The 72,089-nt window shown below is 43.6% G+C and overlaps 2 protein-coding genes across 2 annotated transcripts; both read right to left on the reverse strand.

Moving 5' to 3' along the window:
* Positions 1-1,273: 1,273 nt before the first annotated feature.
* On the reverse strand, positions 1,274-18,653 carry LOC127233514 (pancreatic triacylglycerol lipase-like). The gene is made up of 10 exons (XM_051200020.1): positions 18,608-18,653; positions 17,430-17,584; positions 14,323-14,445; positions 13,154-13,288; positions 8,177-8,288; positions 6,648-6,767; positions 6,420-6,539; positions 5,611-5,729; positions 4,684-4,813; positions 1,274-1,380 (listed from the first exon to the last, which is right to left on the reverse strand). Exons 1-10 carry the CDS (start codon positions 18,651-18,653, stop codon positions 1,274-1,276), a joined length of 1,167 nt encoding a protein of 388 aa, XP_051055977.1.
* A 13,083-nt stretch (positions 18,654-31,736) lies between these two features.
* On the reverse strand, positions 31,737-43,815 carry LOC127233434 (pancreatic triacylglycerol lipase). Its single transcript, XM_051199914.1, has 12 exons — positions 43,770-43,815; positions 42,664-42,818; positions 41,519-41,641; positions 40,812-40,946; positions 39,624-39,735; positions 38,152-38,271; positions 37,926-38,045; positions 37,362-37,480; positions 35,231-35,360; positions 34,747-34,855; positions 34,011-34,175; positions 31,737-31,855 (listed from the first exon to the last, which is right to left on the reverse strand). The coding sequence occupies exons 1-12, from the start codon at positions 43,813-43,815 to the stop codon at positions 31,792-31,794; spliced, it is 1,398 nt and encodes a 465-aa protein (XP_051055871.1). The 3' UTR covers positions 31,737-31,791.
* Positions 43,816-72,089: the final 28,274 nt, after the last annotated feature.

Here is a 72,089-nt window from a genome sequence, read left to right on the forward strand (position 1 = left end):
TAAAATTAAAAATTTAAGAAACAATAAAAAATAAATTTAGAGGCTAGAATATGACTTGCTTCTAAGCCCGATTACCTGAGTTTGAGCTCTGGGACTCATATGGTAGAGGAAAGAACTGAAATCTGAATGTTATTCTCCAAACTCCACACGCACCATGATGCACACATTTCACACCATACATACATACATACATACATACATACATACATACATATATATTGATATATAGTGCTGAAGTGAATGTATAACAGCCAGGCCTGTTATGGAGCTTTAAATATTAATCAAAATAATAAAGACTTGAGCCCAAGCCTGTAATACAGCTGACTTAGTGATGAACGTGAGTGGGTAGTGTATGCCCGTGGGTACACCCGAACAGCCGGCAATTCCTGTCCTGGGATGAAGTGGGGCATCGTGAACTTCTGCTATATGTTTCAGGAGTGCATACAATTTAAAATGATAGAGTTTTCAGTCCCTGGAATTTCCGTTGAATATTCTCAAGTGAGCAAAATCTAATGAGCCTGAGAGTCGATTGGCTGCATTGCAGATTGGCGTATGCTTGGCTCTGAAGGAGTGGCCAACCTCTCTTCCAAAGTGGCTGAGGCATCTCCCTTCAGCGTTAGCTATTGCTCCACAATCTTTGCTTTTTCTTTCTCCATTTTCATGTCCTATTTTGAATATTTCATGTCTCCTTTCTCCCCAACTTACTTTACTGATTGCTTTACAATTAATGGCACACCTATTTTTTTTAACTTACCATATTAAATCTCCAAATGATATCATAGCAGTTCACCCACATGATGATGACCCTCCAAGACTATGTTTCCATCTGTCTTTTCCTGCCCTTTGTTACATTGTTACAATACACTTTGCTTATGTCTATCATATAAACCCCTAAATGTTACTATTTCTCAATAGTCAACTGCTTTAAAGAGACTTAAATTATTTTGAAAATGCATGATATTTAGGCGTTTTTCAAAATAATTACTTTCTTATTTGGCAATCATGGTTCCTTTCTGCAGATTCACTCCCTGTTACAATAATGCGCATGAAGGCTCCCTAGCATTCCGTGTAGGACTGATTGGCTGGTGAAGAGCTGTCTAAATGTTGGCAGTTTGGAAAGTGTCTCACTCTCATCTTTGAAAAGTGTTTGTGTGGCTGAAAAGCCTAAGTTAAGGGGTATGTGTTCCACTTAACATTAACTGTCGATTTAGCATAGCCTAGAATTACCTGAAGAAAAAAACAGGGAGTATCAGCTGAGAAACTCCTTATCAGGTTAGTCCATGGACACATCTACAGACGGTATCGTCTCGATTGTCTTAATAGAAATATGAAGGCCTAGCTCATTGTGGGCCACACCATTCCCTGGTAGGTAGTCCTGGGCTGTGCAAGAAAGGTAGCTTCATGCGGCCTGCTGGAGTTCCTTCCCTGACTTCCCTCCGTGGTGGGCAGTGAGTGGCAGTGTGAGGCAAATAAGCGTGTTCTTCGAGGAAGTTGCTTTTGGTGGGTGGGAGGGACCACAGGATAGTGAGCAGGCTACTTCTGTGAGAGCTGGCTGTGGCGTTAATTTCTGCTCTTCCCGCTGGCTACTTTCATGAGTTTTCCCATTAGGACTGGATTTGAATGATTTGGTTTGGAAGCATGTTAGCTGTGTCCTCTAGACCCCTCGGTTTATAGTTTTTCAATACTTTGTATAATTTTGGAGACATTACTTTTGCAATGTCCCTTTTGCCTATATGGTCTTCAAAAACAGCTCTATTGTCTGTCTTGAATTTTCTAGTAGGTCACGATACGGTTTGCAGTTCATAAATAGTTTTCTCTACATCAATTTGTATAGTCCCTATCTGTTATTTATGAATTTCTTACTCAGTTTCTAAGCTATCTGTTGTGTTTTAATGTGAGACATTGTAGTTTTAATCTGTAGAAGTTCAACTTTGGTCTTTTTGTACATCGGTTGTATTTCTTCTAACCTTGTTGAATAAGTGAAACGGGCATGTGATAACCTCTGAGTGCTATTATGTGTTGCCTAACACCAGTGTCAGCTCTGACTATATTATCTGGTGTCTTTGTAGAGTTGTTAATCGTTGAGTTACATTTCCATGTGTGGCTGATAAGATGTTCACTGATGGATAATTTTGTTTCTACAAGTTTGTTCTGTGGTCCGGTTCAGTTGCTTGGAAAGAATTTGATCATGTCAAAGCCTGCTCAGTCTAGGTAATTCATTCCACACCGTGAAATGGGACCTTGTCAGCATGATGACAGGCAAGTACCGTCTGCCTGGTGGGAACAGACCATGGGCCCACTTCTGGAGAGAACAGAGCATTGCCTCTTCTAACCTTCCAAGTGGCTTGTTCCCTGGCCATGGCTGGTTTGCTTGCACATGTGTGTTTATTATAACTATGCTAAATAGTTGAGGGAGCTTTTTAGACCTTTTCCTAAACTTTCTAGACCACACTTTCTCTACACCTCTTTAGCAGACTGTGCTTTGAAATCTAGGTGCCTTGTACCTTTTTACCCTTAGCTCTCTGACCTAAACTTTGAGAGCCTGAGGCATACTTCTGTTCCTTGATAAATTAACATGTTCCCAACAACCTAAATGGCAGTGTCACACACTTAGCTTAAGCCTATTTGGTAAAGAAAACATTCTCCTCTTTCATCTAATAATCTATCAAAGTAGCATTCCTAATATTTAACACAGCCTCCTAAAGACACACGAGGCCTTAGGAAGGAGACTCCGTAGGAGATGTAGCTTCAAAGAAAATGTTAGAGGGGAATGACGAATACTCCTTGACCCTTCTCCACCCCTGTTTCTGATTACTCACACTCTGCCATCATTTCTTTCCACCGAGACCCTCGATGCCCCCACTTTGGGTAGAGTTGGGTTGATCACGTTGTTGTACCAAATAAATTTAACCTTCTGCAGATCACCAACATCCACAGTAGAGTCGAACTCACTGGTAAGAGTCTTTCCAGGTTGGAGAAAGCCCCTGGGTAGGGAAGAAGGCAACAACAATACTATGCAACACACAGAAACACATGCATAAATAAACACACGTGTGATGCATGTGTGCATAGATAACACATATGCGTTTCTGAAAGCTTAGAAAGCTTCTTGGGTTGATAGGCATTTTCCATTCCATTGTATTAAATGCATTAACACATGCATGCTAAGTGATAGCTTTTGCTTTTGACAATGATTACTTCAAGGGCAACTCTTAACTTTAATAAAACTGGGAATAGGATTGTACATGACATCTCTCAGGATATCATTGTATTGTCTTCCCCCAGCTTTTTGCAAGGGAATGAATTATTTACTGTTTACAACCCAGATGCCAGGAATCAGAGTATGCACAAGGGGTTGTTGAGATAGAGCAGAGAGAAACAAAAGTAGAACTCTGAAATTTGTTAAGGTGTAAGTGTGAAAAATATTCCCTCCGTGTTCCATGTGATGACACTACCATGCGGTTATGAAGAGCCAAACTCTTATGTGGTATATCATAACAGTGAAGAAGATCAGAATAATATTCTGCTCACTTGAAAATCTCATGTTGTGGAGAGTTCCCTCCGCTTCCAAACAGGGAGATAAGTATGTGTCCTGTGACTCTCTGTCCAGACAGGGTGGCAGTCACCTGGTACCTCCAGCCTTCAAGAGCAAAATTGTCACAGTATTACAATTGGAGAGGAGACACAGTTTCATCAGAATTATTTAGATCCTACTGCATTAGGATTTTGGGAAATGTACACATGGTGTTAGCAAGTCTACTGACAGCAGAGTCTCAAGTCTTCCCTATTGAGGGGTCAGCCCCGATGAGTGAGAGTTATGTAGAAACTTATAAAATCCATAGATACTTTGATTTTCAAGTCAAAGGACTAGGAAATACATTTGGCTTTCTATTTAGTAACGTGGCAACTCATTTTTCAGTGTTCTAAGAACTCTACCGTAAGAAGGCATCAGAAAATAGTACAGTGGGTAATTTTGCTTTGTTTTTATAGATCACCAAGTTTTAATTAGAGTCCTGACATGTTTTTATGTAAGCAACGTATATTTATTTTTTAAACTCTATAATTCCATTTTATATTAAGCTTGGAAATGAACCAAGTTAGACAATCAAAAGAAAGTTTCCTTGGTGCTAGTCAGTCGTGAACTATGTGCCATTAGCATTAGCATAGGCTAAACAGGAAGGAGAGTAAATCTGGTTTTCAGTTTTTATAGGGCCGTTCACTCCATTCACACCCATCCAAGCAATTTTCTCTCTCCATTATCCAGAGAAGAAACCAGCTTGTCCCTGTACCTCAACATTCCAGCACCCCCATGGCCACCTCCCATGGGTCCAAACCATGTCTCTCCTCTGTCAATTCCAACTATCCCAGCCACCTAAGAGATTACTTTCTTCTGGTACAAAATCTCAAAACAAAATTAACTCTGTTCAACAAAACTTATGACTGAATCCAAGAGGACGGAGCAGGGGAAGCCGTCTGAATTCAGCTCCATGGTTAAATGTGAACAAGTTCATTTCATGAGTCGCTCTGCCCAGCTACTCAGACCACGTCATTACTCTGTGAAAGTTTTCCACAGTGTAGAGCCATGTTTAAAGTGTCCACAAGGAAATCGATTTTACATGTTATCAGTGAACATGAGACAATATTTTGTACTTGGAATATAAGTTAATTAAAGTAGAAACTTACGAGCAAAATTACTAGCATCACCGGTATTTAGAAAAAATTTCTGGCCGACTCCACTTGTTTTTCTAGAATATTTGTCAGCGTAATGGCCCATCTGTGGGCATCCTCCGCTAGGGCAGGGGAAGCACTTGTCCTAGGGAAAAGCAAATGATGAATGAGGAGGCTCCTTCCTTCAGTGAACCATCTTGCCCTGCTCGTTACAATGGAAGCATTCTGACTTGCATGTATTTCTCTTCTTCTCCAGCTCAGCCTCTTTGCCCTAAGATATCCATCTGTCTAAAGGATTGTTAAAACTCATTCATTCATTCATTCATTCATATTTGTACAAAAGATGCAACCCACAGCAGTCTCTTCTTCAACCACTAGGACATACCTCTTAGTAGTTTTGACTGCCTTGATGCACTCACTCAAAATTTTCTTTATTCAATTACGCAGGTTAGAGTTAATTATTTGAATTATCTTGTGGGAAGAAAAGTCGATCTTACAAGCAAGATCCAGGCAAAGCAGGCATGCCACATCCTAGAACATGTTAGAATCTAGCCTCGGTGTCAAGACAATAAGCAAAACAAAGACTCAAATATGTATCAGTTACTGTGAGAATTCCCAGACTCATCCCTTGGCCATAACGTCACAATTTTTAAGGAGTCAAAGATAATATTCCATGTTCATCACATCCTATCAACACAGCTCAGACGTCTGCAGCCCCTTTCTCTCATTTAGGATTACTTCCAAAACAAATATGTTTGCATCTGCCAAGCACACAGTACATTGTGTCTTTGAGGAGCTGAGCACTCTGACGTCCTTGAGTACTTCTTATTTAGGTGTTTCCCTACCATTACAGGTGGATACAATATGAAAGCACAAACATCCACTGAAAGACCTCGTGTCCCGTGAACCACACTGGTCTTTCCTTGAAGTGCAAATACTTACCGAAGTGAAGTCACTATAAGAGGCACACGAGAAGCCAGCGAAGCCAGTTGGGTTGACAATGCTGTCTGTATAATACTTGTAACTTCTTAGATGATTACAGGCCACAAAGTCACGAGTCCCTGTGAAGTCAGACACGATATCAATGGCAGATTTTATTTTTCTAAAATTACCACTGTGATGAGGTGATGAGGATATAGACTTCTCTAATGGGTGTGAACTCCTGACGGGTCACAGCATATAACCATTTATGAAGTGTACTCATGATACGAGATCTGATCTGAAGCTCAGGACGGCTTAAGATGAAAATAATTGAGTGATGTTAAGTGAAATGGAAAAATAGCTGGAGGGAAGGGAGGTTGGTCTGGGTAGACATAAATGCAGTTTAGTAATGGGTTCCTTGAATTAGGTTCTTTAAAAAATGTCTACATTTTTTATTTATTACTTCTTAAACTATGTGTGTGTGTGTGACAGAGAGAGAGAGAGAGAGAGAGAGAGAGAGAGAGGTGTGAGGTCAGAGGTTGTGAATACCCCTCCCCTGGACCCAGAGTTACAGGTAGTTGTGAGTGTCAGTGCTGGGAACTGAACTTGGGTCCTCTGCAAGAGCAACACGTGACCTTAACTGTTAACCTACTCCAGCCCCCTGAGCTAGTTTAGGCTTTTGAAATGTCCACTGCTAAATTATGTTTCTCAAAGTCCCTGATGCCCACTTGTTCCTGTGGAAGCCTATGTGCTTAGAAACCTCTGTTAGGCATCAGCAAATTTAACAACATGTTCCCTGGTGAAGACCTTGGTCTCCATGATGATTTTACCTTCCCAGATCCCATCCATGTCGACAATCTGAGAGAGAGCGTTCTTCTGGCATCCAGGCATTTCTTTCCCTCCATTTGGGAAGAAATCTAAGTGGCCCACGGTTTGGCTCATTCCTAATCCTGAAGAAGTTTAAAAGCAAGGGAAAGTTTGTCACTGGCTCCTTAAGACATTCTTACGAATGTAAAGTGCATGCGCAACAATCTGGGCCAGCGTGTTTTAGAACTCACCCATGTTGGGAATCATGGGGGCAGAATCTGTGTGAATCGCATCCACAAACTGGGCGTCACTGGGGTCCAATCGGACAACCTCAGGTGTATTCTGAAAGTAAGGTTCAGCTGGATCCAACCCTAAAGCAAATGAGCTGTGTTGTACATTAAGTTGGTATTCAGGTGCAAATGCTTTCTTCACTAGTTCCAGACCTGAGTGTAAGCACTGGCTGTAATCCCAAATTACTCACGGGAGAAAGAGACCACAACTTCCTTGCCCATCACTTTCTGAAGAGGAAGCTGTTTTTAGGTTGTTTCCTATTGCTTGGAAGTGAATTTGCCTCTGCTTAAGGATGTTTAAGTCCCTGAGAGAATCCTGGCCACTGGCAGCAGAGGCAGTGGATTATAAAGCATCTCAGGTTCAGTGAACCCAACAGACCCAGAAGAATAAGACCCCAGAACTGCATAACTCCCCACAGAGCAATAGGAAAGAACATTCTGGAAGAACTTCGTTTGTTCATCAAGTTAATCGATAGAAATTTGAGATAACCCCCATCAATCTAATGTAACTTTTCCCAATGTGTAAAGATGAGAGGGGCTGAGGCGATGGTTCATTGGATAAAATCCTTGCCATATGAACATGAATGAGTTAGGCTCCCCAATACCCACATGAAGCTGGGGCAGCACCTCAACCTCTGTAACCCTAGCAAAAGGGGTATAAAGGCCGAAGGATACCCAGAGATCACCCAATTGGCGATCTCTTGCCTCCAAAAAAATGTGGTAGTATATGCCTTTAATCCCAGCACTCTGGCAATAGGCAGATCTCTGTTCACTACCAATCTGGTCTATTTAGCAATTTCCAAGCCAGCCAAGAATTCATAATGAAACTTTGAACCTTTGTCTTATGGGGTGGAGGAGAGTCTTTGAACATATATGGATCACACACACACACACACACACACACACACATTTTAAAAAGAGAAAGAATTGTCAGTTCAACACAGAAGTTTGAAGGAAGAGGAAGAAATTGGTTGTTCCCTGCAACGTCCATGCCTCAGATACTGAATAGTCAGAATATGCAAAAAGGCCCTTTAAATACATCGGCAGCACCCAGAAGACATGGGTGGTTCCCTTTTCACAGCCCTGACTTTGAAGCTGACAAGGCGCAGGGTCATCATGTGTCCATATTGGAACAGAATTCAGGTAACTACACGACTTTTAGCGATGGGTTAAAATCCATCGCTTGTAACATTTATTCTGTTTGTGAACCTCATCTTTTGTGAAGATCTGAACATGGAGGGCATAAAGGAACAATGCCTCCCTCTCATCCTTGAGCCCCAATTAAGGTGCAGTACATTTTAAAGGGGATACAGTAACCCAAGAGTCAATGTCAATTACAAAGTAACAAGGCAGGTGGGCCTGACTTCTGGTAATGTCACCCAAGTGTGACAAGCTAGAAATCTACTCCAGATCCCCCTCCTGGCCCTCCTTTTGGATTTCACAGAGGCCATATGTGATCCAATTTTGTAGATTTTGTTGTTGTGACTAACCTGTGATTCGTCCAATGGCTCCATTCAACCTCTTTCCAGCCTCACCAGCAACATGGGAGCCCAGACTGTGACCGATGAGGTGAACGTTTGAGGGAGAATATCCAAAGTCAGACTATAGGGTAGGGAAGAAATCAAGGGTCATACAAGAGATCTGCCACTCTGTGTCTCTCCAGTCTCTCTCTTCCTCTCTCTCTTGTCTCTCCTTTGTGTGTCTCTATTCTCTATGTATCTCTCTCCCCTCTGAGTGTGTCTCCTGCTTCTCTCTGTGTGTAAGTGTGTGTGTGTATCTCCTGCATCTGCATGCACAGATACCTGGAAAGACATGTCTCTTTGGCAGTCATACTGTCAAGCGGAGCACACTTCTCTACAGACATTTGCCCTGTGATGCCAACCAATTCTTCTCTGAAGTCTTTGGAAATTCACAGAAAAAAAAATTAAAAACCTGACAGATGCTTTTTAAAAATAAGTTTATGGAGAAACTTTGATATCTTGTATCTTGTAAGAGTTTTCTAAGCTCCAACGAGGACCCAGATGAGCTGGACCACTCTAGGAACTTGTTCTTCCACACTAAGCAGGGAAGCGAAAGACCTGCATGGCCAGAGGCTGTTGAAATGTGACTTTTCAATGACTCTCTTTTGGAAACATTGATGCGTTTTATACTTTGACTTTTTTTAATTGAAAATTTCTAATGTCATCTATATCCTTTAGCAATTTTGGTAAAACATACTATGTGAACAACAATTAAAACTATTTTCTGCAAACTCTTGTTTCTATGGTAACATAGTTATTTGTGTATGTTCAATAAGAATCTGTCATCCTTGTAACAGGGTACACTTTGTATCAGCAGTTATGTGACAGAGGCTTTAACCAGAACGCATATTTCCTGACTCGGTAAGACAACTTGAAGGGATTGAGGTTGGCTTTATGGATTCTACAAGAATGCCCAATCCTCCCTGAAGAAGTTGCCCAGGAATCCTGAATACATATTTCCATCATAGTGTTTCCAACCTCATAGAGAATTAAAGATGTCCTGGACATCCCAGGATCTTAAAGTTATGGTGCCAACCTTGAAGAGAGAAGACTCCATCAGGCACATGTTAGCACTAGCACTGAGTGCCACTCGGTTTCCTAGTCTTAAAAGGCTTTTAATGTCTAATATAAGCAGATTTCTTATATAAAGAAATCCTATAAGGGCTTGAAGAGGTGGCTCAGTGGTTAATAACACTGGCTGCCTTCCAGATACCCAGGACAAACATGGCAACCCATAAACATCTGTACTTCCTGTCCCATGTGATTCAACACCCACTTCTGGACTCTGATGAGATCACACATACAAGTGGTACACAGGCATAATGCAGGCAAATAAACATGCCCACACATGAACTTTTCCAATGAACAGAGTTTAAAAAGAGTAAGTCATTGTTCTCCATGTATTTGTCAAATAATCAAGTCAAGCATAATGAGACTAATTTTGTTTTGACAACGAATGAGTCTCACTCTGATTCTTTGATAAATAGGGGATGGTTATGGAGAAAAAAAATTATATCCTAGAAGAAAGTTCTGAAACACATAGGTACTACATTCTATCTCAGTGTTGGGTAACGTTTTTAGATTTTATTATTTAGCCACTAACTATATTAAACCCCGAGTTTTCTAACTTTCTTCTAATATCTGATTGAAAGCTGCAAGCTAACATTTCCAATTTCCTCCTGCTTTTTTGAGTTGACATCACGGAAATCAACCAAGGGTGTTTGTACTGAAGCCCTGGGAATGGAAGCTGGGTGGTATTTAAGCTAGAAATTGAATCTATTGGATTTCTACTACCTACCCTTACTTCAACTGGAGATATTTTGAACCCAGTACTGAAAAAGAAAAAAAATTATCATCTGGCTACCCTTCAAACTCAGAAACTAGTTTAAGTGTTCCTTTTATCATTAGCTTTTATTTTTATTTCATTTTCATGGAAATGGCATTTATTTGCAATCTTTGTGTTGGCACTACATCAAGACCCAATGATAATGGTACTCTGTCTGTGGCCCTACCTCCCAAGGGAAGCTTGTCTGTTTTGTTGACTTGATCTGACTGGCAATTAGGGCCAAGAGATCAGTTACATGGGGGGGGGGTGTGTACCAGAATTCCTTCCTTCTTCCTTGCTCCAATTTATGCCCGCTACACATTTTTTGTTTTGTTTCTTGGCCAGTCTCATTTCATAACCTTGAACTCAACTCTCCAAAGAGCTGCCAAGTTGGCCTTTAGTAGCAAAACATCCTGAAAGTAAAGCTTCAGAGTGAAGACTCAGAACTGAGCCATGATCTTTGACATAAATATCCGAGGCCCTTTTTCATAGGGATGGTCTATGCTCCCTATTTCTCCTACAGCAAGCTGTGAATTCCCTGTAAGAAAGATGCCTTCCTCGTACTAATACACGATGAGCTTTTGCTTATCTCATCACCAGAATTCATGCTACAGTGGAGACATGTAAATTGGCTAAGATCACCCATTCCTATAAATTTTTCACCACACTCCATGTAGCTCTTACTGGTCCTCCTGGAATTTACCACCCCTGTCTAAGAGCCTTCCATCTTGATACGTCTTCACAAAAATTGTCATGCTTTGTGTAAAAATCATGTAAGTTTTCTACTATCTTACCACCTATTTCAACCTTTTCTCTGGTGACTCCCAAGTACATTCAAAAACTAATAGAAGTTACAGGTGTTTCTCCATTAATCTTTCTTATTTTAATTTGGTTCCAAACAACAGCCTAAGAAACCAAATGAGAACTGGGGTGTGTAGATTCAGTCTAGAAAAGCTGCCCTAGAGTCTCTCAGCATATTTTCAACTATTGCAGAATTCAAGACAGGTCCGTACAAAGAGCTTTTCTAAAATGGAATTTTAGACATCGTGCCCTTTTGAAGAATTTTATTTCAGTTTGCAGACAATTGCAATAAAAATGGAAATGGATTTAGGCTATTAAACTGGTAAAAACTGGTCTGTCTTTTGTTCAATCATGATAAAAAGAGAAGCAATGAATGATAGTTGCTATCCAGAGATGATGAGGCAAGAATTCAACTAGAAATGTACCATGAAAGCAACTATCAAATCAAACCCAAGTTTAACACTTTCCGTTTTAGGATACCCAATCAGATTAGCTTCAAATCTTCGTTTTTCTCTAAAAAAAAAAAAAGTATAGCTAGCTTAATCTTGAGATCAAAATTATCTTATCTAGTAACCATATCTAGGTCACTAGAAATGACCTAAACACTGTTTCTGCAAACTCTCTTAAGGAAAAACAAAAATCCCCACAGCTTTCTGGGAAGTAGGTTTATAGGTGAACACAAATCTAGATTGCTTTGTGTCATTGTTTCAGGTAGGTGGAAGGCCATCTAAGTACAGAAATGTCTTTGTCAGTTGTCATACTTGTTCTGGGGAAGTGGTCTGAGTTTAAGGTTATGAAATGAGATTGGCAAGGCCCCCAAAATCTCAGAAAATGAAAATGACGAATGACTTATATCCCTTTTAAAAGTCTCTCCTTAGCACATTGCGAAGAGGCCTCTTAGTGAAAGACAATATTTGCAAACTGTAAAATCAACAAGAAGACAATATCCAATGCACAAAAGGTGCCCAAATAACTCAATAGCAAAAAGGAATGATCTGGTTTCATAAATGGGCAATGTACTGAAATCGAAATTTCTCAAAAGATATACAGACAGCCGGCAGGCATATGAAGAAATGTCCAGCATTGTTAGTCATCAGCAAAGGCAAATCAACCCCAGGGTAAGCTATCACCTAATTCCAGTAATAACCAGTGGGAGAGAGACCAACGATACTACACACTGTGAAGTGTGTGGAGAAAGAGACCGACCGCATGGCCATTGTGGAAAGTACCATGGAGAGTTCTCAAAAGGTTAAACAGAAATATCGCAAGACCCAACAAACCGTGCTGTGATGGGAGATGTCATTATGTATATATGTTTCTCATACTGGTTAATGAATAAAGCACTGTTGGCCAATAGGAAAGGAAGAGAGGAGGGACTAGGAGACAAGGAGGAAAGAGGAAATAGGAAGGAGGGGTCAAGATGGAGAGACTAGAGAAGGTAGAACTGCCAGCCGCCTCTCGCTGGTAAGACCACATGGAAATACACAGAAATGGGTTAACAATTAAGACAGAGCTAACCGATAAGAAACTAGTACCCGGCCAACAGCATTATATCAAATACAGAGTCTCAGTGTGTTAATTGGTGCAGGCGCGGCGGCAGAACAACACCAGCGGCCGGAGGGAAAAACCTCAGTGCTGTTGAGGGTGGGAGAAGACATCTGCATTCCTAATGTTCATGCAGCATTGTTCGTAACAGCCAAGAATCTGAAACATCCCATGTGTCCATCGGTCGATGGATGAACAAAGAAAACAGGGCATGTGTATGCAATGGAATATGACTTGGCTGTGACAAGGATGACATTCTGTCATTTGTGAGAACATGGATAGAACCATGTCAAGTCAGGCATAGGAAGATGAGTACCACGTGATCTCACCAATGTGTGGACCAAAAAGGAAGTTGATCTTGTAGAAACCCAGGGGTGGAATTGGGATTAGTAAGGGCTAGGAAGCATAAAAATAGAGAGAATGGAAAACTGTTGACACATGGGTATTAAGTAATAAGCAGGTAAGAACCTCTGGGGTACTATTACAAGGTGAGGTCAGTGTAGGATACAAAATGTAAATAAATTTCAAAACCTAGGAATAGTAACAGGTGACTTCATCTTAGACACATGTGTTTGTCCTGATTTGAACACCACAAAGAAAAATGATAGGAAAACACAATGTGATACTCATTAAATTTGTTCAATTTTTATGTGCCAGCTAAAATAAATATGCTGAAATGTAAAATGATTGTATCCATAGCTTTTTTTTTCTTTTCATTTGATAAGAGAGTTGAGAAAGCATTGGGTATGGTTTTTATGCGATCAGGAAGCACTCACCTGAAGGGCTTTCACCAAATACGCGATTTCTGCACCCACGACTTGCACGTTCTGCGTAGCCTGAGTGTATCCAGTTCGAGAGCCGCCTTTCCAGTCCACACAGATGCAGTTTGCATTTTCTACCTTGAACATGTTCTGATAGGAACGGGCACAAGAATGTAAACAACCCAGGACCTTGATTGGTTACTAACACGTTTAAAGAATGGGTAAAATATCTCCTGAAAAATACCTGAAAAGTATTGTGCACATACTTTTTTTTTTTTAATCCAAAAGTTATGACCTGAAACTTAGTAATGGATATAGAATTCTTCCTCAAGACTATCACTGACTCCGGACTGAGGCATGACTCCCCTCCCCTGGGAACTGCATTCTTGGTATTTCAACTGTAGCAGACACATAGGCATTTTTTTTTACCTTACAAATATAGATGTGGCATAGTGAGTTATCTCATCTGAGCATCCTCATGTCTTAGAGTTCCACTGTGCCTTTCTAGAATGCTCTTAAGGACACTGCCTGATTCATTGCTGCATCCCCAGTGTCTAAAGCATTTTGTGGTACCCAACAAGAACCAAAAGATATGAAGACACATCAAAGGTATTGGAGCTGGAAGTCTAATCTGGCTTGGGTCAGTATATTGCATTGCTCATCATTGGAGTTATTTCAATGATGTTACTGGCTGTCTCTTTTCACTGTCCATTACTACTGGGAACAGAAGCCAAAATGAAGGAAAATAGAATCATTTCCACAAACACATCAAAGCCAGACATGAAAACCCTCACAAGTAATTCCTAGACACGGCTACCAGAGGATCTCAGGGCACCCAGGGAAGATCAAAAGAAAAAGTTTGTGTGAATACGATCCCCATCTTGCTCTTCATACAGAAATTCAAGGCCAGAGAACAAAGGGCTCCTGTGAACATCTGGGAAACAGATGTGTGGCAGCTTCTCCTGTTAAAGCCAGAAATTTCCCTGCATGCGTTATCAAATGGTCCCTGCCTGGGCCACCCACTAACCTCGCCACCCTGCCTGTCCCATGACCCTTGCATCCATCACCACCGCCTCCCTCTCCCCTGACAGTCCAGGGTCATCAGGGTTCAGGGACATCCCTGTGTTGTGGTGGCCAACAGCCCCCTTAGATACAGGTCCAGTTCCTCCTGTGACTGCCCTCACCTTGCAGATATTGGACAGCCAGCTGTCTTCCCCCTTGTCTGTGAATCCATGAATGACAAAGTGGGTTTTTCTGTTTGTTTTGAAATTGGAGCTCCTGATGCTTGATGCGGATGCAGTGATCACCTGTTTGCCAAAGTATTTCAGGTCAAGTTCTTCTAGTAGGACTATTGGGATTTGAGATCCTTGGAAATAAGAATTCTCATGTTATAGCTAAAGTACACAACGACCTAAAATTCAATCCTTTGAGATTATATAACCACTATATTGTTGGGGAGGCTCTTTTCTGAACATAATGAAAGTGTGTGTGTGTGTGTGTGTGTGTTGTATATACTCACACATACACACACACATATATATATAATGTAAATGTATATGTTCAGGAGGTATGATATAAATATGTACTATGTATAATGGAAATATGAAACAACATGGAAAGGCGATAGAGGTAATAAAACATTTATGTTTATAACTTAAAGGGAACTGGATAGACTTTCCTTGGAAGTCTAGGAAGATGCAGAGTTCACCATCTGCTGATCATCCGCAGGAGGCTTGAAATGTATTTTCCACTGTGATGTAAATAATCCCTTCTAAACATAGGATGCTCTCTTGGCATTGTGATGGCCGGAGGAGACGGTGCCTTTAGGCAGTACCTGCATAGCTCTGATGAACGAATCACTGTGATCATTGCAGGGTTGCTTAGTTACTGTGGAAATGAGTCCCTGATAAAAGGGTACTTCAGCCCCACCCTCTGTGTCTTCCTAACCCCCCCTTCTCCCTTCTATTCTGTGATGTAACAGGAAGGTTTTCACCAGCTCACACCATGAATTTTGGACTTCCTCAACTCCAGGCTTTGAGCCAAATGAATGATTTTTGTTTTGTTTTTTATAATTTAACAAATTATTGATACTATTAAACCACTCTCCTCCCCACTCCAAAAATGACTAAGATAGAAAACTGGTCTCCGGAGTGGGATTGCCATAATAAACACCTAAAAATATGGGTGCTCCTTTAGTACAGAGAAGCAAACTCAAAAATAACCCCATTTTAGCACTAGTGGAACATGGAATAGCATTAGTGAACGCTCTCCATGAGTGGGACGTCATCGGGGTAGTATTAGTGAAACATTCTGACAGAAGGTAATGACTGTGGTGGAGAAACGACATTTTTAGAGACTGCTAAAGTGGTTACGGTCAGTGTGCTGATAGAAATGTGGACGGAGGGGTCATTTTCATGAGGTATCAAATAGAAACGGAAGGCACTGTAAATGGGAGAAAAGGCCACCTTCATTTTATAGTTACAAAGAACTTAGCTGGATTGTGTGAGTGCTTTAGGACTTTATAAAACACAGAACTTAAAAGCAATAGACTATTTGGCAGATGGAATGTCAAGGAAGGAAAGTATTCAGGCTTCTGCATTGACACTTCCCACTGCATACGTGTATGGAAGAGAAAAAGTAACTCCAAGGTGTGAGTTATAACAAAAAGAGAAGCAAAACATAGAGGCTGGGGAAATACGCAGCCTGGGGATTTAGCAGGGTGAATGGTAGCTTTAGGAGAGCATAACAGGGGTGTGCCCAGAGGCAGCTTTTCAAAAGGATGATTACAACACGGAGAATCCAGGTAACATTCATTAGAATGAGAGGAGAAAGAGTCCCAAGACCTTGGAGCCTGTGTCTCCCTTCAAAGGGCAACGGCTCTACAAGAGGTAGACAGGGACCATTATCCATGGTCTCTCTAATATAAGCTGTGGTAAGTCTCAGAGGTCACACTGGGAGTTCACTTGTAGCTCGTGTGACTCAGGCCACCCCTCTAGAGGAAACACTCAGCAAATCTTGGTTATATATGCATGCAATCTTCTCCTCAGGCTCAAGTAATGCAAGGGCTGGGAGGCATTGACTTTGATCTAGATGTGAGAGACATTTGTGGATAGCCTGGGGACAAAGACAGAATGTGATAGGACTCCACAGAGAACCCCACTAGGGCAATACCTCAGAACCAGCAGCCTGTTAACACCAGCTCGGGTGGTCTGTAGGTGTGAGGTGCAAGCCTTTGAGAGAGAGCACTGAACCCTCAAAGCAGTGAGTATGGTCTGGGGGGACGTGCCCTTACCCTAAGATGTTCTGGAGTGTGTCTGTAAAGTGATGCTCTTCAGGAGTATTTCTGGGTCTTAGCTACACCTGGTTTTGATGAGCTACCGATGCCAGCTGTAAGCACACAGTTAGATAATGCAGCTGCTTGCGGCTGGTAGGACACACATGCCAGATAGTGAGCCTGGCTGCTCCTCCATTCAAGGACGGTGGTTAACAGATTACGCGGCTCTCCGTTCTGCTTTGCCTCTGGTCTGTATAAAAGCAGAGTCATGGACTGAGCAGTCCTCCTGAATCTGTTCAGTGTTTCTGTTTCTTTTATCTGCCCATTCTCAATCCTCACGCCCCTACTCTGGTAACCCAGCTCACTGGTTGGAGCAGGCTCTGACAGGGTGGTGGCCACAGGAGTAGGTTCCTTGGGAGATTCCTCATCTCTTACACACTTCTCCCAGCATGCTTCGTTGCTCACTATCCTGCGATGCAGTGTGAGAGCACTCATCCAGGGGCTTTAATCCTAGAGTCCCCTTCTGATGGGAGATGACATTCTGTAAATATGTTTCTCATACTGGTTAATGAATAAAGCACTGTTGGCCAATAGGAAAGGAAGATAGGCGGGACTAGGAGACAGGGAGGATTCGAGGAAGTAGTAGGGAGGAGTCAAGATGGAGAGATTGGAGAGAGCACAACGTCAGCCCATTCCCCAGTAAGATGAAAGCACATGGAAATATGTAGATATGTAGATTAACAGAAATGGGTTAATACTTAAGACAGAGCTAGCCGATAAGAAACTAGTACCTGGCCAACAGCATTGTATCAAATACAGAGTCTCTGTGCGTTATTTGGGGCTGGTGCGGTGGCGGGCCAAGACTGGCAGCGGGAGGAAAAACCTTACACCTTACACCCTTCTTCTGTACGAGTCACGGTAGTCTACTCTTATGGAAACATAAAACATGCCCAAATAAAATCTGTTCCTGTTACATGAAACTGGAGTTAAGTGCTAAAGATCCAGGAGTTCTCTTACTTGGTAGCGGCTGGGATTCTCGTTAGTGTATAAGAGGAAGCGGGTGTTGACAAGTTTTGGAGACCAGGGCAACACTTTGAGAGGTCTTTCCAAAGTTCCTCCATATGGAGAATTGTCAGTGAAGCAGCCGAGTCTATCGTAGCAGACTTCTCGTCCTAAAATCACCCAGTGAGTCAAGGAGTTAGTTTAGCCAGAATGTTCTTTTATTAGTTTCTCAGGCACGATAGATATGCATTTAACTTCATCTCATGGCATATCTTCTCCCTCTGCTTCTCCAAACCCCCACCTGCTCACACTCACGAAGCAGCCTCCTCTGCTGCAGACAGCCTGCTGGTCTACCCCAGGGGCCGTGTGTTCCCCTCACGCCTCTGCCCAGTCCCAGTTCCTGATGGGCACTGTGTGTATGCTAGTTTTCTCAACTACCAGTGGCCACCATTTGGCCTCGTACTTAAGGGGAGACATTTAGTTCCATGCAAGAGCCAAACTTTGTATCTCCATCTTGGCTGAATATGTCTGAGGACTAACCTGGATCCTATGAGGAAGAATACACCCACAAAACTAAACGTCTAGGATTTAACACAGCTGTAGGCTGGCTTGCTAGCCTAAGAAGGGGGTCTGGGGCTGTTAGGACTGAAGATAGAGATTGATGATAGAGTAACAGCAGCTGTGTGGGGGTGAGGGGGGAGACTCGTACTCTTCAGCTGATGCTGGATGAGGTGATTCTTTTATCTTAAGCATCCTGAGAGAGTTTTCATTGACTACATTTGACAGGTCAGTATACGGAGGCTCAGAGGGGTATGGATTATGGATTATTCTTAGGGTCATAGAGTTAGTTAATGAAAAGACTATTTGAGCTCCTTCTTGAATCCAAGTTATGTGTGCTACTCTTTGAACATAAGTGTTAATGTTAAAATTCAGATGTTTATCCGGATATTTTTGGAAAAAAATTAATATTGAGTATATTGCACATTTCTGCTCATCTGATTTATCTGTGTTTCTGTAGCCCACTTGAGCAGGCTATGAGGGCTTTATCTGGAAACATAACCTAGTGCTTGTGTCCTTACTCCAACGAGCTCACTTGATTCCTCATCCTCATGAAGGCTGGAACCCGGCTGTCACCGGCTTCCAGGAAAAATCACACAGAGAGCTCTCCCGACTCCGCACCCATCCCGTCTTACCAGCTACTGCTCCCAGCAGCACTGCAAATGTCCACAGCGGCAGCATCTGCACAGAAGTAAAAACACGGCTGAGTCTGAAGAACCCGGGTTTCCAAAGATTAACATAATCACATTCACTCAGACTTGGGAGGAAATGGGAGCAATCTACAAAATCAGCCCCAAAACCATGTTCCTGACTCACCGTGGCGGATCCGTCAAATTCTACGGACAACAAGGGAACCCTGAGATGTGTTTTTATAGGAGAGCCTTATCTTCCCAAGCCGTGTCAGGGAAAAGTGGCAGGGAAGGGGTTGGCTCCAAGGACATACTTCTAATTTTAATCGCAGATAAGCCCAGGTTGGTAGAGTAGGTTGTGTTCCAAGGTGTTCATGGGAAGATGAGAAAGTGCTGGATATGGAATGTTCTGGACGGGCACGCTCCTGTAACGCCCAGAGCCACCGTCTTTTAAGGAAGAATTAATTGTATTTAAAAACAAGATTACTACATTATTTAATAAGTGCTCTGTTTTGGTAGATCCAGTTCTCCCACACCCCGCCTCCCATTCACTCCCATTTCCAACTTCTGCTTCAGTATTTCCTGTGCTATTCTGTCGTTCCTGTCTCTCGCCCTCAGAACATCTTTTTTAACCTTTACAAAGGCCCCGTTCTAGATTCATTGCTTCCATGTGCATTACTGTCCCCTGGGCACACATATCTAACCTTTGGAATTTTGGTTCCGCCTGTGATGGAGAACATGCAGTATTTGTCATTTTAGTGTATCGAAGGCTCTCATCCCCTTTCTTACTGTACAGTTTAATGTACAGGCCTGAGTATGGGCCAGTTTCCTCGCATGCGAATAGCCTAATGAACCAGCACACGTGGCTTTGCTGTTACTCTTCCTCCTCTCAAACACAGAAGAGGAAAGTTCATCTTAAGAGGGCACATTCTCTCTAGAAAAGCAAGTGATGGTTTCTTTTGATAGTTGGAAGTACTAAACTATTTCCCAGTAGTAACACGCACAAAGAACAAATAAGAAATGGAAGGAATTGTATGGATTGCTGAGAGCATAGAGGCACACTCAGTGAGCCAGCCGTTGAAGGAAATTATTAATAAGAGTGGTGGTTGACTCCCATAGGCTCAGATATTTGAATGCTTAGCCATCAGGGAGTAGCTCTATTTGCAAAGGACTTTAAGGTTTAGCCTAGGTAGAGGAAGTATATCACTGGAGGTAGACTTTGAGTTTTCAAAAGCTCTTGCCAGGCCAGTCTCTCTCTCTCTCTTTATCTCTCATCTCTGTCTCTGTCTCTCTTCCTCTCTCTCTGTCTCTCTCTCACCTACTTCTCTACCTCCATGTCTTCCTGCATGCCACCATGCTATGATGACAATGGCTTATACCTCTGAAACTGGAAGCCACCCCAGCTTTCATAAAAGTTGCCATGGTCATGGTGCCTCTTCATAGCAACAGAAGAGTGACTGAGACAAAGAGAAAAAAACAGAAAGCTTTGGGAAAATTGTTCTGGGAACTTATGCTAAGAAGAAATCTGATAGAAAACATCTGGGGTGTTTTCAGTTTGTGACAGGTTGGTTAAAACCAGGTTAAATTTCTTTTAAGCTTTGCTTATTTTTATTTTATGCATGTGGGTGTTTTTGCCCACATGTATGGGTGTGCACCACATGCGTGCAGTGTCTGTGGAGGCAGAAAAGGTGGTCAGATGCTCTGGAGCTTAGAGATTGCTGATAGCCACCTTACAGGAATTAGAACTGAACCTGGGTCCTCTGGAGGAGCAGCCGGTACTCTTAAGATCTGAGATAGGGACAGAATTCTGTGATGGGAGGGCTGGCATATCCCTGGCCAGCCCTCTTTCTGGCCTGTGCCCTTCTTCGCCAGGACAAATTTTCCAGCCTTCCTCAGGTTACCACCCAAAGCCTCTAACGGGCCTCCTGTTAGCATGTTACCCACTTAAGGTAAGTCACACCAGGTCCCAGGCCACGAAGGCAGAAGGATGGAATTTTCTGGAACACTTTGACACAGCTGAACATGTAGGACAGCTGCATGTCAGGCCTTCAAGTCACTGTTGAATAAATTAGCAAACCAAGAGAGAGTGAACTCAGAAAGCAATGTGTTTTGTACACAGTAACAACTGCCTACACCATCCAACAGCAAACAACTCATGGCCATTTGCTCAGTTAATCCAAAGCCCAAACTGAAAACACAACCCTTCCCCAAAGCAAGCTTAGGGCGGAGGGTTAGCATCTCCACAGCGGTTACTCGTGGTGACTTTTTGATGAGAATATAGATATACCCTATAGGAACTAAAGTCTATTGTGGTCTAACATCAGTTTTCTAAGCAAAAAGCTCTGTGCAGAGGAGGTAAGGCTGTAACACCCTGGTCCTGGCAGCTTTGTGACACCAAACTTCAGGTGAGGGAAAGAGTCACCTGTGTAGCCAGATAACAGCCTAGGAGCCAACCTGGGTCTCATTGACCCAATCTCCAGAGAGCCTGTCCTGAGTCCCCCTTATCTAGCTCTTCCACGGTCAAGGCTGTCTGTGGGAAGAAAGACATGTTGACCTCAGATTCCAAAGTTCCCTGAAAAAGGAAATTCTATGGCTGCAGAGGGTTGTGGGTGCTTTGTAACTTCAGAAGGCCATCTCAGTAAACATGGGGCTTCAGCCCCAGGAAATGAAATGACCGTCAACAGGCCACTGTGGTTCGTTATCTAATCTGAAGAGTCCACACATATGCGCAGTCCATCTCCATGGGAGGTCTGTTTTCTTCTGAAGACTGGAGTTTGTCTGGAGGAGAACTTTCCTCACGCCGACCTCAGCTGACCCGGCGTGTCAGCGTGTAGAAGGCCAGCATTCACTGGGTTGCATTAGAGCAGAGTTGATCTGAAGAGTGGCCAGGAGGATCACAGAGCGGGTTGAGGATGGGAAGTAGATTTGTACACAGGTGTTTTGAGAATCTAGTTTTGTTACAGTTGAATATTCTGCTCTCCTGCTCAAATGCACATTTTAGTAAATAAAATCTCTATGGTATTAAATATGGCAATTATTTCTTTTCTAGGCCATCACAATGGCTTTTCAAAAGCATAATTACCTTTTTTTGTTTGTTTTTGCCAGCACCAAGAGATGCATGTCTTATTTTTTAAAATAAATAAATAAGTAAATAAGAGAACTAAAATCATCAATGTCTTAATCATCAAAAAGAAATCATGCATGTTCAGAGAAGGACCCTGACTTATGTCTGTATGTGTGTTCAGACATGTTTAAAGCTGTTTAAAGTCATGTACATGAAGGCTGTACACAGATACAAAAGCATTATCATGAGAATAAAACTTGTGATTTTTTTCACAAATGCCACTCTGATACATCTAGGGCAGGGTTATATATTTTAAGAGACATTATGGTAATTTCCACTGTGAAGAAATGTGTTTCTTCTCTAAGACCTTATAATGATAATTTTGAATGTATAGGTTTATTTTTGGTTAAGTAGGACATAACAATCACTTAATATGTTATTGGAGAAGCACACAGATATTGTTTATGTTTGAAAACACATTTACTCCTTATAAATTCATTTGTTTCATCTGTGTGGATACGTGTGAAGGTATTTGCATGCCATAACACATGAGTGGAAGTCAGTGGCGAACTGTCCTCTCTCTTACTGTGTAGACTCTAGGGATCAAGCTCAGTTTCTCAGACTTGGCAGCAAGCACCTTTCCCCACTGAGCCATCTTGCTGAACCATGTGGCGGGGGGTTTCTAGCTTCTCCCTCGTCTGTCTTATATAATTTTCCAGGCAGTCGGATGTGCCATGTAGATGATTCTGTTACTTAAAATCTAAGTTTCCCTTTCCCTGATCTGTTTCCTTGGTAAGCACTTCTTCTGAGGAACATAAAGCAAGGCACTTTGGGAACGTAAAAATGGGTCAGGCAGGCATATATTTCAGTGGTGGACTGCACACATCCCAATGCCTAGCTCTGCCAAAACTACAACAAAAACAACAAACACCATGACATAATTTTGACCCATATCAGAAGGTACTGCCCTAGTTGAGGGAATGGCTATTAGTACTGTCGGAAATGCCTTCACAGGTGTGCCTAAAGCAGTGGTTCTCAGCCTTCCTAATGCTACAACCCTTTAATAAAGTTCCTCATATTGTGGTGACCCCCAACTGTAAAATGATTTTCATTACTACTTCATAATTTTACTACTGTTATGTAATGTAAATATTTTTGGAGATAGAAGTTTGCCAATGTAATATTAGACACCCTGGCAAGACCTCACGGCCAACAGAAAGAAATAGCACGTGTCCAGGTTAGAAAAGGAGAAGCCAAATTGTCCTTGTTTATAGATTTGCATGGTCTTACAGATAGAAAAACGCTAAATGATACACAAAAGTTTCTATTGAAATTAATAAAGAAATAAAAAATAAAATAAAAATCAACATTTAAAAGTAAGCATTTTTGCACACTAGGGAGGAACTATTTGAAAAGGAAACTGTGAAAGCTATTCTATTCACAATGAATACAAAAAATACTCAGAGCTGTGTGCTATGGCATACTTTTACAATCCCAGTGCTTGTAGATCTTCTTGAAGCCAATGCTGTTATATAGCTTTGATAGCAAGAATGTTCATTCGTGTACAGAGCAAAGCAATAGACCAGCTATTAAGAACAACACTAAGTAGACTTCTTCGGGAAGGACTTAGCCTCTCTGAGGAGCAGATGGGAAGTGATGGTGGGGGAGAGGAGGGAGGGGAACTGGGATTGGAATGTAAACAATAAATTAATTTAAAAAAAGAAAAAAAAAAGAACAACACCAAGATAACCCAAGATTATTTTGGTTTTGGACCCATTGCATTCAAATTCAGCTGACAAAGATGTCGTTATGAGACTTGTCACCATATACAATGAATATATATGCCAATGAAAGTAAGAACTAAGGCTGCATAGTAGTTAATAAATATAGATAATAATGAAAGGAAACAGAAAACAATTGCTCCATTACAGAAGCCCAGTAAGCTTTTGTGGCATGGATCAGTTGTGCAAAGCCTAGGTCATCACATGGCTTAAAGGATTCTTAGGCCACCTTGTGGCTAATGTTAATAATATCCTAATGCTACTGTTCAAATTGTGCTACTGGTCCCTTTATACAGTAACGCCTACAACTATCTGTTCTTACTTTGCCTTAATTTAAACTGGGACATACACAATTGCTAAGAGCTTTGTTGTATGTAGGAAAATGGATCAAATTTCTGCTTGATTAAATTATATAGATTCCTTGCCTGGCTTGTTATTTGCTAGATTTGATTTTAGCTGATTTGATCATGGGGGCTTACTTCAAACTCTTAGCATCTTCTTCTCCTCATAGACATAGTAATAGTCTCTCTAGTGTGTGTTTTCTTTCAGTACATGTGCTATAATGAATTAAATGAGCCATCTATGCAGCTGGAACAATGGACCCCGTAGTCCATCACAGCAAGTGATGTGTTGGGAATGAAAACACAATCTGATGGTGACTGTGACCGAGGGCACAGTCACCGACTGTGACTGTGGCCCCAAGGAAAAATATGGAAAAGGAGAATTGTTAAACAAACCTTATGGATGTCTGTAGTTTAGACTAGCCTTCTGCACTTGTCCTGACAGTCCAAAGTGGAATGGGGCCAGCTGTGCTACATGTCATGAAAGCCAACAATTTTCCAATGCAAGAAACTCAGGACAGCCAGAGTTAATTAATAATAATAACAATAATATAACAACAACAACAATAATAATTAATAAATAATAATGATAAACATCCTATGCCTTAACTCTTAAGGGAATCTAGCTTTGAAAGAAGCCATAATACTTTCTTCCTTTTTGCTTTCTTTTATACCCAACTTCACAAAGCAAAATTCTACTCTTTAGCTATTGGAACACTCATCCATTTCAGGGATTGCACAACTCAGAAACTGCAAACGAAAGCCAATAAAAAAATTTACACTAAATTTGTTCTAGTTTTTTTTTCTTTTTCTATTCTATATATGTTAGTCAGGGTTATCTAGAGTAATATATATATATATATATATATATATATATATATGTATATATATAATCTCTCTCTATATATATATACATATATATATATATACATATATATATATATATATATATATATTCATGAGGGTGGATGTCTGAACTGGTCTTCAGTAGATGCTGGAACCCTGAATAAGTAGGCTCTAATGACAGTGAAGGAATGGACTTCCTAGCAGGAGTGAGAGCAAGCAGAGAATAGAGAATTCCCTGCTTGTCTCCCATTCCTTACATAGGCTGCCAGCAGAAGGCGTGGTCCGGATTAAGCGTGGATCTTCCTGCCTCAAGATCCAGATTAGAAGGAAAAAAATGTCTCTCATTGGAGGGCCCAGTCACTTGGATTTTAGTTAATTCCAGATGTAGACAAGTTGGCAACTAAGAAGAGCTATCATAAGTCTACCCAGTGTTAGACTGACACACATTCATATATCCTATGTCATCCTTCATTTCCAAATAAAAACAACAACCAGGTCATTATTGTGCCTAAGCAGGCTATAACTATCCCATAAACAATTGCAGATGTATTATATAATTAAAGTAGGAGCAACGTTCCTTAAGGGACATTCTTTTAGTATCTCAAGCTTAAATATGATAACCATAATTAGGAGGTAACCTCCTAATTTTCTTAATTATGCTACAAAACATGATAAAGAAATAAAGCACAATTATCTGTACAAACACATTCTTGACGAGATACAACAGAAGCACTTATATCAATTATAGTCCTCATTTCTGTAAGTGGTCCCCAGGCCTTAGGTGGTATTCCTAATCACCCTTACCTACTGCCCATTCTGCATTTCCTCCACCCTCGGCAGGTCTTGGTTCTTTTCCTCGGGGAGTGGCCTATACCCTCATTCCCGATGTTCTCTTTGTCATTGTGAATCAAGTTGTTGAAGTTTCCCATTGGCATTAATCACAGGACATGGTAGCACCAAGACGTGCCCTAGAGGATCTCTGCACTGCACACTAATCTTTCTTATCTCCGTAGTGAATAAACAACCCAATTTCTCCTTGGTAATCTGGGTTAGTCACCCCTAGGGAAACTGTTATTCATTTCTAAGTCTGTTATCTTAAGGACATCTGAAGCCCAAAGTGGCCTCCTGTGGGACGTCTGAGCTGTGAGTTCAATGGAATGTTTATTGTGGTTCCTGGCATGAGTGTTCCCAAGTCTGGATCCAGAACTTCTAGGCCAGCACAACTTAAGATCATATGACAGGAGGCAAAATTTTCCTAATGGGTTACTAGGAGTGATAATGGAACTACCCTTTTTCACCCCTTGATTTCTGGACCATTGGAGAAACCATTCCATGTATTGGATGGCAATTTGAAGCACATTCCACCCTCTGCAGAACCCTGCTCTGGCCCTTCAGGCTGCTGACATTTAATTGACACTATAACAATGTCTTCAAAAGGCCATGTAATCTCTCCATCAGGCCGGCTGCTTCAGGATGGTGGGGGACATGGTAAAAACAATGGATTCCGTGACCATGGGCCCACTGACATACTTTCCTGGCTGTCAAGTGAGTTCTTTGGTCAGAAGCAATACTGTGTGGGATATCATAGTGGTAGTGGATACGACAGACATTCTCTAAGTCCACACATGGTGGCTTCAGCATCACACTCAGGAAAGGTAAACCCATCACTAGAATACGTATCCACTCCACTCCGGTAAGGGCAAAGAGTTGTCCTTTCCACAGAGGAAGGGGACCAATTTAGTCACCCTGCCATCAGGCTGCTGGCTGGTCACCCCAGGGAATGGGGCCATATTTGGGGCTCAGTCTTTGTCTCTGCTTCTGGCAGATTTAGCACTCAGCAGCAGCCACAGCCAGGTCAGTCTGGGCCCCTTGCATAACCCCATCTCTGCCGCTGAGGCCACTTTGTTTGAGGGCCCATTGGGCAATGACCGGAAAGGCTGAGGAAAAAGGCCGACTGTCCACAGAATGGGTCATCTTATCGACTTGGTTACCGGACTCTCCCTCAGCGGAGTCACGGTACGATGAGCATTTATTATTTACATGGGGCACAAGCATCTTCACACCCTCTGCCCATTTGGAGAGATTTATCCACATTCTTCTTCCACGAATGTTTTTCTCACCAGTTTTTCAGCCATGATCTTTCCAAGTCCGTGACCATCCACTCAGTCCATTGGCTGCAGAAATTAATCTTTGACGCTGGGCGGTGGTGGCGCCTGCCCTTAATCCCAGCACTCCAGAGGCAGAGTCAGGCTGATCTCTGTGAGTTCGAGGCCAGCCCGATCTACAGAGCTAGTTCCAGTACAGACTCCAAAGCTACAGAGAAACCCTGTCTCAGAAAAAGAAAAAAAGAAAAGAAAAAGAAGAAAAAAGAAAATAAAGAAGAAATGAATCATTGAGCAATCACACATCTGGCAATTTCTCCTTTCAAACATAATGTATGACCCTCTGTACCGCCCCAAATTCTGCCCACTGTGAATATTTCCCTTAACCTTCTCTTTACTGGGTGGTCCCATAAAGGGGTTTAATGCTTCAGCCGTCCACTCCTGGGTGGTGCCTGCATAACATGTGGAACCATCTGTAAATCAGGCCCTAGTCTTCTCTTTCCCAGTTAACCTGTCACAGATCACGAGGCTGTAGGTGTATGCTTGGCAGCAGATGGCATTGTAACAGGAATAGAAACCATAGGCATTCTTTATGTAGCTTGTTTGTGCCTTCAAGACCTGTTTGAGCCTGGTCTCTTATATACCACTATTATTTGATGATAGGTTGATGCTGTGCACATTCTATTTTGCGACTTGGTGGGTCTGATAACACCCAGAGTGTGACTGGCAACTCAGGTCACATGGCAATTTAGCCCATTGTCAAAGCTCAGATTCCATTAGGACTGAATAGCAGGCCAAGAGCTGTCTTCAAAGGGAGAACAGTTGCCTGTATATGATGGTAGAGCCTTGATCCCAAATCCCAAAGGTCTCTTTTGTGATTCATCGATAGGGGCTGCCAAAGGCTCCAAACAGCATCCCTTTCTGCCACTGACACCTCAAGCCACTCAATACTAACAGGTCTGCTGGATGGTATGGCAGAAGGGCAACCTGCACAGCAGCTTGGACCCGTGGAAGAGCCTTCTCCTATTCCAGGTCATTTGGTATACGGGGCCAAGTAACACACCCAAGTGAGAATCCAAATAGACCCGTTAACACTGTGGTGGTGGTTAACTCTTGGTGATAGGAGGGCCCAGGTACAATAACTTACCCTTCACCCGGTTAGAACATCTCTGCACGCTCCACACCGCTGGAATCCCGTAGCGGGCTTTGTCAGACTGCCAACCAGCTCCCGAATCGTGACACGGAGACTTATAATTAGTTTTGAATACTCAGCCTTAGCTTAGGTTCATTTCTGGCCAGCCTTTAAAACTTACACTAACCTGCTTCTCTAATCTACCTTTTGCCCGGGGCTTTTTACTTTTACTTCCTTCTGCGTGTTTCACTGCGTCTCATGTCTGCTGTCTGTGGCTGCCTGGCTTCCGGCTCCAGGCGTCTCTCTGGGTCTCTCTCTCCTCTTCCCCCTTCCCTCATTCTCCTCTTGAGTCTAGATTTCTCCTCCTATTTGTCTTCTCTGCCTATCAACCCTGACCATCCTTTCTCCTGCTTAACTATTGCCTGCTCAGGTGACTTAAGCAGGCAAGGTGAACCAAAGGCAACACATCTTTTCGTAACTAAACAAATGCAGCACAAACATCACCTTTACATAGTCAAAATAATATTCTACAGCAGACTCCTCAGGGTTCCACTGAGGTACAATGCCCTTGAGTTTTGGTTGAAATTATTTCCCCTCCTCTGATGCGCGTACGGGTTGCCAACAAGTTCAAAGTGTTTGCTACCCCTCCTACTTCTCTGTTCCAATCAGCAAAGTGTCATCGATATAGGGAACCAATGTGATGTTTTGTGGGAGAGACAGATAGACAGATGATCAAGATCCCTTCCAAATGAGTTATGACACCGGGCTGGAGAGATAATTTATCCTGGAGGTAAAACTGTAGAAGCAAACACTGTTGTCCTTACTACCTGGGGGCAAATTGCTTATGATGGGCTTTGTGCACAGGTATTGAGAGAAAGGTATTTGCTAGGAGGTGCGTTAATCTGCTCATGCACAGACACCACATCGGGTACAGCAGCTTCAGTCAGAGTCACGACGTAATTGAGTTTATGATAGTCAAATGTCATTCTCCATGACCTACCTGTCTTCTTCACTGGCCACATAGGAGAATTAAAGGACGGTGTGCTGGGAATCCCCCACCTCACCACCCCACCCCACCTCGCACACACACACACACACACACACACACAATTTTCAAGTCCTCTGTGCTGTAAATTTCTGCAGTTCCTCCAGGGGATGAGATGCTGGCTTGATTTGCTATTTTGCTTGAGAGAGGAAACTTTAAATTATTTTATTTAGCCTTTCTAACCCTAACGGCCCTCACTCCACAGTTCAGGGAACCAATGTGAGAATTTATCAACTTTTATCTATCCCAATTAGACATTGTAGGACGAGAGATAACCACAGGATGAGTTCGGGAACCCACTGGACATTCTGTAAGTCAGACTGTAGTCAAAACTGCATGAATTACCTGACCTCTATAGGGTCCACAATGCTTTGGGGGGGTTATTTCCCAGAATCAGCACCACCCCTACTTTAACTGTTGGTCCACAATGACTTTGTGGTTTCCCAGAATCAGCACCCAGCAAATCTGAACCTTGCCTTTCCCGCGGAGTACAGCTGCCCTTGTACAGGGTCATACATTCCCCCAGGGAAGGACTGGAGAAAAGCTAACACTAAAACGTTAAACTATTTTATCAATGGCCATCCTCAGGGAACATGACATTCCTTCACTCATTCAGGGGCTGGCTTCTGGGTCTGCAAACTAGCTCAGGTCTGAAAATCGGTTCACAGGCCAACATTGCCTTTTGCCATGATCGATTGTAGCCTTTCTTCAATGGTTCGAGAATGTTTCCGCTTATACAGATATAACAGAAATGCAGTAGGCTTCTCAACTATTTCACGCCTGGAAACACTGTGATTGATTAGCCAGTATTAAAGGCCCATGCGAGTCGAGCCACCACAAAACTCACTTTGCCTGTGCTGACCATTATGGGTCAGGCCAATATGGGCTGCCTGTTAGGAAGCTGCAATCTGTAGCCTGAATTCTAATCGGACTTAATAAGAAAAAACTTGGAGCAAAGTAGCCAGCCACCATCTCTTACCTCTATCCCCGACGGAGGGGGCTATCCTGGTCTCAGATTGCCTTCTCAGACGGCTTCAGACTGAGCTCTCTCTCTCTCTCTCTCTCTCTCTCTCTGTCTCTCTGTCTCTCTGTCTCTCTCTCTCCCTACCCAGCAGCCATATCTCTTTCTGTCTCTACCTAGTATTGTTATCTTCCTTCTCAGGTCTCTGATGAGGTTGAAGATAGACTGTCTCAGTCATTGCTGTCCCTTCCTACATAGAAATATTAGACACAAGACTTAAACTTTCCAGCTTAGGACAACTCCATAGTGATCTCTGTTATGCCTTTACCCTAGGCCTTTTTGGATGAACGCTTCAGCCAACCATGCAAACTTTTGACACTTAAAAAAAACCAACTGTGAGAGCTTCCACATTAAGCCTAGAATCTCCACTCAAAGGGCCCACATCCATGAAGCCAGCCGTATTCAGTTTTATGTTCCTTCCACCATTATCCCACACCCTTAAAATCCGCTCCAGGCTTCTGCTCGAATGAATTTGCAAACCTATTAAGCTCCATAGTGGCGGTGTCGCATGCCCCCTAACTTCTCAGCCTCCCCTCTAGTGGGGGTCTGCTTAGCTTTAATTCTGGTTACAGGTCAAGAGCCCAATACCGGTAGGCTCTGAATCATCCCCTTCAGAGACAGTTACTGCTGGTATAGCAGATAATGAAGGGCCAATTTGCTCAATCAGAGGCAAAAAGGAACACTATTTCAGGGGATGGGGAGGAAGGAGGGGCAGTCTCCTCAGGCAAGGCAGAGCCTTGAGAATCCGAGGGTTCAAAGTTCTCAGCTTCAGTAGGTCCTCCCACACAGGCCCCCTCCCCAGATTTCAGGATCCCACTTTTTACTAATCAATGCCCGTACTGTAGCTGCCAACACCCTGCACACTTAGAAACCCTTGGACTGTCTGTGTGCATCTGGAGCTGTCAGTCTTTATCACTGAATTCATTATTGCTCCCTCCCTGCCATATTCTCACAATGGGTGAATCAGGGCAATCACCTGTCTCCTTAGTGTGCAAAGCATTCACACCACGACCTCCCAGTACTTTCCAAGCCCCTGGGGAGGCTCCCGTCATCACGTAGGTGTTGGCAAACTGGAAAGCCTATTCCAACAAGATTGACATATAGCTCAACAATGCCTGCCTATGGACGGAAGGCTCAAGAATTCAGCCTTTGTTCTGTTTACAAGGCTAGAAGTCTCAGGTAGTCTTCAGTATGTTCTAGAATCCCCAAGAAGTGAGGTCTGGAGCCCACAAAGGAATGCACTTGCTAGCGAGGGCAAGAAAAAACAAGCAAAAGAGCGTTTCCTCCTTCCATGTCCTTTATATGTGCTGCCAGCAGCCCAGATTAAAGGTGGATTTTCACACCTCCAAAGATCCAGATTAAAGGTTTATCTTCCCCCCTCAAAGATCTGGATTAGAAGTAGCTCTTCCCACTTCAAATGATTTAATTAAGAAAAATAATCCCCCACAGTCAGAGAAGCAAGACCGTAGAAAAGCTCAGACACGCCTCAGAGTCCCATCCTCACCTCCAGCTGTCCCGTCATCCCGAGATGTCTGGCCAGAGTCATGGATGAAGCGGCCAAATATACCCCTGCCATCGCAGCACTACCAAGAGGGAGATCCTTCGAGCCTGGAGCTCTGCCTCGAATGCTCAAAACCACATTAATAATATTAACAGAGGACATGCTGGCATTGTCATTTAAGTGATATTCCCAAACCCAAACGCACAGCATTTGTGGCTCTTCGCAGGGATTGAGAATTTAAGGTTTGATCATCTCATCCAGAAGTTTCGTGAGAAATAGACAACACTGAAGACAGGGTGTACTGCTTCAATACTAGATTTTATTACAGTGGGACTCAGTGGTCACATGTCAGCAACCCTAACAGGCAGAGAGGGTGAGCAGGACGTCTTCCCTCACAGTCTCTTGACTACAGAAGTTGAACCTGAGGGGGAGGAAAACACAGAAATGGTTACGTCTCCCTCACACAAGTGGAAAGCTGGGCATGAGGACAGCCATGCCTGGCCCTTGATACATCTCCACACCCCTGCTCCAGCAGGGCACAATCAGATGCCGGGATGTTGAAGGAGACTGAGTCACCTCCCAACCTTGCACTCCGATTGAGAACTTAGTCTACAGGGGAGCTGTCTGTTGCCCCCAAACAACAAGAAGAAGTGCTCATATTACCCCAGACCACTGTTGGCAACAGAAACTGGGGGAAGTGACGTCATGATAATGTTAGGAACGCTAACGCTAACGGTGTTATGGCAGGTATGTTCGGCTTTTAAGGTGTTGTCATCAAACTACCTTCTAGAAAAGCTCCATCATTTCACATGCCATGATCAGTGCCTGAGAGTTAAGACCTCCCTTGTCTTCAGACATGCTTGGTATTGACAATTTTCTCTCTCTTTTTCTTTTAATTTAACTATTTAAATAAACTCACATTGGTGCTCATTGTTGCGTGTACTTCTCCAATGAGTAATAGCACAACTTTTCCTTTGTCTGCCTTTTGATATATACTTAAAATACATTTCAGATAAGCACAAGTTAATTGGGTATTGATGCTAAAAACCCAGTGGGATGATCTCTGTCTCCTAATATTGGTGTTTTGACCGCTTTCATTTAATGTAATTGCTGCTCTAGTCAGGGGTAAGTCAACCATCATTCTTTGTGTTTTGTTTCCTGTTCCCTTTGCCTCTTTATGCTCAGTTTGAGATTTGATAACTTTTTGTTGATTTGTTTACTATAGTTCTTCATTCTTACAGCTCTTACTTTGAGATTGGTAACACACGCTCCTAACTTACTACATTAAATTTGCAAATGACAGTATACTAATTCACAGGCACAGGGCCTTCCAACAGCATCCTTCCATTTCTCATGTATGTATGTATGTATGTATGTATGTATACATATATATGCAGCATATAGTTAGAGGAGGCCTGGCCAGTCTATGGGGCCTCTGGTAGCAGATCAGTATTTATCCTAAGTATATGAATGGATTTTGGGAGCCCATTCCACATAGAGGGATACTCTCTCAGCCTAGACACATGGGGGAAGGCCTGGGCCCTGCTCCAAATGATATGACAGACTTTGAAGATCCCCCATGGAAGGCCTCAGCCTCCCTGGGGAGCATAAAAGGGCAGGATGGGGATTGGGGGGGCAGGGGAAGTATTATACCCTCCCCATACTTCATCACCAAATGCTACACACACACACACACTCTCTCTCTCTCTCTCTCTCACACACACACACACACACACACACTGTACATTCCCCACACTCCATCATCAAATGCTACACTTACACACATCCCATGACCCCTCCATTGCCGTCTGATATACTTGTACATGCCCCCTCCTATCACCTCAATATTGCCATCAATAAATGCCATCTTCTCCTGAACGTGTTCGAACAAGCTGAATGGGTGTTCATAACTATAACAATGTCTTTATCTGTTATTCTGATACCCATACCAACTCAACTGGATGTTAATTCATTGATTATTTTCCTCATTATAGGTTGTATTGTCCTACTGTTTGTATAGCTTGGAATGTTTGAGTTAATGTCAGGTATTGGGTTTTTATCTTGTTACTGCCTTAATATTTTCCATCTTATTTAAGTGTGTGGTAGGACGTAGTCATTTCAAGCCTTGTTGAATCTAGCAAGAAACAGGATCTTACTAAATATTCCACCCAGTATCAGCAAAATGGCAACTTCTTCAGTATGCCTAGAGAGCTGACCTCTGAACCTGAGGCTTCACCAAGAAGACTGGTGCCACAGGACAGTGTCCATCTGTCCTGTTCCTTGATAAATTATCAAGTTCCCGACAACCTAAATGGCAACTTGGTGAACCCATGAAGTTTGATGGGTCATGTACACATGAGTCACACACATATTTGCCAAAGGAAACTTTCTTCTCCCCCGTCTAGGAATCTATCAAAGTGACATTCCTAACATTCGATGCTGTCTCCTAAAGACACAGGAGGTCTTAGTAAGCAGAAGTGGCAGGGACATTTGTGATCTCCTGTGAGAGGTGTGAACTACTTTAGTGTGAATATGTACATCCAGCCTTTCTTATTGTCTTGATTCGGATTACTCACACTCTGCCATCATTTCTTTCCACTGTGATCTTTGATGCTCCCACTCTGGGTAGACTTGGGTTGATCACGTTGTTATACCAAATAAATTTAACCTTTTGCATATCCCCGACATCCACATCAGAGTCGAATTCAGTGACGTGAGTTGTGCCAGGTTGCAGAGAGCCCCTGAGAAGTTAATATACCAACAAAAAATTATGTTACCACACAAACATGCACAGAATGAATCATAGGTGTAAATACATGCATGTATTAAAAATAGATGTGTGTTTCTAAAAGCAGGTCACATTCCATATTGATCTAAGTTGTTTGATAAAACATTTGTCATTCAAATGTCTGAAGTAAATCCACACATGTATTTGAACGCAGTGGTAGGTTTTCCTATCAGTAACTCAGATTTATTTTAGTCAACTTTTCTTTAACATGTACTGAAATGTGTCTCTGTCATGACCCTCACAGTTTAATAAATGACGCTGTCTTCATAAAAATCTTAATTGGTGTGTAGGGAATAATTATTTAGTCATTATAAACATGAGTGGTTCCCTCAGAAAATATCAGAAAAAATTAAAAATATAATTTTGAAAGGTATTAATGTGCAGGGCTACAAGACAGCTTTCTTTTTGCTATATGTGATTATTTGCTACGTACATACAGAAAAAAAATCAACGATGTACATGAGACATTCATAAAATGCCAAAATTTAAGAAGCACCGAGTGATATTTTAGACATTCTACTTACTTGAAAACTTCATACTGTTTAGAATTTCCTCTATTTCCAAACAAAGAAACTAGAATGTGTCCAGTAACCTTCTGACCAGACAGGGTGACAGACACCTGATACCGCCAACCTGTACAGGAGGCAACGTTTGCACACTGTCAGCTTGGGGAGAAGAGGTACCGGCGACAGGTTAACACACACCCAGCAACCAAAGGATCCGAATAATCTATCATGCTGTGTGCAGTTCCCGGGCGAAATATCACAGTGTTTGGGCCAGGCGTCAGGGGGTGTGGATGTGGAGGACTTTTATAGAGCTGATGATCGAGGGGTTTGGTTTCATTTTGTTCTTCAATCCAAGAGTCTAAGAAGTTTATCCTATTTAAATTTTTGGCTGGGGGGGGTGTATATTATTGATAGAGCACTTTACTGGCATGTGTCAGACTCTATTCACACCTCCCCCAAAGGAAAACGGAACTGAAAATTATTAATACAATTAGAAACTTACGTGCAAAGTTACTCTTGTCGCCAGTGTTCAGATAAAACTTCTGGAACTTTGATTTTGTCTTCCCAGGATATTGGTCGGCGTAGTGACCCATCTGTGGGCACCCTCCACTTGGGCATGGGAAGCACTTGTCCTGTAAAACCAAGGAAACGATGACTAACAATGTCCTGACTTTCATTAGGGCACCCATTTTCCTACATGTTTTGTAATTGAGTCAAAGTTAATTCTGTCCCTGAGGGCAATAGCTGGGCAGTGTCAGTGTCTCGGTGATAGTTACTAGTACATGTCGTTCTCCATAAGCCTCCAATGTCATTATTACAGTATACAAAAATATAAAAGCCACACCATAGGATAGTTGGTATATGTGTATTTGTTCCCCCCTTTGCCTCTGGAACTTTATTTGTTCTAAGAGAGTCACTCTCTTGCTAGGCGATTAGAATGTATTGTAGAAAGATAGCATAAGAATGGATAAGAAATGATAGTGTGTGCTGGGCACAACACCTTCTCCTGTCCCTTCACGTGTGTGGGCACGTTCACGTGCTCAGAACCCAAGTCTCCCAGTGTGGAGAGACAGTGATCCAGTTGGCCCTTCAGACTCAGCCAGGCAGCTGACAGGTACGGGTCAATGTTCTTCCCCATCAGGGTTATGGTGAAAAGGGTATGAAGGACAGAGTCAGGAGGTCTAACAGCCCAGTCCCCACTCTGGGGGGCACAGTGCTCCATGGGAGGAGTTGTGGTGGGCTTCTCAATCAGGAGATTAGCTGGCAGGCCTGGAGGAGTCTCAGCAAGTTAAGGAGAGATTAGGACAGCTGTGGGGTAAATGCACTAGGCTTCCTAGGGTATTTCCCAAGAAGAGTGTGCTCGTCAATAAGACAGACAGAGATGTGGCCTGGACGCTGAAGGAGCCAGGGGACCATCCATCTGCCAAGAACACACTTAATTGGGCCATCAGCAGATTGAATGGAAGCATATCAAGGGTCCAAAGGTGGAGAAACATGAACACTGGGCCATTTTCCTTACAAAAGTGCTGGGTGTCTTACAAACGAACATTTATGCAGGTGAATCAGACTGCATTTGTTGCATGGAACCTAAACAGTTTTGGCTCATTTGTACACAGGAAGATAAAGCTAAAATCAAACTGGGAAGAGGGGTGTTCAGTTTTTACTGTATCGAAAACTTATATGTGAACAAAATATGTACCCCTCTCCCATATTTTGATTATTAAGTTTTTGTTGTTCTGGGCCAAGAACTTGACATGTGATCAATGGATTTACCAAGGGCATTGGGTCTGACATCATCAGGGTTCCAGATGAAGAAAAAAGTCTCAGGGAAATGAAACACCCAAATTCATCCAAGTCCTTGTTCTTAATAACTAAGGCACATCTCTCTAGTACTTGTGACTCATATGGAATGTTGATTACTTTAAATTTTCTTTGTTATGTGGTAGTGGTTAAAATTTTTTGAATTAAAAAAAAAACAAAACAGCTATAGGGAAAAGTCAACTTTCCAAAACCTAAGTCAATAGAAATGTCATGGTCAAGAATACACTGAAGAAATCAACCTGGATATAATATGTAACAAAACTTAAAAACTACTAATGAATGTATGATTGCAAAGACATATCTATATGCCCTTAGTTCTATGGTTTAAAGATCAGCATTTAAAAAATCCTCCAATGTCATCAGTGTCCTCCAGATTTGGCTTTCAGATAGCTACAGTTCAGCATTTTACATGTTTGCTTTGTTTGCTTAGGATTCCCCTCACCCCCAATAAGTTTGAAAATTTACCGAGACAGAGAAATTTAAAGAAATGTTACATTAGCCATTTCCACCTGAAAACCCAATGTTCTAAATCCCTGTAATGATTTGATGCTTTTCTGCTATTAAAATGTGTAAGCATGAGTTAGTATAACAGATATACAACCATAAACGGTCAGGTCAGTGAATGACATCATCACAGTGAGTCATACCTATAAAGAGAATCAGGCACGAATTCAAACAGGGGTCCAGAGACACAGCACAGAGCCAAGTGTGAGCTTGGCACATGCACGGCCAGATTTCCAATAATGAGGGGAAGCAAAACAAAAAACCCTAAACATTAAATGCAATCCGCAGGGAAGAAAGACGCTACTCACGGCAGCAAAAACGCTGTAGGAGCTACAGGAGAATCCAGCGAAGCCGGTTGGGTTGACGATACTGTCAGAGTAATACTTGTAGCTTCTCAGGTGGTTACAGGCAGCAAAGTTACGGCTTCCTGCAGAGTGACATTAGTGTCAGATTCTACTTCTACAAGTCACGTTATGATGAGAACACGGAGCTAACAAGCAAGTGATCTAGTCAGGGCAAACTCATGGAGGTCTCAGCACGGGACACTTGTGAAGTGTATGTAGGATGTGAGATAAGCAATTAAACACTTAGAATCTTGAGAGTTATTAAGAAAATGGAAAAGCAATGTAAGAAGGGGGGAAGTCTGGTCCATACGGACATAAAGAAAGGAAAAAGTTGGGGTGCAGATACAATCTCTGCTTGAGTTTCCCCTGAAACTTGTCGCAGTGGAACTCATGTCTTAAGGACACAACAGAAGGCCCTTTGGTATAAAACACAGGAGATCTGTGTGCAATTCCAAAGAAATAGCAAGTTTAACAATGAGAAACACAAATTTTCACCATGAAAATCTTTGTGTGCCCAATGGTTTTTACCTTCCCAGATTCCATCGATGTCAACAATTTGGGAAAGAGCATTCTTCTGGCACCCTGGCATTTCTACTCCTCCATTTGGAAAGAAATCTAGGTGACCCACAGTTTGGCTCATTCCAAATCCTGAAGAATTTAAAAAAAAATAATGAAGTTTCTATGATGGCATGCTCAAGGCACTGCCAAACATTCTAATGCCAAGATTAAAAAAATTCCAGGGGGAGGAGCTCACCTAAGTTGGGGACAATGGGGGCACTGTCTGTGTGAATCACATCCACAAACTGAGCGTCACTGGGGTCCAGTCTGACTTCTTCAGGGGTACCCTGGAAGTAAGGTTCAGCTGGGTCCAACCCTGGAGCAGACAGGATGCATCATCAGTTACTTCAGTTACATCAATGGGCAAAGCCACCCTCTCCATCGAGTACTGGCTGCCATGGTGAGGTGTGCATGGACAGAGGTGACCGGTCCCTGGCTGTACCAGGATTTGCCTCTGCTGGTGGACGTTTGGCTCCCTGATGAACCCTGCTCACTAGCAGCTATAGTGAGATGTTCACACACACACACGCACACACACACGCACACACCCGCACCTGCATTGCTGACCATACTTGTTTGGGTGTGGTCACAGGTGCAGATCTGACTGGTTGAAAGGATTGAACTGGGACTCAGAAGCCCCTTCTTTGGCTCTCAGAGAGCATCCATCGGGGTGGCAGGGTCTGCATGCTTGGGGCGGTAGCCCATGACCCTCACTCATTTCCTGTGTGAGTTATTTTCTCCTAATAAACTCCACTTCATCTTACTAGCCAAGCATTCCGATTTCCACACCCAATAAGCAGCCATTCCCATCAAATGGCTGGCTCCAGGAGTCACTGAACTAAAGGTTCCTAAGGCTAACAATTTCCACCAGATTCTTCCAGGAATGCTAGGGCTCTCTGTGATTGAGTCCATGATCTGCTTGGAATAGCCCCTGGCAGAGAAGACTGTTGTAACCAATTGTAAACTATGGGGAATGTTCTGGAAGAACACCTTTTAAATGGACCAACGAAGACCCTAGATGCTCCCGTTGATCCAAGTTCGATAAACAGCACAGAAAGTTGGAAGAAAGAGCAGGAAACTGGTTGTTCCCTAAAGTAGCCATGTCTCAGATCAGGACAGGAATATCTTCCCTATCCATTTGCCTGAGCCTGTGGCCCACTGGCCTAATATAGCCCAGCTTGTACTTGCAAATGTCACTTGGAATCTAATTAGAGGACCCAGAACTGGAAGTTCAGACAGCCTGGCCAGCAATAGGGTTGTAGTAGACTGAGGTTTGTCATCCACTAGCGTTAAAATAGAGTTCAATTGATTACATACAAACTCTTTGGATTTAAGGCTACTGACTGTTATTTATGATATCTATTAAAGAAACTAATTTTGTGAATATCTAAAGAAAGTAGGCATAGTGTTTCTGGATGTTCTTAATTCACGTATTAGTTGCATGCAACATATTTAAGTATTACACAATGTGTCGAGGACAAAAGATTGAAAGCTAGGAAACGGCCCAGCAGGGTCACAGTGGGCTGAACTCTGATCACCTGGTACAATGCAGAAAAGTGTAAAAGGTTCAGAGCAGACCCAGCAAAGTCCTCTCCTGTGTCTCCCTGAGGCCCCCACAGAGAGTGCATACGGTCAGTCTGACCACCTAGCCTCTGTTGTTGGACTCACCGGTAATTCTCCCCATGGCACCAAATGTTCTCTTTCCGGCCTCCCCAGCGATGTGGGAGCCCAGACTGTGGCCAATGAGGTGGACGTTGTTAAGTGAATATCCCAGTTCAGACTGTTGAGGGGAAAAGCTTCATTAAAACGTTTGCAAGTAATACAAAATGCCAGGTGTTCAAAAAGGGCGTGCTTCCAAATCGGTTTCTAAGAAGACGCCATGCCTTCCCCCATGCAGAGCACCCCCTCCCCAATCATGAGAAGGACATGAGCTCAAGGAGGTCTAGAATGCTAGTGTGTTCTCCCACGGCTGAGAGAAAACCCCTGAAGGACACGTGAGTCATAATCAGAGATGGTGACGCTAGTACTTGGATCAGAAATTCATTACTGAAGCACATTTGAGTTTGACATTTTTTTATAAAGACTTTCCTATGACCTGGCCATTGTTCTTTTGTTCAATAAAATAAGTGAACACTGGGGATATGGCTCAGTCAGTGAAACACAAGGTCCCAAATTAGGATCCCCAACATCCGTGTAAAAAATGGATGCCTGTATTCCTTGTGCTAGAGAGGTAGAGACAGGCAAGTCCTTGGAACTCAACCCTTCTAGTGTAGCAAACGGATGAGTTCCAGGCTCAGGGAGAGATAGCTTCAAATAATAGAGTGTATGGCAATCCAAGGACACATTCCTTACACATATGACAAACATGTAGGCATACACACATGATCATATACACCACAAAGACACACACACACACACACACCAATCAATCAAAAAAAAAAATCCATAGGTTCGTGGCTGATCTTGGCATATCAAATTGATAATGAAGGGCAAAGTAAGAATAAATCCTGACAGTTTGGTGCTATAATTCCTCAGATGAGTGGCCGCTTAATATAAGCAGCCCAGGGTCCATGCCCAGAACTAAACCAAACTAAAAATACTGACAGAATTCAAGTGGCATCACCTACCTGGCTTCTTAAGTTCATTTAATCAAAAATAAAAACGAATTATTGAATTAAGTAGGTTATTGATAAAGCCTGAATGGAGATGGGGGGGGGAGGTTCATCTTTAACCAAAGAAGGAGTATTATCTTGTTTAAATTTGTCCTTAGAAATTATCATACCTACTGATGTTGTTAAGGAAGGAGAATCCAGACAGCAATATCTAAGAGCTTTTACATAGCCCAAGGTCAGTTACCTGAAGAAAGTTAGCCAAATATGCCACTTCTGCCCCGACAACCCGCACGTTCTGTGTGGCCTGGGTGTATGTCGCTCGGGAGCCGCCTTTCCAGTCCACACAGATGCAGTTCACGCTCTCCACTCGGAACATGTTCTGACACAGAAGACACAGTTAGTGTTAAATAACCCAGGTTCTCTTCTCACTATTGATTAACGTAGGTGAATACTTGCTAAATTCCCATCGTGACCTGCATAATTGCTGCGATTTTAAGCCCAAAGCTATGACCAGAACCCTAGTCTTTAATGAGTATGGAGTCCTTCCTCAAGCCCAACACTGGCTCCGGACCAGGCGTGGTCCCATGTGGGAGCTGGATTCTTGGGATTTCTGCTGTAGCGGATACATAGACATTTGATATAGAGAAAAACATTGTACGTAACTGGAATGTCTCTGCATGGCAGCGTCTCTTGTTAAAAGTCTGAAATACCTCTGCATTAGTTACTGAAGAACTACGCGCTGGATCTGCTACCCACCTCTAATACCTCATATCCCAACTGTCTCAAACGCTGGTACCCACCACTGTCTCCTCCACCCCTGCCCTGTCCCCAGGCCCAGGCTCAGGCTGTCTCAGACTCCAGTGTGATGGTGACCAGCATTTGTCCCTCTTAGTTAGGGCCAGTGTCCTACTGGTCTCTAACATACTTCCTTAGGAAAGTATCATGACTCACCCTGCACATGTCAGACAGCCAGTTTTCTTCTCCCTTGTCGATGAAGCCATGGATAATAAAACGGGTTTTTCTGTTTGTTTTGAAATTGGAGCTCCTGACACTGGATGCGTCTGCAGTGATTTGCTGTTTGGGATAGAAAAGTCTGTTGGGGCAAGTTTCTTCTAGGATCATTCATGTGTGGATGGAGACGGTGGGTAGGATTCTGGAAGTCCCACATAGGCAAGCCGTTCACAGTCACCCCCGAGTTGCTGCTGCCCTCATTTAGCTGACTCAGACAATGTCTCCCACAGGGTAGTGGATGGATGTCTTTCTACATATGCCTGCCTAAGTATGTTTATTTTATGTTTATTATCTATGCAGCGCAAGGAGGTGTGCACACATTCTAATATTCCTCCAGCTATTGCTCAATAAATCCAGTGTAAGTTGAAAATATTATAATTTATTTTTGGCAGGGTCTCATGTAGACCAAGTGGCTTCAACTCACAAAGCAGCAGAGGATTGTCTTGAACCCCTCAACCAGTCTCTACCTCTCAAGTGCTAGGATTGAAGTTGCTACCATACCTGGCTGCTAAGTATTATACGTTGGAAATGTGTTGTAAATACCTCGCCTGTTCTATCATTGCATCACTACACGTGGAGCTGTCAGAACCGGAAGCCATGGTTCACAGCTGACCTTCCCGTGCCTATAGTTCAGCACATAGCCCAGAAGCTTCTACTGAAGACCTATCAATTTCCAACCAAATCCTGCTAACTCGAACCATCTTTAGCGGATTCCTTGTGTGTGTGTGTGTGTGTGTGTGTGTGTGTGTGTGTGTGTGTGTGTGTACTATATTAAGGATTCCTATTTAAAATACATATAACATATTCTTTATGATAATATTCATCAATGTGCATATTAAATAAATGTATAATTATTCTACCCCTGCATGCATCATATTTTTAGAGGATACACTCACTGGAGATGGGACATAGATGATAAGAATTGAACAACCATCTATAAATTAAGTTTTTATAGAATGCTCACTGTGCTCTAAAAGTTAAAAGACACAAATCCCCCTTTCCTGTATTCTGGTTGGAAGGCTCAAACATTCATAGTAATCTCATAAAGCACGCGACGCTCAGTCCCGGAAACGATATGTCCCTACCTGGTAGTTGTTTGGGTTCTCGTTGGTGTACAGGAGAAAGCGGGTGTTGATCTTGGACGGACTCCAGGGCAATGCTTTCAGGGGTCTGTCTAAAGTTCCTGACCACGGAGCATCACCACTGAAGCAGCCAAGTCTGTCGTAGCAGACCTCCTCTCCTGAAACCACCCGCAAACGTTTCAGAGACATTTATTAAACCTTGCTATCCCTCACTCCTGCCTCCGACACGACATCTGCTCAGTATCAGGCAAGGACTTACGTTAGCTACTTGACCCAGATGTTACTTTTAATCATTGGCACCTAGACATGGGGTGGCCCTTTGTCCCAGGAACTGTTTGTGGAGCCTCTCAACCCTGAGTAGCTAGCTACCTTTTATGCTCATGCTTTGGGTGAAGACTTTTAAGTTATACATAGGCAAGGCTTCACCTTGGCTGACTTGCGTTTGAGGACCATCCTGAATTTCTGTGATGCAGAATGTACTCACAAACATAGAAAACACCAGTGATTTGACAGTTGTTGCCTGGCATGCTACTCCTTGAAGGGACAACTCAAAGAAGAGTTCTGGGGCAGTGCTGAGCCAAGGTTAATGGGAGAGTTAGAGTAGCATGGCCTTTCTCTGTATTTTACTATACACCGGATGCTGAATTTGATGATTTACTCTGACTGAAGCCTCACAGTCATCCCACAGGAAGGATGCCACCACACCCATTTCAAGCACAGGTATCCTGAAGTGGGGAGAGCTTCAGAGTTTTTCTCAGGGCTGTAGAGCAGGAGATGATGAACTTGGAGACAGAGGGACCAGGTACAGGAAATCAATATTCCAGTTAAACTGGAAGATCGGATTAACAGTGCATTTTTAGTGCAATGTCACGTGGGATTCGCCTTCACTATTACTTGTCTGAAAACAAATAGAAACGAGCATTGGGAATTGTACCCCACATTACCCCCAAGTTTGGTGCTCTTAGCCCCATGCTAAACTCAGTTTATTCCTAGTCTTCCTTAACCCTACATTTCTGTTAACTAAGTCCTCATCCTCATGAAGACTGGAACCCGGCTGTCACCGCTTCCAGGAAAAACCACACAGAGACTCCGCACCCATCCCGTCTTACCAGCTACTGCTCCCAGCAGCACTGCAAATGTCCACAGCGGCAGCATCTGCACAGAAGTAAAAACATGGCTGAGTCTGAAGAACCCGGGTTTCCAAAGATTAACATAATCACATTCACTCAGACTTGGGAGGAAATGGGAGCAATCTACAAAATCAGCCCCAAAACCGTGTTCCTGACTCACCGTGGCGGATCCGTCAGATTCTACGGACAACAAGGGAACCCTGAGATGTGTTTTTATAGGAGAGCCTTATCTTCCCAAGCCGTGTCAGGGAAAAGTGGCAGGGAAGGGGTTGGCTCCAAGGACATACTTCTAATTTTAATCGCAGATAAGCCCAGGTTGGTAGAATAGGTTGTGTTCCAAGGCGCCCGTGGGAAGATGCGAAAGTGCTAGATATGGAATGTTCTTGACCATCATGCTGTGTACCGCGTCTTTTCGCTGCCCCAGTGAAAGCTCCTTCTTGATTTGCTCCCTTCCTTCGCTCACCATTCTCTGCTTAGCCGGGGACATGTGAACTCTTTATGTTTGACAACAGCTGTCCTGAAGACCAACTCTGTCAACCACTCAGCTCCTGCAGCCTCAGAGGGACCCTGGCTTCCCCAGAACAGTGAAACAGGAAAATAAAAGCCTCCAAGAGCGTGTCGATGAAATAAAAGTAGAATGGGGGTGATTTATGTCCCAAGTCCACACTGCCAACTCAAGAATAACCAGGGGGTACATATCATGTGCACACCTGCAACCCCCAACACACACACATGAGTACTGTTTCAAAACATAAACAAGGGCAGCCAAGGAGGCTCAGGGAATAAAGGTGATGTTGTGCAATCTTGATGTGAATTGGATCCCCAGACACCACATGGCAGAAGGAAGGAACCAACTACCCAAAGCTGCCCTCTGCCTCCCACAATAACGATAGTAGTAAAATTAAAAAGAAAAGGAAAAAAATAAAGAAGAAAATGAGGAGGAGGGAGAGGTGTACGAGTCTTTACCATCAGATGAAATTATGAATAAAGTAGAAAAAAAAATTCAACTTGGGTAAATACAGTCAGTGAAATTGTCCTGAAAGCACAGTGTTCCATGACACACAACTGGGGTTGGTTAGTGTTGCAGAAAAGGCGAGAGAGAGAGAGAGAGAGAGAGAGAGAGAGAGAGAGAGAGAGAGAGAGCGAAGGAAGGAGAGGGGAGGCGAGGGGGGGAAGAGGGGGAGGGGAGAAGGGAGAGAGAGCTAAAATTTTGAACGCCTACATTATTTACTCCTGGCAATGCTGTATTCCTGCTACAGTAATATTCCACGAGCCCGTCTTCACCCTGCACTATCGAGTCATTTATATTCTGCTTACCAAGTAATTCACACATGTCTGAACTGGCATCTCAGGTATGTGTCTCATTGTTTGGGGACCCTTATTTTGTTCATCCCACTAAATTAGGATCCTGAATCACCGAATTTTGAAACATGGAGTCAATGGGGGAACTATTTTGTAAACTGAAATAGTTTCAGATTTTAGAAATCGTTTCCCAAGTCTAGAAGTACTGACCACAGGGGTGGGGCCTGATGCACTCTCTATTCCATCAGCCCTGCCAGAATGATTTACCCAAACTCCCCTCCTGCCGCACCCTTAGCTGAGTGATGAAATGTGCGATTGCTGTGTTCAGACCACTCACATGCTTCCTGGGGTTCTGCCTCTGCTTCTGTGATGGATACTGTTAGCATCTTCCCCCAAGGTCTAGGACCAAGCTTCATTCCCCAACTTCTCTGATGTGTGTACACCACATGCCTGCGGTGGATCCCCTGGAACTGGAGTTCTATGCAGTTGTAAGCTACCATGTGGGTGGTGGTAACAGCGGAGCAGGTGTGCATAACTACTGAGCCTCACGTATCGCAGGCCGGCTTCAAACTCACTACGTAGCCATTTATGATCTCGAAGTTCTGACCGTTATGCCTCCATCACCCAAATTCTGAGACTGCAGACATGCACCATCACACCAGTTTACATACTGCTGGAGATGAGACACGGGGCTTCACACATGCTAGACAGGCACTACCAACTGAGACATGACCCCAGCCCCAAGATTGCTTCAATGCACACATTTACTGTAACTCCATGACTTGTTCAGGTGAAAACATTTGATTCTGGTATGAGTGTTTGAACATGGGGTTTGAATGGCAAACTTGAGTGTTTGCCTTCTCAAACACTAATTTTTCTTGTTTTTTTGTTTTTATCACTTTCTTACAACCTCCTAAATTACAAAAATATATTTGCTTAAGTCTCATGCCCAATATAGTAGAGCTTAGTATTTATTTATTTTTATTAAATTCCTGATGAGAAGCATTGCTTCCTAGACACCCTGGGGCTATGTATACCTCAGGGTTTAGTCAAAAACAGCTTTTTTTTTTTTTTTTTTGGCCTGGTCCCCTAGGTGCAACTAACGCGATATTGAGAGAGTGCAAAACTCTGCACGTGGGCACACTCTTCGCGCGAGTGGGGACCGGTGCTACCACAAGGAATCCACTGTGCACCAGCCTTCCATGTTCTTCCTCATGCCCAGATCTCAGGTTGAGAGGTCAGCCTTGAGCAGTGCAGACATGGAAGCTGCCATTGGTTCCCACTGAAAACACTTCCAGGTACCCACACTTAGAGCATATCTAACCTAGGCTCAACTTTGACCCAGAAACCTTAGATGATCTAATGTAAAAACACAGGACTGCAGGTTTATAATCAAAGAGCTCTGTTTGCAGACAAGGTGAGGCTTCCCTTATGTAACACCCTGGTCCTGGCAGCTTTGTGACACCAGACTTCAGGTGAGGGACAGAAAGGCCTTGAGACACCTGTGTAGCCAGAAAACAGCCTAGGAGCCAACCTGGGTCTCACTGACCCAGCCTTCAGAGAGCCTGTCCTGAGCCCCTCTTATCTAGCTCTGCCATGGCCAAGGCTGTTGATGGGAAGGAAGGCATGATGGCTTAGGATTACCAAGACAATTCTGTGAATACTGGGGTGGTTAGTATTTTGTACCTTACTAACCACTCTCTTGCCATATGTGAAGGTTCTAGTTGCCCAGACACAGTGAGGAATTGACAATATATACTCTGCTATTACACAGACAAACACCCAAAGTTTTCAGCATTAGTAGGTTTCCACGGTTTGTCAGATTTTCTTCTAATTCAACTCCAAATCTGTGGGAGGCCTGGCCGGTTTTTGTGATTTTGTTTTGTTTTGATGAAGGCCATGGGAATCAGAGAGTTTAAAAAAATCTTCCCAGGATAGAGTGGGAAGGTTGCAGAGCCTTAATCTAGAGGCTCAAAATTTTCCCAGTGACCACTGACCTATTCTCATATGGACAGATGGGAGGCTGTGTTAGTCTAGAATTGACCCCGAGAGTGAGTACAGAAGCAATAGTTCATTGGGAATGCACACACCTGTTCAAGGCTGAGTGTTTGTTTTCTAAGGCAAACTTTTACACATGCACATAGTTTGATAGCTTAGTGTGTTTTCTTTCAGCAGTATTTTCTTTCCTGTCACTAACGCTGCAAATGTAAATTTTATAAGATAGAAATATAAACTCTGTGCTATTATATGGTAACCACTGTTTTCTGGGTCACTGCAGTAGCTTTGTAACTGCCTTCCTTGTTCACAGGCTGACCCTGTCCCCCACATCGATGCCAGCCTTCTGTGCAGTTCTAAATGCGGTCTGGGTATGACACTGTTCTTCCAAAGCCAACAGTTGCTTCCCTGTCTGTACTCTGTTGCTCAGCTTTGCCCACTAGGAATACAGTGCCACCCACTCCTTTAAAATGCCACAGGAAAGAGTAAGTTTGCATTTATATTTATATAATCCAGTAAGCCTGAAATACTGTCCTTACACTAGAAGCAGTAGCGTGCCGCACTTCAGATGGTCAGCCGCCACCTGTGGCTGGCAGTTCCTGTGTTGGGAAACATAGCTCTACGTAAACTCTTCGCAGTGTCACAAGGCTTTGTAGTCTGCTAGGTTTACAACAGGATCAAACCAGTTGTGTACATACTTGTTCAATTTCCCAGCCCCTCTGAACTCCCAGAACCTGAAATGCCTTTGTGATGGGCAAAGGGTGCGGGAGAGGAAGGTTTTTAAGGGTAACTGCAGAGGACTTCAATGACTGACATCAGGAGCTTCTAGATGAAATGGATGAAGTGAGAAAAAGAGACGGTGATGTCAAATTCAGCGTTACCCTGGCACGCACCCTGGGAGAGGTGATGTAAGAGGAAACATAAGAAGGAAGCCAAGAGATGAGGTGGTTTGACCAGTGAATTGTTTCTTTAAGATTGTTAATTTTATCTGTCAACTTGACTGGGTGGAGGGATGTTCGAAACTTTGGTGAAACATTCTTACAGGTGCTTGTCAAGCGGGTGATCCCGCCAATCAGCTTGCTCTCAATTCCCTCTTCATTTACCCAAATCTTCACACCTCCTAATTACCATCCTTGGTCCTTGGGGTACTGAAGGCCCAGAACCTTCAGAAAGTGTTAACTCTCCTATTGATGAGAACTGCCCAGATTTATACTTGGATTATAAGGCTGGTGAGTTCTGAGTCGGGAGATGGAAACTCGGAGGGCTCTATTGAGGCTGACCCTAATACTCATTGAGAACGAGCTTCAGGAGCTGTGCATAGCACTACTATGCGTCTGGCACATGGTAGGCACTCGACACTGTTATTATTTAGATTAATGTTCTCTGCCATATTTCTGTTTCTAGGAAGCCTTGCCACAGTTTGCTAACTTGATCCAATTTATTTCCAATAATTAATATCACTATCTACCTTCATCTAAGATAATAGACAAAATCTCTGGTCAACAACACCCAACAACCACATAAAAGACATTCCAAATCTTGCTTTTTATTCTTTATATGTGTGTGCATGTGTGCCTGTTTGAATGTATGCTACCTGTGTTGGGTGCCAGTCATGCCGGAGCTGGAGCTGAGCTCAGATCCTGTGGATCCTAACCAGTGATCCATCTGTCCAGCCACTATCATACCTCATTTATGAAATTATGTACATTACCAAGTCTAGGTTAAATAAACACATACTTAAAAATATCGGTTACTAAGAAGTAACTGACAAGTAATTAATATAATCCCATAAAGAAAATCATAATTAATGCAAGATATTGAAGTCAGTTATTTCCTTTCTTTTATATGATGAACACAGCTTTGTCTAGACAGTATCAAACGTGTAGATGAAGGGCAAATATTTCAGATGAAGCAGCCATTTAGATGATGGGGGTTAAATTAAATTTAGTTTAAAGTTAAATTTAATTTCCTCTAAAATATCATTTCTTATGTAAGTAGTTTGGTAAAGTGTTTCTTAAGTACATAACGTGCAGAGTTGTATGAGTCATAAAAATTACTGGAAAATGTTCCTTTTATTTCTTTCTGTTCCTTTGTGAGCAAAGTGACTTCCAGGCCACTGCTATGACATGGTGAGTCTTTTCCCCATTACACATTTCAGGACAGGCAAGACTATCCTGCAGAGCCGGGGAGTTAGAAACTATTGGAATTGCTGTCTCCCAAGGATTAACACGTTATAAATATTCTGATGAAGTCAGATTTGATAACATATTGATGAGTGGTGTTCTTTTCTGGTCAAAGCCCTATACAAGGGCTGGGTGTATATGGCTTGGAAGATAAATCACTTGTCAAACAGGAGTGAGAGCCAGAGTTTGTGTCCCTGGCATCCACGTATAATGCCAGGCAGGTGTGGTGGCCGGGTGAGCCTCTAATAGGAGCAGGCAGTTTATAAATACAATATTCCTAGTAGTTGGTCACTTCGATTAGCAGAATCAGGAAGCTCTAGGTTCAGACAGAGTCTAGGCCATATATATATACACACACACACACACACATACATACATACATACATATGCCTATCTGTGGTAGAGAGTGAGCAACAAAGGAAGATACCTGATGTAAACCTCTGGCTTGTGCACACACCCACACATGTGCGCCACTTACACACATGCAAGCACACATATGCCCAACACACACACACACACACACTCACACACACACACACACACACCACATACACATGCATAAAAAGCAACATTAAAAACAAATTCTGTTCAAGGTACCATGCCACAGTGACCTTTGTTGGTCACTCTGTGCCTGGTTCTAACAGAGAGAGCACAGATAAAAATAGGAAGCGAAGCTAGAGGAAAAGATGATGAACGGCTCCGATGAGTGTGACGCCATCAATGGATGACCCAGACCACATGTGCAAAATGTTGGTAATAAGTCCTTTGTGTCTCTCATCACCTCACTAAACATTGTCCTCACTAAACATTGACAGCTAAGATGACATTTACAATCCACTCATAATAAAAATAAGAATGAACCACATCAAATATCCAGTGAATTTGACAAATGTAACGTTTTCCTGGGGAAATCTCTCTGTACGCCTAGTGGTTTTCTAGCCTTGGATGCAGAATCAGGGCATTCTTTTTACGTGTAATGTTTCTTTTCATCATCTTGTAAAGAAACCTATGTCCCTGCTCCCCAATGTGTGGTCCATGAACCCACAGCTCCAGCATCATCTGGGAACCAGTCAGAGTGTGCGAGTCATTGGCGTCCCGCTAGACTAGAGTCTGCTTTTACACAAGATCTCCAGGGAGCCTTGCAGGCCATGGGCATCTGAGAGATGCCCATCTGGATGCTTGCAGTTTGACTTTTGCAACTCTGATAGATATTTATTTTTATTTTATTTTCTAGACAGGGTCACTCTGTATAGCCCTGGCTGTTCTGGAGCTTGCTATGTAGCCCAGTATGGCCTCAGAATCACAGAGATCCACCTGCCTCTGTCTATCATGTGCTGGGTTTAAAGGTCTGCACTGCTGTTCCTGGCTGATAGACATTTAAAAGCAAGAAGGTAAAGTTAATAAAATTGCTATCCGAAGAAAGACAGGAGGGAGAAGTGTCCACCTGTGAGGGCTCACTGGAGAATGCTCTCTGACTTGCAGCTACTAAAGTTGATTGATGGCACTTTGGCATTTCTCCATAACGAGCATACACAACACACACAAGAATCGATCATTTGAGCCACTGGAAAAGCAACCATTGTGAGGCCAGCTGCCCCCTGTGAATTAGCCACTCTGAGTCCTGGGCACGGAACATTCCTCCATACGGCAGCCAGATGTCTCTCTCCAGTTAAGACACAACTCGGCATTCTGGGTGTGCAGTGAACTTCCTTGAATTGCCTAAGGGTATGTGACAAGCAGCACCTGCCTCACCCTGTCCACATACTCTGTGCTCTCATCCTCCCAAGGAAACAGGAATCTTCATGAGCAGATAAGGGGTGCATAAAATCCACAGCCCTATGTGGGCTATTGGCAGGGACTTTCCACCACACCCTGCAGGACACAGATAACAGCTATCTCTCCTTCCTGTAAGCACAGGGATGTACCAGCCAGTGTGTTGCATGTTGGCTCTGCCTTGGTAGCCTGAAACCCACAGAGGAGGAAGTTCCCAAGCCTGAGGGTTGTTACTCCGAGAGGCTGACATTGCTGTCATCTTCAATGTCCTTACTTGGGTTGACAGCTGGTTCTTCCTGCTGTTTATAAATGTCATGCTCATAGCCTAAATGCAAATACTTTGACATGTTGACTTTGCATTGGGAACACACTCATAGACACCAGCTCTAAGTCCTCTCCGTGTGTGTGTGGGGGGGCAAGACTCTATCGTATGATTTACTGAAGCAAAGTCTTCAATATTGACATTTACCTTAGTTGGCCCTCTACCATTTTTTCTTGGTGAAATGAAAACAGTCATGGTAAGTGCCCTCAGCGTTATTGGGGAAAGGTACAAACTACTGCCCGCAGAGGCTCAGCACAGCTACCAGTCTGCACCCACCAAGTGGCAGCAGCTGGAAATATGGAAGTATGTTTGACTGTGAGTGTTAAGAGCTCCTAGGCAAATGGCCAGAATCTTGTCAGACAGATGTGAGCATTGCTGCTTCCGTAATGCTAGGTGCTGCCTAGCTGTGATAGGCAACACTTATCCAGGACATAAATCTAGAAATATCAAGTGCCAAAGATCTTTCTTTTCTAGGGCACCTGGACAAAACCGAAGTTCCTAAAGAATGGGAAACTTTGGAGGAAGCAGGGCATGGGGAGAAGGGAGCTGTGAGAATGGGATCTGTGGGATTTAAGTCTACAAAGTAGACATGGCTACCAAAAAGATAGCAAGCAGCGTACAGAAAGAAATACAAATGTTATAGTCCTACGTTTAGTATTAAATGCAAATTATAATTTAACCTGAGCAAGAACCTGAATTTTAAAAATTTTATTGTAATATGGAAATGGGTCTTTATTGTTTAGTTAGTAGAATGTAGACCCCATGTTATTCACTCTGGAAGCACTTGTTATGCTGTGTGCAGAGTTTCCCACTAGAGGGCCCCTCAACTAAACATATTGAAGCAAAGTCAAAAAAGATTTCCTCATGACGAAACCATCCATGTCTTCCGTATATAAAGACTTCAAGTCTCTGCCATGATTATTTATCAGAAAAAACAATTTCACAGGGAAGCACACAGTATCCAGTGAGAGCTTTTTAAGCTGGGCTTACTGTGATTAGAGGAAAAGCCAGGAAAACAATGGAGACAGAATCATCTATGTTAATGACATGTACACATTTCGCAAAGAATTACAAAATAATTAACTTAGAAACAGCTTCCCTGGCTAGTATTCCTTTTTAAAAGCAGTAACTTCAGAAATAATCTTAAGTGTTCCTTACATCATAGATGGAGAAACTTATCTCCATCTCAGCTTTGCTGAGGCTTATCTCAGCCAGATTCTGCTTTGATCACTAGTCTCTAATGCGATAGCATTCTCTCTGCATCATCCATCCATCCACCCATCCACCCATCCATCCATCCATCCATCCATCCATCCACCCATCATTAATCAATCATAACTCTATTTTATACTACTGGCCCCAACTTATGCCCTAGACTTCTTCAAATATCCTCACAAGGTGAGTGAATTAGTAACTATACTATATGTATACATGCTAATTTATTTAAAAACCTAGTTCACTAATAATTGCAAAAAGTAATATGGAGAAATCTCAAAATCATCTCACTGAACCAAGGAATATAGATAGATGAATATTTCAGACTGAATCGGTTCATCTAGAAAATGCACAAAAAGAAAATACGTGGTTCTTTGGGGCTGAAGCAAGAGGAAACATGGATTGGTGGCTGAGAAAAGTTAATGGACAATGCGGGCAGGAAAGGTCTAGGCAGTGGTAGGATAACTTGAAGATGACTGTGTTTCCAGAAGTATATACATCTGCCAGGACCTACAAGATGGTACAATTCCCTCAAGTGCATCTTTAAAAGGTAGAGGCTGGAAAGACACATGGTTCTGTGGTTGAAAGCACTGGCTGCTCTTGCAGAGGACCCAGATTCAGTTCTCAGCACCCACGTTGGAGCTCAGAACTGTCTGTAACTCCAATTCAAGGAAGGCTGATGGCCCCTCCTCCTCTCTGTGGGTACACTCATACACACAATAACACCAAAGAGGTGAGTGCTATTAAAATTCTCAACCTATAGAAGAAATAGATATTAAATAGGAGGACAATGATGTCAACATGCATGTAAATTAAAATTAAATTACATAACGTTTCTTGGGATTACTGATCCCAAAGATTTAAAAATATATAAATGTCACTCTCAAGGCTAAAGAAATTCTCTCTCTCTCTCTCTCTCTCTCTCTCTCTCTCTCTCTCTGTGTGTGTGTGTGTGTGTGTGTGTGTGTGTGTGTGTGTGTGTGTATACGGATGGAGGCCAGAGGCCAATGTCACCTGTTTCCTTCAATCATACGCTCTCTTAGTTTTTAGTCAGAGACTCTCTGTGAAGCTGGAGATCAGCAATACAGCTCTGCCAGATGGCTGGCAATCCCCTGTCTCCCTCCATAATGCTGGGATTGGAAGTAGACACTACCTGGTGTTGAACTCAGGTCTTCATGCCTGCAAAGCAACCGCTGTCCCTACTGAGCTAGCTACCAGCCATCAGCTTTAAACATATTTAAAAACATATTTTAAAATCAATGGCTTACATTTAGTAAAGTACACAAATATTAAATGCATCACTTGATTAATTTTCATAGTATGTACAACCAAGATGCCCTTGATCCAAACAAGATAATGGAGCATTCTGGTAGCCAAGCTTCCTTAAGATCACTCCCCGCACACGGTGAACATCCAGCGAAAGGCAGCTGCTGCAAATATGGGAGGGGTGTGGCTCTGTGGCTACCAGAAACTCTGGAAATTCCTAGAAGTGTGCCAGGGTGGGGGATACTGGTTGCTCAAGCAGCCTGGCCATGGTGAGGAGCCCAGCTGTAAAGCCTCCATGCAGAGAAGTCACTCTTCTGAGCTGCTAACCATGGTGACCACTTTTCAGGCTGTAGAGTCACATGATGTGCTTTTCAGGGTTTCCCCCAAACATGCTGATGTCCTGTGAGAGTCTCTACAGTATTGCACATACCACCAGTTACTGTTTCCAGTGGGATACACACATCACGCTGTGGTTCCGGCAGAATCCACTTAACTAACCTATTGCTTATTGACTTTAGGCTGTTCTGGTAAAACTAACAGGAACATTTTTTTTTCTTATTTGTGTGTCTGTATGTTTCTTTATATGTATATGTGTGTATATGTACATGTGCATGTGTGTACATACGTTTATGTTTGCGTATGTGTGTGTACATGTCTCTGTATAAGTGTGTTTATGTGCTTGTGTGTGTATGTGTGTGTGTATACATATATGTGTGTTCATGTATATATGCGTGCGTATGCATGTGTATTGGCATAAATGTATGTGCGTACACATACATCTAAAGGTCTGATGTTGATGTCAGGAATCATGTCAATTTTCCCTTTACCTTATGCAAGGAAAAAAAGGTTTCTGAATCAAGCCCGGAGTCTATCAATATGGCTAAGCCTTGCTGTAGGAGTCTCCTGTCTCCCTACTCCAAGTCTACTCTTGCAGGTGAGCCACCATGCCCGCATGGCATTTTACTTGTTTCCTGAGGATCTGACCTTAGGTTCTTAAGCTTGCATAGCAAATGTCTAACTGATGATCTGTCACCCACTGTCACCCTGCTGATTATGAACACTTTTGAGACACGATTCCTGGTGGGTTTTATATGACGTCCAAAATTGTAGGACCATAAATTCAAGACAGTGCCATACTTCCAGGCTTATTTTGATCAGATAAAATACATACAGCTTCAATGACTAGCCGTGCTTGAAATTTGCCTTTGCCACCATGATACAGGCATATGATACTGTCTTTCTCACAGGAGAGTCGAAGGAAATGTGTGGGGAGCCTTCCAAAATTCAAGGGTGATGTAGTTTATCCACAACATGAGCTGAGAATTTGTCTCTGTTAAATGGATGGTGGTAAGCTAAAATAAAGTCCAGTGCAGGTATTTCTCCTGGGCATTCTCTCCCACAGACTCACATTCAACCCCCTGTCCCCTAAAACAGACACTCGCTTCCTTGAGCTCTCCCAGCATGCAGCAGGAATGGACCTCTTAAGGAAGCTGAGATCTCCCAGCATGCAGCAGGAGTCGCCCTCTTAAGGAAGCAAGATGTCTCCCCTGCCATTTCTTGGTTAGCTGGCCATTATGAAACGTACTTCTGCTTTGGGCAGATACCCCTGGACATTTATTTGTTTTCATGTTGAACTTAAAGTTCACAATAAAGTTTTCCCTTTCCAGGGCATGTCTGAAGCTTTCTCTTTCTGACTTGTGTCTGAGGCATTTCCAGAAGGCTCCATGTACGGTGCCGGAATATAATTTCAAAGAAAAGGGACAAGAAAAGATATGTGATTCCATAACCATGCTTCCAACTTTAAGCACTAAAAGGCTCACAGCAGCAGCCATTGAAGGGCATCTTAAGTGTGCACCTACAGTCTACCTGTGATATCATCACTTGTGTCCACAGGTTGCACGCATGGCTTACCTGTGATTCTTGTCATCTGTGTCCATGGGTTGCTTTTTTATTGTGATTCTTTTTGCTGCCACAGTTCTGAGTATGCATGCAGCTTACATATGAAAGGGCTTTGTTACTGCAGAGTTTACTGGGAGAGTTTGGCAAAGAAATATGTAAACTAATTTCCCACCTGCGTACTTTTCCTATGAATAGCTTTTCTAACCTACAGGAAAATGAAACTTAGAAAACAAATGCTAATTCTTCACGCCTACTCCAACAAGACCATTCAAAAGTACAGATGTGATTTTGGCTTAGAGCAAAGTCTGGTTGGTCCATGTACCTCCTCATGGAGGAGAAAGGAAAGGGAGCTGGTGGGGCCTGTGGCTAAAGCATCAGGGCAGAGTTAGTATTAGGTCACCAAATGAAAGGTAACGAAAGCAAGAAGCTAGCTGCCAACCTGGAGAATCCCCTAGGAACGTGGCGGGAAGTGTCTCCCTGAGGGGACAGGTGTCTACATGGATGGCATCTCTCATGCCCATCAGTTAGCTCATTGGCAGCGGGAGGGCAGGCATGACATCAGGGTACATCATAAAGACAGTATCAACACTGTTCAAGCGAGGCTTCCATCACCAGACAACAGTTGCAAGTCATAGAAGGTGGGACATGGGACAGAGGCAGGGCAGAGCCGTGTAAGACAGAGCATGGAGAAACGACGTACCCCTGACAGAGCCGGATGAGCTACGGACAGGAGAGTGGAGTGGAGAGAGAACAGAGGAACATCTTGGAACCATTTGGTTCTGAAAGTTTCAGGTCAATCATTGTGTCACAAAGATAGACCAAGTCCTCACAGAAGCTCTTACCAACAATACCAAAACGTGAACGTCTACCGTCTAATCATAGCATTGAACAATACTCACTTCTCCCGGTCACCCATGGGAACGGAGCAGAGAGGAGGGTGACAGAGGGAAACCTATTTTAGTCTTTAAATTGATTTTGCAAAAACTGCAGTATTGTCAAGAGTCTGGACCTAGCCTTTTTGGGGTGGTGTAATCACGAAATATCATTAATCGGGTGGCTTATGAAACGGAAATGCATTACGGTCATGGAAACAAAGACACAGGCAGGCTTTGTGTGCATGCATCGAGTTTCCTTGCTCTGTCTTCACAAGGAGAAAGGATCATGGTCTCTCTGGGGCCTCTTTACAAGTGCACTAACGAACCCCATCACTGAGAGCTCTGTCAATCACCCCTGAAAGGCTCTGCCTCCTACCAGCATTACCTTGGATGTTAGAATTTTTGGCACTTGAGTTTTGGGAAACACATACATTCAAACAGTAGCAAACATCTGTGTGAAGTGTGAAGGTTCATAAGCAGCAACTGTAAGGCATTTGCTCAGATCCTCCCAGACGCGTCACAGCCCAGCAGAGGACAAGCCTTCCTTGGGACCCACTCCCAACTCCTTACTTGTCATCTTATCAGTTCACTCTCTTCCTAAAGAGGATGCCATTCAGTTCCCACCTCCCACCTTCGCCCTGACCTTCCTGTAGCTTTCTTGTATCCACTGGCTTGAGCCTCACTCCCTTCCAAAGGGTAACTCCCAGAGCGAGCCCTTCCTTGATCACCCTGTATTAAACTCTGAACTATACTTCCTCTCTCCTTCTGCATTTCTTTAAAATATTTACTATTAACTAGTCATCTTTGTTGTTTAAATCTCTGCATCATAGGTCAGCTCCAGTGGCCAGAATTTCTGTTGTCTTTCTACATAGAGGGGTCTCTGCCAATATCTGTTGATGCATTCATAGACAAAGACCTACAGATCCATCCCGCAGCTGGAGGAACAGGACACAGCTCCCAGTTGGAGGTGGCTTGGCATGTCTTGCTCTCATACTTTTCCCCGAGGATGAGCAAATGGGCTGATTACCTTTGTCTTTATCTTCTCCGGGGAAACAGGGGGAGGCAGTGAATCTCTGAGCTAAAATATTGAGTTGAAGGTAAATGCAAGAATTTTGAGGATCTTTTAGTGCAGGGTTAGTTTAGGTTATTCTTCTCCATCTGCTAGTGAAGTAAAACCAGGCCATGCTTACTTTTTTTGTTTGTTTGTTTGTTTTTAATCCATTTAGTTAGCTATGAATCAATAATTTTGAGAGAGTAGTCCTTCTATGCCCTGGAATATCTGGGAATGTCTTAGATGAAATGCTTTTTGCATGGGCCCTAAACACTGACCAAATGCCTGTCAGTAAGGGTAATTGCGGGAAGGCAATCTCGGCAATCACAATGGAGAGGGGAACAAGGACCTGATGTGGGAAACAGGCCTCACACACAGCTAAGGAATGCAATCAGTAAACTAGGACCTGCTGATGGAGAACAGGCTCCACACATTCACACACAGCTAGGGAGTGTAATCAATAAAATTCCAAACGCATGGGAGAAATCTATTTCTAGTAAATGATCAGATGGTACTGAACTGTGGGAAGTAAATCCCAAGTTTTTTACAGAAAGGAATAAGCTACAGGAAGTGTCTACAGCAAGACACAGCCAATTCATTCACAAGACTATAACGCCAAATACAACTTTTGTACTGGTTTAATCTACCAGGAGAATCCTTAATTCTTTTGCGTTGTCCCATGATACAATTGCTGTAGAATCACCGTGTGAATTTGTGGCTTGTAGCGTGTAGTGTGTGTGTGTGTGTGTGTGTGTACATGCATCCATTCTCTGTGGTTTGGCTTTTTGAGTCAATGTTGTATTTCTAAAACTTATCCACGTTATAGGTGACTTTGATTCTGAGTTTGTTTCAATATGAAATTCTATTTTAGGATCATATCATTTTTAATTTAGTTTTTTATTTTTTGCTGGCTTTCCATACATAGATTTCCATACATTTGGATTATTTATGGTTTTCAGTATTACAAAAGTTGTTGCTGTGTATGTCCATGATCCTTTGCAACTCTGCAAGTTTTTCAGATTACACATGTAGGAGTATGCTTCATAAATTGTTGGGTCCTGACAGCTTGGGCTTAGTCTCTGCTAGATAGCATCAGCTGGTTTCCAAAGCCCTTCCGGTCTTCATTTGCATCAGTACCGTATGTCTGTCCTAGCTCATCTACTCCACAGTAACTTGACGTCTGTCACCTGACAGTCACTTCAGAGGGCTTCCCCATCCTCTGTCTTTTGGGAGTAAAATTGCTTACCTGATATGCAGATCTCTGTGAGTTCGAGACCAGCCTGGTCTACAAGAGCTAGTTCCAGGATAGGTTCCAAACCCACAGAGAAACCCTGTCTTGACAAACAAAACAAAACAAAAACCAGATAAGCACAAAATATCTGGGTACTGAAATGATGGCTAATAGTGTTCACACGTTGAAGCTGGGATTACCCCCCCCCCTTTCTGTCTATATTAGTTTGAATTTCTGTGAAAGAGGCACTTTAAGAAAGAAAAGATTTGGGTTCATGGTTTCAGTCTATCATGGAGGGGAAGGCATGGAGGAACATCTCAGCTCATGGCAGAGGGAGCCCATGACAGATGCTTTTCACAATATGGGGGATCAGAGAGCAAGACAGGGAGTGGGTGGGGCTAATGTGCTCACAGAGACCACCTTCTACCAGCTTGGCCTCACCATCTAAAGGTTTCACAGCCTCCCAAAACAGAGCCTCCAGGTGGGGAGCATCATAGCAACCACGAGCCTGTGAGGTCGTTTCAGAGTCAAACTAATCATTTGGGATATTACAGTCAGTTTGTAATTGACAAAACTGAGCTTCAGAAATGCTCCACAGATGGCCCATGTCACACACAGAACACAGCGGAGCTGGGATCTGAACCAAAGTTTATGTTCTTTGTCACCGGGGACTGGCACTCTCTGCTTACAAAGAAGCCCCGGGAGCAGTGAATGTCTTGTGGGAGACCAAGGCCGAGTATCACAAAGCGTGCCAGTTTTTATTGGAATGCAAACTGGATGAAATTCTATCAGGATTTATAATTCGTATCAGGGATTTGTTTCTTAATTAGGCAAATGATTCCAAACTCTGGAAGTCTACAGGTAGATTCCGAAGAGGGATTTTCTTGGCTGATGTTAAAAATAGACTTGAAAACTACCGTCATTGAAATAACGAAATATTGGGAATTAGACTGCAGTTCTCAAGTAGTGACATTTTGGGACTCAGAGGTACTTGGAGATGTCCAGAGGCATTTTGGATAGTTGCATCTGAGGGATTGGGTACCGCTGCCCCCAGGAGATGGAGGTCAGACAGACTGTGAATACTCTACAGTAGTTGACTGGAGTGTACCCCAATGCCCAATCTGGCAGAGAGACAGAAAGAATTGCTCAACATCATTATCTGACAGGGAAATGCAAATCAAAATGACACTGAGATGCCTTCTTACACCTGTCACAGTGCCTAAGATCAGAAACCCTGATGAGAGCTTGTTTTGGAGAGGATGTAGGGTAAGGGGGATACTTCTCCATTGCTGGTGTGGATGCAAACATGTACAGCCACTGCAGAACCAGTATAGTGGTTTATCAGAAAATTGGGAATCAATTTACATCAAGACCCAGCAATCCCACTCTTGGGCATGTACCCAAAGGATGCTCAGTCAATCATACCACAAGGACACTTACTTGTTCAACTATGTTCATAAAAGCATCATTCATAAAAGCCAGGACCTGGAAACAACCTAGATGCTCCTCAACCAAAGAATGGATAAAGAAAACGTGGTACGTTTACAAAATGGGGTATTATTCAGTAATAACAAGCAATGGCATTATGGAACATGTAGGTAAATGAATGGAACTAGAAAAAAAAATGCCAAGTGAGGTAACCCAGACCCAGAAAGACAAACATGGTACGTACTCACTCATAAGTGGAGATTAGATGCAATGCAAGGGAAAACCAGCCTACAACCCACAACCCCAGAGAAGCTAGGAAACAAGGAGGACCCTAAGGGAGACACACAAGGAGAGACCCAGGAAGGAGAGATAGTTAAGATCTCCTGGGTAAACTGAGGCGGGAGGTAGAAGGGAGGGAATGGGAACATGAGGGATCGAGGTGGCCAAGCTGGGGAGGGACAGAGAGGGAGAGCAATGAACAATGTCTCAATAGAAGGAGCCATTATGGGGTTAGGGGGAAACCTGGTGCTAGGGAAAGTCCTAGGAATCCACAAGGAGGACCCCAGCTAAGAGTGGGCTGCCCCTGTAGTCAGATTAGTAACTACCCTAATTGTCATCATAGAACCTACACCCAGTAGCTGACAGAAGTAGATGCACAGACCCATCCGTAGCCACACCCTGGGCTGAAAGGCGGGGAGGGGGTGATGTCAAGATGATGGAGAAAGCCACAGAGGCAGCTAGCTGACCTGTGTTAGTAGGAGCCTGTGGACTCTGACTGACAGCTGGGGGGAACCTACATGGGACCACACTAGGTCCTGTGAATGTGGGTGACAGTTATGTGGCTTGGCCTGCTTGTGGAAACCCTGGCGATGGGACCAGTTATCCCCGGTGTGTGAACTGGCCTTTTGGAGCCCATTCCCTAAGGCAGGATGCCCTGTTCAACCTTGATACAGGGAGGAGAGGCTGGGCCCTGCCTCAACTTGTTATGCCAGACTTTGTTGACTCCCCAAGGGAGGTCTCACCCCCTCTGAGGAGTGGATGGGGAGGAGTGAGATGCAGGGGAGGTGGAGGGGGCATGAGAAGGGCAGGGAGGGGAAACTGGGGTTGGCGTGTAAAGTGAAAAAATTTTAATAAAAAAATTATCATGTCCCTAAATGTCAATAATATCAAAGTTAAGAAACTTCTTAAGATAGAAAATGAATAGAACAGATACCCAAAAATCAATATAAATATAATCCAATATAAACTCATCATTTAATCACTGGAACTTGATAGATTTCATATAACTAGACTTTTAGGGAAGGAAATAAGAGATAATCATAACTTTGTTCCTCAGACCTACAAATGCATAAAATGAAAACAAAAAATAGCATTAAAAATAAAAACAAAATATAAACCACAACCTGGGAATAATACATAGTATCAGAGGAAAAAAAAAACCAGAATATTTTTTATATACAAAGAGTTTTAAAATTCCATAAAGAAAGCAAAAACCATCTGGACGAAACAGGTAAAGAGAGATAGAAATTCCATAAAGAAAAATGCAGATAGAGACAATGGAAATTACATATGAATAATTCAATATAGGAATGAAAAATTAAAATTAGAGAGGTTTCTTACCTTTTGGTAAGAATTAGAGCCAAAGCCCAACAATGATGGAGACACAAGCTGTCTAGTCAGGGACCCAGGAGTGACTCCTACAGCACTGTCTCCCCGGTGGCAATAAATACTGCTGTGTACGTGGGCTATCCATCCTCCCATCTCACGGGAGAGCTACAGAGGGCATGTAGCAGGTGTGGCTCTGCAATGAGTAGTCTACATTTATGTTGCCCAAATACTGGCGAAAGGGTTCCCCTTTCTATAGACTGACCTTGTTTGTATAAATCTATACAAATCCAATCTTCTTGGTACAAATTCACCAGAGGCAGCATCAGGGAATTTTCTTAGCTGTAATGATTTATCCAGCCCTCTAGAGTGCCATTTATTTCCCCGTAGAAAAACAGTTTAGAGTATTTCACTATTTCATTATTTACCAATTTCCCTCTAAAGTCTATTAAAAGTTCAAGTTTTTTTTTTAAAGCAAGCAAGGAAGGAAGGAAGGAAGGAAGGAATGAAAGAAAGAAGAAAGGAAGGAAGGAAGAAAGGAAGGAACGAAGGAAGGAAGGAAAGATGGAAGGGAGGGAAACAAGCCTCCTACAGCCTGCAAGCATCTTAGTAGCCTGGGTTGTTCTCATGAATATTTCTGAAGAAATAGATTTTGTGTATAATCCTAATTTCCTAACAGGACCCTTGCTTTATTAGGGGAAAAAAATCTCCTTCCATTTCTATCTCTAAATTAACCCAGAGTCTTGCTCCAGCCGAGTGCTTAAGTAAAACTGTTAATATTCATCTTATCTACGGAAACTGTGTTTCCCGGGTGACCCAAGGTCAGGATCATGATGTAGACAGCCTCTACAGGAGGAAGAGGCCTTGTGACCTGTACACAGAGGGCTCTCACAGACCGCAGGGGCTGCACGTACCTGCCACTATAACTCAAGAACCTGTTCCCATCCATCTTCCCTGCCCCCGTCAGATCTCAAGATAACCCACCTGTGACAGACACCCTTGGCTCATCCCAGGCCCCTCGGGACTCTAGACATGGGTGTATCAGGACAGGAGGCAGGACTCACTGAGTTCCTGGTGAGCTTGCAACCTGTGAGAGGGATGGGCAGATAATGAAGTATCTCAGACACCCTGAACACCTCCGGGGATCCCCAGGTAAGATCTGCACAGGCATGGCAGTCACCGATGATCTCAGCGCTGGCAGGAACCCTAGGACAAACTGCTAGCTGGCTGATGGGTACACTCTGGCTCAGTTATGAGACCCTGCCTCAATAAACACAAAGACCTCACTTAAGGATGGCCTTTGACATCAACTTCAGGCATCTAAACATGCACACACGTGCACACATGTGAGCCCACACATAGAAACACATGCAAAATGTACTTTAAACATTCAGGAAAGAAAAGAAAAAAAAGGTATTTCCTTGCTGGGAAGTCCCAGAGTTGCAAGAAAGTAATTCTTCAGAGAGTTCTTGCTCAGATAAAAGACCCCACAAATACTCACGTGAGGAATAACATGTCACCAAGGTCACCAGCTCACGGTAGCCCTTTCAGTGGCGGTCATATTCACAGGAAAGGGGGCACGTCATTCCTCAGGAGCTCTGTGAGTGAAACGTTGGGGCGTTCCTCTTGGGAAGTGAACATCACCCGTTCTTTGCCATTCTCCCTGGAACCATCCTAAGTTCCTTACTACATCTCTTTGCTCTCTGCTAATATTTCCTCTCGCTTTCTGTATCAGACATCGGCTTCAGTCACGCTGACTGAATTCTTCAAGCAAAAGCAGCAGGTTCCTGCTTCAGGCAAATCTCGGAATGAATAAATGACCTCATGTTTGGAAGACAGAGACACAGGACCCCAGAGAGCAGTCCCTGGGTCTTTCCATGAGCTGAGGGGCGGGGTGCAATGAGGCAGATGCGAGAGCCATGCTCAGTGGAGCAGGGAGGTTCCCTGCACCCTGGGCCCTAATGGGACAGCTGCCATACCCCCCTCTCCTCTCGCGTTTGCTTAAACACAAAGTCAGTATTTCCTGCTGCCTCGAAGCTCTGGGAAGTTCCAGCAGTCAGAAGGCATCCATCTGGTTAGTAACCCGGGAACTCTGAGACTGTCCGCAGTCTCCAAACCAGTTCTTGTCCCACACTCTCCTCCAAGACTGGAGTGAGCAATCTTGTTGTCAACCCCAGCATTACAGCTCTAGACACCCAGCGGCCCTAGCAGAGGTCTGCAGAGGAGATGGCCTCAGAGGCCGGAAGCCGCTGCTGGAATAAGTTCCCATCTGAGCGCAGAGTCTCGGAGGCTGATCTAGAAAGGAGCCTTCTGCCTGCATCCACCAGCCAAGTCCCGCGGGGCTGCTCCAGCAAACTCTCTGCCTAGGGGAGACGCCTTGGGTGCATTGAGACTCTCCCAAGTCTTGTCCCCTGTTTATCTTGAAGGCTGTCTTCTTTCTGTCTCTTCTCCATCAGCTCCTGCAACAGTTGGCTTTGCAGCCCAGGGTCTCTGAACTGTGAGCTGCCAGATGGACCCGGATTGGCTGAGAGGGGTATGAAAATTAGGTGAAAAATAGGACCAATCAGGGAAGAACTGTCAGACTCAGTGTCTGAGTGGAAGAACCCCGAACTTGTCAAAGGTGGCTAAAATTTTACAATCAGGTCTGCTGGCACCCTGTCTCTGCAGGGACAGGGATTGTTCTTGTGGCCAAGGCATCTTTGCAAAGCACCTTTTCCTTCTCTGTCCAGCTGGAGTGAGGGTGGGATCCTTTCAGCAGCTCCTGCGGCAGTGGGAGCACCCTTCAGCAGTCTTCTCTGCAGCTGCCTACTCCCAACAGCTCTGTCCTGAACCTGCAATCCCACGCCATGGTGGTGCTCCCAATCCCACACCATGGTGGTGCTCCCAATCCCACACTATGGTGGTGCTCCCCAAATCATGCCATGGTGGTGCTCCCAATCCTACACCATGGTGGTGCTGTCAATTGTAGCACAGAGAAAATTATCCCATGAGTGAGTGGGCAGAGTGACATATTGGATATCAAACCATTTTCCACCCCTCTTATATTTTTTAAAAATTAAAATACAATTACATCGTTTTCCCTTCCCTATCCTCCCTCTACTCCTCCAAATTCTCTCTCTCTCTCTCTCTCTCTCTCTCTCTCTCTCTCTCTCACACACACACACACACACACACACCACACCCACACACACCTATCACTCCCCTCAATTCATAGCCTCTTTTTCTCTTCCTTTCATTAGTATTATCACATATGTTTATAAATGCATAAACATAATAAATGCAACCTGCTGAGTCTGTTTAGGGTTGCATATATGTGTGTGTTTTCAGGGATCACCACTTAGTATTGGTTAACCTGCTTGGGGACTTGTCTTCTTAGGGTCTCTATTGCTGTGAAGAGCTGTGAACACATCACGACTGTGGCAACTCTTATAAAGGAAAACGTTTAATTGGGGTTGTTCAATTGTTATAGTTCAGACGTTTAGTTCACGATTGTCATGGGGAGCAGGCCAGCTTGGAGGAGGTCCTGGAGAGGTAGCTGAGACTTCTACACCTACTCCAGCAAGTCTTCCTCAGTGATGATCCTGTGGTGGCTTGATTGAATAAGAATGGCCCCCATATCTGAATGCTTAGGAAATGGCATTAGGAGGTGTGGCCTCGTTGGGGTGGGTGTGGCCTCGTTGGGGTAGGTGTGGCCTCGTTGGGGTAGGTGTGGCCTCGTTGGGGTAGGTGTCACTAGGGTTGGGCTTTGGGGTTTCAAATGCCCAAGCCAAGCCCCGTGGCTCTCTTCCTGTTGCCTGCGGAGCCAGATGTAGATGGGGTTTCAGATGTACCGCAGGCTGCCCTTGAATTCTCTTTGTAGATGAAGATGAGCCCCGACTTCTGCTCTTCCTGCGTCTGCTTCCTTGTTGCTGGGATTATGGACTTTTGCCATCATGCCTAGTTAGTGTGTGTTAGCAATCAAACCCAGGGTTTCGGTCATGCTAGGAAAGCATTCCACCATCTGCGCTGCATCCAGCGCATCTCTGACCTTGACAGTGCTCAGGTGATGGGAGATGCTTCTGTATACCATGCACCCACTGTCAGTCTGTTGCTGCGTGGTCCCCAGAGCCCTCCTAGAATCTTCTTGGTGGACACACCCAGTGACGGCAGCACCCACGCCTGTTCCCACACAGTTCTCCCAATGACACATGGATCCATCATTTAGCCGATGGCCATCTTTGCTCAAGCACTTTCGACAGTGAAGAGGGAGGAAGCCATCAACACCTCTCCTTGTACCATTTTCAACGTCCATGGTTTTGTGCAGCCGTGGGAACTCACTGGTGAGCACACGGCAGTATTTCCATAGAGCATACTTCATCCGACAGTTCCCTGACATAGGAACTTAACCCGTAGCTACTCCGAGCAACCTCAAAAGCATTAGTCATGACTTTAGGCCGACTATCTGTGCTCCTCTGTTTCCATAGATCCACATGGGGAGTGTGCTCCAGCCTGTCTCCTGACAATGAGACTCGTTTGCCTTCTTACTGATTTGCTGTTTTGAAAATTAAGCAGGGCGTGGGGAGGCGACGTCCTGTAAGCATGAGCACCTAAATTTGATTGCGAGTGTCCACACTTATGATCCTCCTACTGCAGTGGAGAAAGGCAGGAAGATCCCTGAGGCTTACTAGTCAGCCAGGCTAGCCAAGTGCTTAAGCCTGAAGTTCCAGTGAGAGCTGGCTCAAGAAAATAATGTGGACAGCTCCTGAGAAACAAAACCCTAGGCCACCCCCTGTCCTGCAAATGCATTCACATATATATGCACCCACACATCTGTGCACGCACGAGTGTGCACGCACGAGTGTGCACGCACGCACACACACACACACACTTTTTACAAAAAAAAAAAGCCTATATACTTTTAAGTCATTGCATTTCTTTTTTCTTAAAATGTCAGGCGAATGTCAAAAACTCAATTCCACTTCTGGAGAAACGTTCAGGTACCAGGGACCTGACAGAAGATGAAGGAAGATTTGCTGTTCAATTTTCCCCCTTGTCTGTCCAGACTCACTTGACCCAGGGCGGGTCTTGGGTTTGTCCCATCATCCTGAGCTGTGGTATTCACTGCTATTGTCAGCTCTGATTTCCCAGCTCAGTGAACAATGCTGGGATCATCGATCCTTCTTGGCGATGTAACAAACAGAAGACTAACATCTAAATTGTGCAAATTAACAAGCTCGGTTGAAGAATCAATTCACAAATGGTGTGAGGATATATTAGCGGGGAAAGATTGTTGTCATGAAACAAAATGCTACTAAGACCGATGGATGATTCTGTTAAGAAGGGAAGAAGGGTAATATCACCACTGAGCATGGCATCCCACCATAGAGAATGGGCTCCAACAAGCTGGCTCATGTACCAGGTATGTATCCTGGTCCTACTGCCAGGAGTCCCTCAGATAGTACAAGTTTCACAACTCTCTCCCACATACAGAGGACCTAGTTCAGTCCCCTGGGGTCTCCACAGCTGTCAGTCTGGAGTTCATGCATCTCCACAAACTTGGTTCAGCTGTCTCTGTAGATTGTTTCATCATGATCTTGACCTCCAGGTGTATGAGCTAGCTTGTTGGAGCCGATTCCTTCTGGTAGGTACCATGCTCAGCCTTAATGGGAGAAGGGCTTGGCCCTGCCCCTACCTGTTGTGCCAGACCTTGTTGACTCCTCATGGGAGCCCTTACTCATGAGGGGTGGGTCTGGAGGAGTGAGGAGAGGCAGGAGGAGGGGTGGGAGGGATAACTGTGGTTGGAATGTAGAGTTCCTCAGAAAACAGTGACTTCATGTGTGTCCTGTAAAAGAATGCCTTGTCCTTTTACTTGGCTGAAATTGCCAGACTGTGTGTGCTGGCTAGTTTTATGTCAACTTGACTGAAGCTAGAATCATCTGAGAGAAGGGAGCTTCAGTTAAGAAAATGCCTCCATGAGATCAGGCTTTAGGCAAGCCTGTAGAGCATTTTCTTAATTACTGACCAATGGGGTTGAGATCAGCTCATTGTGGGTGGGGCCATCCCTGAGATGGTGGTCCTGGGTTCTATAAGAAAGCAGGCTGAGCAAGCCATGAGAGTGAGCCAGTGAGCAGCATCCTCTATGACCTCTGTATCTGCTCCTGCCTCTGGACCCTGTCCTGCTTGAGTTCCTGTGCTGACTGCCTTCAGTGATAGACAGCGATGGGCAGAGATGGGCAGAGATGGACAGTGTTGAACAGAGATGGACAGAGATGGACAGTGATGGACAGACATGAGCAGTGATGTAAAATATGACTCAGATAAACCCTTTTCCCCCTGACTTGCTTTTTGGTCATGGCATTTCATCAGAGCACTGGTAACCCTGACTAGGACACTATGCTGACTCACCACAGAGGCCCCTCCAAAAGGTGTGGAACAGGAGAACCTCATGAAGCTAGGAACTGTCCTTACCCATGGTCCCTGGGCCACTGTCTGCCCCCCGGGGCATGGGTAAACACTAGAGATACTTGTATGAGGACTGGCAAGTACATGGTAACGTGTCTTATGTGTAAGCATGAAGATCCAAGTTCAGTCTCCAGAACCCATGTGGAAAGGTTGGGCATGGTGGTCATGCCTGTAAATCCCGTGCTGGGGAGACAGAAGATAGAGACAAGATGTTCCCTGGGTTCACTGGATCAGCTCCTCTGCTGAAATGGTGAGAGCCAGTTTCAGTGAGAATCAAAAATGAGAGGGAACATGATTGGACATGCCCAAGGCTCTCTCTCTCTCTCTCTCTCTCACACACACACATGCATGCACACACATGCACACACATGCACACACGTGCACATGCACACACACAGGCACATGCACACATGCATGCACACATATGCACACACATACGTACACACACATGCACAAACACAGGCACATGCACACACACGTGCACACACACACGCACACACAGGAACACACACATGCATGCACACATGTATGCACACACACATACGCACACACATACACACACGCACACACACACACACATACACACACAAGAACACACATATACATGAAGTACTTGTTAAATAAACGCCTCTACCATCAGCCTCCGCGGCAGGAAGGGTCCCTGATCCTCTCACAGCCCGGGCCATGTGTTAGGCAGCAGATGCAAACACATCATATTTTTCTGCCTACTTGAAGTACACACGGGTAATGGCAGTGCCAGGTCCATGGATGACAAACTGTTTGTGATTTGTGTGTCAACAATAATTAGCGGATCCTGAGCGCCCGGGGCACTGGAGTGAGAAGGATTCTGAGGTCACATTTGATCTCAGTGGAAAAGAAGTTGGTGATCAATTGGTGGGGGAGATAGCTACCGGGAGGGAATGAAAAATGACATCACATTGGCCATGCGTTTCCCTTCCCATCTTTAGTTAGTTATTTTTGACAATGAGATGCCAAATGCTTTTTACTGGATGGTGAAATTGAAGGTGCCTGCACTAAGGCGAAGCAGTGAATGAGGATACCAAACTCTTGATGGATTTCTTCAAAGTATCCCAAGGATTCGCCCGGCTGCAGCTCCGCAGCGGCATCACAATAAGGCTTCCGGGGACAGTGACAGGCAAGTTGATGCCTCCCACTCCTGGTGATGCATCATGGGCTTTTGGAGCTTTTATAAAACCAGGCCCTCATCGAATACCTATCGAATTATATGCTCAAGGTTACGGTTTGGAGTTCGGTGTTTTTAAAAAACTGTGTGTCCTTTGCTCACTTGGATGCGCACAAGATCGAGGACGCAACAAAAGTCTAAGCAGGCTGGGACCCAGGAGCTGAGGTTTTAACCCTCCCATCCATGCAGGCGACCTCGAAGCTGGGGGAGAGGGGGGCACAGTTACTTCTTAGTGATTTCACATAGCTGCCAGCAGACTTCCATATATCTGATGTCTCTCTTGTGATGTTATGAGCCATCAGCAATCATTGCCCAGACACTTTAATTCCTCTGTGTTTAAAAATAATGGCGTTCTAACCATCTCACCTCTCCGTCCTATGTTGGCTGAGGCGTTTCTCTAAAGGAAACTTGCCTCTCTGATAACCAATGGCTCCGAATTACAATTTATATTAGAAATATGGGATCGATGATTGATTTCCCATTTATTTGTCAGCTTCCAAAGTAGTTTCACATCCTTCAACATCGATCAATGAGGTTTGTGGTTCTGTTTCTTAGAACCATTTTGAACTTGTAGAAAAATATTGACGTTGTTTCAGTCCGTTGCTGCTTAGGCGCGATGTGCTGGTCTTCATAGTGTCCAGATGCAGCCGGCAGTGATGTCCACACCGCGACTTGGCCCTTGGAGTCCTCAGCAGTCACCTTGTTTGCAGGCATGACCAGCTTCCCACTCTCCTTTCCCTGGACTCTGCATTTCTAAGCACTTGGGAACTCAACACTACTGAGTCAGTCCTTATTTCTAGGACTCTTAAAAACCTTTTAAAGGGACTTCAGTGAAGAAGAGTAGCTCTTCCAGAGGACCCAAGTCCCGTTCCCAGAACTCATTTCATGGCTCTCTGTGGCTCCAACTCCAGGGAGCCCAAGGCTTTAGGTCTCTCCAAACACCTGCACTCAAATTCATGCATCCACATGCACACACACACACACATAGACAGACACACACACACCATTTAAAGTAATAAAAAGCTTTTATAATGCAAAAACGGTAAAGGTAAGAATGTAAAATATCCATTTTCAAAGTACATTTGGGAGTGGAAATGCTTTCTTTGTCTCTCCCACTCAGTTTCCCTATTCATCATTGGTAATCAATTAAAAAAATTAAAATATGTAGTTCTTTTTCTAAGGATAGTTACACGGTTAGATACATTTTCATGCTGCCTTTGCATTCTTAGCCTTCTCAATGAAAGAATTTAAAATCTGATTCAGAAAGGAGCTAAAAGGCATTTTTCTTAGCATTTAAGAGAAAAAGAAAATGAGGTGTGGTGTTGCACGATTTCAACCCCAGCTCTCTGGAGGCAGAGACAGGTAGATTTCTGAGAGTTCAAGGCCAGACCCTGTCTCAGAAACAAACAAAACCCAGGGAAGGGCGTGAGGGAGACAGACAGAGAAACAGCAGGGTAGACAAGCTGTAAATCTTGAAGAGAGGCAGCTGTGTCCTTAAGCAGCCTTGTGGTGAAAAGCAGGAGGGGCCTGCAGAGCTGGAGTGCTTAGGACAGAACTGGGGAGAAGATGAGGAGGCAGAGCTCACAGGACTGCAGGGTGGAGGCTCTGCAACCAACAGGGGCAAGGGTAGGGGAAATAACCACATTCTCTTGGTAGGGACAATTAATCCTCCCACCTCCTCGGCTCCCTGAGGTGTGTCTTGTGGCCAGATGGCAGATGATTAGCTCCAGAGGGAGGACACAACAGACGTGTTCTAATCTGTCTCCACCCAGCGCCCGATGTTTTCTGTTCTTTTAGTATTACCAGAGAAACAGGGGTGGGGCCGAAAGTTTCGGTGGCCTCCAGGACTACTGAAACAGTGTGTAAGGCAGTCATTCATAGCCTGTCACGAAAACTGGACCAGGAAGTGTATAAATCTTTTCGGAATTAGCTGGCATAGATTGTGAACTTGTTCTATTATTCTGCTAACTTCTGATTTAAATTATTCCTGTGTGAGGTAATGTCAGTCTATTTTACCTTTCTTAAATTTCCTACAGAAATCCCTTTTGCTTCTGTTGACAAGAGCAGTGACTTTCCCCCTCCGATGCAATTGACCTGATCAATATCACCAATTCGACAAATAACCCAGCAGTTTACTGGTTAAGTTAACACATTGCAAAGTTCCAGTTTCAAAATATTTTTAAAAGTCAACATTTCATTTTGATATTATGTGAGATAATTCTATATTAAATGTGAGGTAATTGTGTTTGTTATTTATATAGATAACAAATCCTACTTCCGTGCAGATTCATAGACAAGACCCCAGACAAGGGGAGCTTTTGAGGAGGTTCAGTTTAGAAGAGAAGCTTTCTTAAAACAGGTCACTAGGCAGTCATATAAAACATATTTCAACTGTACTGGGTGATTACAAAGCAACAATGTAATCGAGATAATTATAAGATTAGTATTCAAAGCAATTGTAATTATGGTTTTTAAGAAGGTAGAAAACTGGAATCTATAAAGAGGAACC

This window comes from Phodopus roborovskii, unplaced genomic scaffold, assembly GCF_943737965.1.
Source record: "Phodopus roborovskii unplaced genomic scaffold, PHOROB, whole genome shotgun sequence".
Taxonomy (NCBI): domain Eukaryota; kingdom Metazoa; phylum Chordata; class Mammalia; order Rodentia; family Cricetidae; genus Phodopus; species Phodopus roborovskii.

What these genes read in the sequence shown, in the direction of transcription:
- LOC127233514 (XM_051200020.1), bottom strand. Translation starts at nt 18,653, where the DNA reads ATGCTGCCGCTGTGGACATTTGCAGTGCTGCTGGGAGCAGTAGCTG. An exon ending in GCTGCTGGGAGCAGTAGCTG is followed by an intron (nt 17,585 to 18,607) that starts GTAAGACGGGAT and finishes GGGTGATTTTAG; the next exon opens with GACGAGAAGTCTGCTACGAT. An exon ending in ATTTGGTGAAAGCCCTTCAG is followed by an intron (nt 8,289 to 13,153) that starts GTGAGTGCTTCC and finishes CCTACCCTATAG; the next exon opens with TCTGACTTTGGATATTCTCC.
- LOC127233434 (XM_051199914.1), bottom strand. Translation starts at nt 43,815, where the DNA reads ATGCTGCCGCTGTGGACATTTGCAGTGCTGCTGGGAGCAGTAGCTG. An exon ending in AAACAGTATGAAGTTTTCAA is followed by an intron (nt 34,176 to 34,746) that starts GTAAGTAGAATG and finishes TTAACTTCTCAG; the next exon opens with GGGCTCTCTGCAACCTGGCA. An exon ending in GAAAGAAATGATGGCAGAGT is followed by an intron (nt 31,856 to 34,010) that starts GTGAGTAATCCG and finishes CCTCCCCCTCAG; the next exon opens with GTTCAACTTCTGTAGTCAAG.